At 41.5% G+C, this 72,089-nt stretch overlaps 2 protein-coding genes across 2 annotated transcripts in view; both read right to left on the reverse strand.

Annotated features, from left to right (window-relative positions):
* Nucleotides 1-12,413: 12,413 nt before the first annotated feature.
* Nucleotides 12,414-39,343, reverse strand: NARS1 (asparaginyl-tRNA synthetase 1). Its single transcript, XM_034774042.1, has 15 exons — nt 39,178-39,343; nt 32,477-32,559; nt 32,123-32,188; nt 31,918-32,010; nt 31,171-31,260; nt 29,590-29,668; nt 28,663-28,733; nt 28,288-28,374; nt 25,279-25,500; nt 24,907-25,106; nt 22,107-22,242; nt 19,194-19,307; nt 16,003-16,134; nt 14,749-14,880; nt 12,414-14,032 (listed from the first exon to the last, which is right to left on the reverse strand). The coding sequence occupies exons 1-15, from the start codon at nt 39,218-39,220 to the stop codon at nt 13,901-13,903; spliced, it is 1,680 nt and encodes a 559-aa protein (XP_034629933.1). The 5' UTR covers nt 39,221-39,343; the 3' UTR covers nt 12,414-13,900.
* A 13,434-nt stretch (nt 39,344-52,777) lies between these two features.
* ATP8B1 (ATPase phospholipid transporting 8B1) overlaps nt 52,778-72,089 on the reverse strand; it is a 118,420-nt gene continuing 99,108 nt past the window's right edge. Inside the window, exons 20-28 of the mRNA XM_034774867.1 lie at nt 69,837-69,912; nt 67,790-67,922; nt 65,260-65,548; nt 64,720-64,943; nt 64,339-64,422; nt 62,689-62,934; nt 62,261-62,399; nt 60,601-60,731; nt 52,778-54,559 (exon numbers count right to left, since the gene is read on the reverse strand). Coding sequence (XP_034630758.1) covers nt 54,332-54,559; nt 60,601-60,731; nt 62,261-62,399; nt 62,689-62,934; nt 64,339-64,422; nt 64,720-64,943; nt 65,260-65,548; nt 67,790-67,922; nt 69,837-69,912 — 1,550 coding nt within the window. The 3' untranslated portion in view covers nt 52,778-54,331. The remainder of the gene's footprint in view (nt 54,560-60,600; nt 60,732-62,260; nt 62,400-62,688; nt 62,935-64,338; nt 64,423-64,719; nt 64,944-65,259; nt 65,549-67,789; nt 67,923-69,836; nt 69,913-72,089) is intronic.

Consider the following 72,089-nt stretch of genomic DNA (forward strand, 5'->3'; position numbering starts at 1 on the left):
GTCTACAGGGCCAGCTCTAGCTTTTTTGCCACCTCAAGCGGCGAAGAGGGGAAAAAAAAATCTGTGATCGGCGGCACTTCAGCGGCTGCTCTCCCGCGCTGCTTCAGTCTTCAGCGGCAATTCGGCGGTCAGTCCTTCCCTCCGAGAGGGACTGAGGGATCCGCCGCTGAATTGCTGCCGATTACCCAGACATGCCACACCCTTCCATGGGCCGCCCCAAGCACCAGCTTGCTGTGCTGGTGCCTGGAGCCGGCCCTGCCTGTCTAAGTATTCTGTTTTCTTTCCTTAATCAATAATTATACAGTAGACTCTCTCTCAGCGATACAGAGGTCATACTCCCATGTTTTTAAGCTTCCCAGATCTTCCCTTAATCCCTTTTTAAACAGGAGCGTCAAAGATAACTTCTCTGAAATCCCAAGATATACCTCTTCGCTCTGCTCTCTAATGAGAACTGAAAACTATCTCCTTCTGCTCCTCCTTTTGTGTTTGCTGTCTCTTTCAGAATTCTGGCATTTCTCAAACCTCCAGTCCTGCAGCATCTATTTTCAATTGCTCTGTTGGTTTTTTAACATGGTGAGATCTAGAGCTGGCAGAAACTCAGAATGTCTGTTCCACAGGAAATTCTGATGTTTTGAATTTTGTTTTCATATCAAATTGGAAGAAAATCAACAAATTTCAAAATGTTCCATGAAATGAAATTTTCTGAAATGTTGTGTTTGGGGTCTGCTGGAAAATTTTTGACCAGCTTTAGTGAAATTCTTTGTTGCAGCAAGACTTGATTTATACCAAGATTTTGTGTGGTAGAACTATGTCAGGTAGGGTGGTGATTTGTACCAAAATAGTTATACTGGTACAACCCCTAGCATAGGATGCAGTTATACCAATATAAATATGCTTATACTGGAGTAGCTTTTTCCCCTTTTGTGAATAGCTGTATATAAGCATTTTCATATGGATATAACTGTCCACACCAGGGGAGTTGTATTTCTTTAACTATACTAGTATAGTTAAACCACAATTTCTTTTGTGTGTAGTTGAAGCCAAAGTTTTACTTCCTCTAGAAACCTTTCAGTAGCATGTTCCCCCCACTGCCTCACAGAAGTCCTTCAGGTTTCCGTAATAACTACTTGTACTGTCACCATTTGCCTCACCATCCCCTCAGGGAGCCATACCCTCCCTGTTGCTTCTTGCTCTATATATTTATAAAATCTTTATTGCTTGTCATCACTTCTTAAGCAATCTGCCTTTCATTGTAAATTAGAGATGGTCACAAATTGTCCATCAAAATGTTTTGATTTTTTCCCAAAGAAAAACAGGCTTTTGACAAAAATTAAAGAACAAGTAATTGTGTTTGTTAAAAAATGTCACAGGAAAAAAATTCATTTCCTGCCTATCTGTATTGTATATCTTGGTATAAATCAAGTCTTGCTGCAACAAAGAATTTCACTAAAGCTGGTCAAAAATTTTCCAGCAGACCATTTTTCCATTGGAAAGTGCCATTCCATTCAAATTGAAACAATGTCACTTTAGTTGTAGTTCTCTCATAACAACACAGAACTTTTTAATAGCCCAGGTACCTGATGGAATGAAGGGCACGTCAAATAGACTTCTACCCTGCCCCATTTTGCCATACCAGGGATATTCTCATGCCTCAATGTCATGTTGTTCAAAAGAAGTTCAATCTGTTATTAGAACAGTCAAAGCAGCCTATAAAACTCTAGCAAGTAAATGCTAGGAAATGTGATAGTTCCATTCTGTTCCTGTTGCAGATACTCAAAAAGCTAATTCCCATTATTTACTAATTACGTAACTAGGATTTCATTAACAAAGGAAAAAAATTGGCAGGATGAGTTCATAAAGCTTCTTCCTAACAATGGACATAATCCCTACAGCTGTAAATCATCCCTGCCAAAGATTATAGTATTTTGCAACTGCTTAGCTGCATTATGGGTTAGAGCAGAGAGTTGTCTTTCATTGAAGTATCCAGTAGAATCTAAATGCCACTGCTACAGGCAGAATATTAGAATAGATGGCCTAGTGGCCTGTTCTGGTACGGATATTGCTATATTCCTATATAACAGTTATTGTCAATCCCAAGTGTTCAAAATGCATGGAGTGGCTTAAAAATCACAAGAGTTTTTTTTTAAAACTGGGTTCTTTTTAGCCGCCTTGTGGTTTCGAGGCTTTAGGTTACATTGGGTCACATTTTCAAACTTTTCCTTGCAGCCAAAAAAGCTAAACACGTACTTAAAAAAATAAAAATAAAGCTGATATGCTCTTGTATTTACATGGCTTCAGGAGCTGGGTGGGCCTTAAGGAAAACACCAAAGCCACGAGACTGAACACAGAATCATGAGAGAGTTGGCGACTGATAATGGGGCATAATCTGATGTTGAGTTAGTGTTCAGTCCTTCATTGTTATTTCATGCAACCTGCCCCATTGTCTCCAAAGGGATTTCTTGCATAATGGCTACTCATGTGAGAAAGTGTTGCCAGATTGGGCCCCTATTTTGTGAGCCAGGAAACTCCTCTTTTCACAAACATTCTAGGCTTACTCCTGCAGTCTTTTACTCACTGGAGTAGTCCTTATTCACATGAATTCTGTCATTGAGTTTAGTACATTACTCATTGGAGGCGAGGTTTGCCGCATCAGGCCCTCGTTCTAGAGGAGAGGCTCGCTGAATCTCTTAATTCCTGTTTATTTTTGAGTGCCTACTTTATAATTACTACTTTTATTGGAACAGCTGTTCCTTTGTAATGTTTAACAAAAGCCTACCAGGTATTCTTTAGATGGTTTTAAAATCTCCAGCAGTCACCCTCCTGCCTTACATGTGAGAGCGATGCAATACAGCAGCTATGTAGACAGACAACTGGGAGAAAAAAATGTTGTGTGTGTTAGCCATGTGAAATGTGACAGAGGACTAACTATTTAACACACTTCAGAGATATAAATCTGAATCAAGAATGCAGATTCTAGGTCATACTGTATTTAGGTCATTTTAATAATTTCACTGGGAAATAATTCATGTTTTGATAGGGTAACTGAGGTCCAAATAGGTTTCTCTTTTACTTAGCTTTCTTATGTACACAAAAATGAATTCGAGTATGATTGGTAAATTCATAGATGTAATAAGCCGAATTCTTCTTGATTGCCACAGGGTAAATGCAGCTTGTCTCCAGGCAGAGGAAAGCTAAGTGACTTGCCTTACGTCACATTGCAAATGAATGAACCAAACTGCAAAGCTGCGAACAGAACCCTAGTTACCTCACTCCAGGTACAATTCCCTATCAAATAGACTATGCTGCCTCATTCTGGACACATAAAGGATGCTCTAAAGGGACATGGTCAACTTAAAATAACATCAGGTTTCAGAGTAGCAGCTGTGTTAGTCTGTATCCACAAAAAGAACAGGAGTGCTTGTGGCACCTTAGAGACTAACAAATTTATTTGAGCATAAGCTTTCGTGGGCTACAGCCCACTTCTTCGGATGCACAGTACAGTACTCTCACACTTCTTATCAACCTGTCTGTACTGGGCTATCTTGATTATCACTTCAAAAGTTTTTTTTCTCTTACTTAATTGGCCTCTCAGAGGTGGTAAGACAACTCCCACCTGTTCATGCTCTCTGTATGTGTGTGTGTATATCTCTCCTCAATATATGTTCCATTCTATGCATCCGAAGAAGTGGGCTGTAGCCCACGAAAGCTTATGCTCAAATAAATGTGTTAGTCTCTAAGGTGCCACAAGCACTCCTGTTCTTTTTAAAATAAATAACTTACATGTAGTTTTGGATACTAGACCTGCCTGTTAGTCCCTTCGCTAATTTTTGTGGATTTTCAACTACATTTTGCTCTCCCTGCTGCTATGTGAAAAATCCACACAAACAGAATAAAGTGACTGATTAGACAAGGGAAACAGTGAAATGAACTATATACATAGTAAACAACATGAAAAAAACAGAAAAATATCTTATTCTGCTGTCAGTCATAGTAACCTTAAGTGATACTTGTAACAACAGCTTAAAAAGAAGTCTGATTTTTAAGTTGACTGTGCCCCTTTAATTCCCCAAGAGGCATTGGAGGTTCTACTCTCCTTTACGTAAAGGGAAAAGTTGGAAGGCTGAGTTGTAAAAGTAGGTTCTCTCGTGGCAGCTCTTGTTTAGAAATGTTATCTGAGTACATGTCCTTGTTATGCACACTAATAAGGAGGAATAAGGGTTAATTTAGGTACAAAAGCAATACCTGTGCATTTTCCATTTATTTACATGACAAAGTGTTTCTCTGAATTTTGCCCTTTCTAGTCTATGTAGGTTCTTTTACTGTCCTCACAGCATAGCAGCTGAGCATCTTTCTGTAGTGCACTAAGCAACGCTTTGCACCATGATCGCTTTCATTAAGCTATTCTTTACATTGCCATGATGAAATCACAGCCCAGTACTTTGTATTTACTTAAGGAAAGCAGGGGGGTGGGGAGGAGATATTTGAGAATGCAAACGAGGAACAAAAAATCGGAGATCATCAGAAAGCAATAATCTGTGTACATTCACATAACCAGGGAATTCGGGGTGGGGAGTGGCAAGGGAGACTTTACCTGAGGTTGGGAGGCTTAATTAGTAGATAATGCTCTAGCTTGGCGCAAATGGGACCACATATCTGCTATCAGCCTGTAGTCCTAAATAAAATGAATCTTGATTTCAGCTCAGTGCTCCGGGAACAAAATCTGAATCGTTATTTGCCATGATTGGCACTTCTGTGCTCTGCAGACTGAAATCCTCTCTAGTGGATAGAAAGAATACTCTTTTCAACGCATAAAATTTGCCATTGACAGGGCACTGTAGGGAAGCTTTGCATTGAGGCTGCACACTGCACAGTTGAATACACACTGTTTACTGGATACATTATTTATGATGAGATTCCCTTCACACACAGAGAGGAACAAAGTCCCTCTGCTGGGTAGCAGAAACCCACGTCTAGATTTATGACCTCTAGCACCTCTGCATACCATTACAGGCCTGGTTGTACTTTTACATTGTATTCATGTCATAATATTGTGTTAATACACATGCAGTATATTAACCAGAGGTGGCATGGTTTAGTGGATAGGACACTGAACTGGATGGCAGGATACACTTATTCTATTTCTACCACTGATTTGCAGGGTAACCTTTCTGTGACTTTATTTCCCCTACACTCTTTTCCTGTCTTGTCTATTTAGAGTGTAAACTTTTTTCGGGCAATGACTAGCTCTCACTATGTGTATGTACAGCATTTAGCACAATGAAGCTGCGATCTCATCCGGGGTCACTAGGCATTGCCATAATGTATATATAATAATAAGTCCGCGCACCAAACTAGACCTACATTTTGCAGCAAGGTCTCTGAATTCTACACTACACTTGTGCGGCTGAGTGAAAATTCCCTGACAGATTCATTTCTTTGTTGAAGTGTGGTGTTTTAAATTAATTTAAAAAGAAAATGAACATGATCAGTACAGCAAACCCTGTTTAGTTTATCTAACCTCGAGACAAAACAAATTATTTATTTATCTAATAGATGCTCTAAAAACAATTCACTTATTTGTCTCTCCTTATTTGGGAGAACTATAGCGATCAGATATCTTAGAAGTAATCTTTTAGAGACGCTGAACATGCATTTCTTGCCTTCATTTTTGTTTTTAGATTTACGTGTCTTTTAGCACCGTGGTTCTCAACCAGGGGTATGTGTACCCCGGGATGTATGCAGAGGTCTTCTGGGGGTACATCAACTCCTCTACATATTTGCGTAGTTTTACAACAGGCTACATAAAGCACTATTGAAGTCAGTACAAACTAAAATTTATAGAGACAATGACTTGTTTATATTGCTCTATATACTATACACTGAAATGTAAGTACAATATTTATATTCCAATTGATTTATTTTATCATGATATGGTATAAATGAGAAAGTAAGCAATTTTTCAGTAATAGTGTGCTGTGACACTTGTATTTTTATGTCTGATTTTGTAAGCAAGTAGTTTTTAAGTGAGATGTAACTTGGGGATACTGAAAGGGGTACAGTAGTCTGGAAAGGTTGAGAGCTATTAGACTAGTGGGTAAAGGAGTGTTTGTACATCAGAGAGAGCTACCACACAAAGGCCTGTAATGCAGATGTAAGGAGCACTAGTGGAATCCCTAGAGGCTGGTTCAATGAGAATCCTTTGAGGTAGATGGAATGAGCCACCCATCTGGTCAAACCTCATGGAGAATGCTGTGTATTCTCATAGTCTGACTGTGTGGAGTAAAGGTGGGAAGACGGGGGGGGGGGGGGGGGGGGGCAGGAAGAGGCACAAGGTGGGGACAGACCCTTGGGGGTAAGGAGCAGGGCCTCAGGAGGAAGAGGAGGTTCTGGCACTCCTGCTAGTGTGTCCAGTTTTTAAATATTACAAACTTGGCAACCCTCTCTCCAGCTGCACCCTGCCAGGGGACTTCTCACAGGGAAGAAAACACTGGGATGTGCTGAGCCCTGACACCCCCGGAGCATGCAAGAAGCAACATGCAGCTCTGTGGGCCCAGTACCCATTTCCCATGAAAAGCCCCAGTATCTGCTGCCCTCCATGCAGGCTGGTTTGCAGGGCTGCAGCCAGGGAAGGCATGTCCCAGTGCTTCTGTCCCTGGTTGCTGCCTCTACAAACATGCCTTTGGCTTATTAGTACAGCTGTCAATTAATCGCAGTTAACTCACTCAATTAATGCAAAAAAATTAATTGTGATTTTAAAAATTAATCACAATCAGTTTTAATCGCACTGTTATAGAATATTGATTGACATTTATTAAAGATTTTTGAATGTTTTTCTACATTTTCATATATATTAATTTCAATTACAATACAGAATACAGTGCTCACTTTATATTTTTATTACAAATATTTGCACTATAAAAATGAGAAACAAAAGAAATAGTATTTTGCAATTCACCTCATCCACTTACTGTAGTGCAATCTCTTTATCCTGAAAGCGCAACTTAGAAATGTAGATTTTTTTTGTTACATAACTGCACTCAAAACCAAAACAATGTAAAACTTTAGAGAATACAAGTCCACTCAGTCCTACTTCTTGATTAGCCAATTGCTCAGACAAACAAGTTTGTTTACATTTGCAGGAGATAATGCTACCTGCTTCTTGTTTACAATGTCATCTGAAAGTGAGAACAGCCATTCGCATGGAACTGTTGTAGCTAGCGTTGCAAGATATTTACATGCCAGATGCACTAAAGATTTATATGTCCCTTCATGCTTCAATCACCATTCCAGAGGACATGCGTCCATGCTGATGACGGTTCTACTTGATAATGATCCAAAGCAGTACAGACTAATGCATGTTCATTTTCATCATCTGAGTCAGATGCCACCAGCAGAAGTTTGATTTTATTTTTTTGGTGGTTCAGGTTCTATAGTTTCTCTTTTAAGATTTCTGAAAGCATACTCCACACCTCGTCCCTCTCAGATTCTGGAAGGCCTTCCGATTCTTTAACCTTGGGTCGAGTGCTGTAGCTATTTTTAGAAATCTCACATTGGTACCCTCTGTGTTTTGTGAAATCTGCAGTGAAAGCGTTCTTAAAACGAACAACATGTGCTGGGTCATTATCCAAGACTGCTATAACATGAAATATATGGTAGAATTCAGGTAAAACAGAGCAGGGAACATACAATTCTCCCCCAAGGAGTTTAGTCAGAAATTTAATTAATGCATTATTTTTTTAACGAGTATCATCAGCATGGAAGCATGTCCTCTAGATTGGTGGCCGAAGCATGAAGGGGTATACAAATGTTTAGCATGTCTGGCACGTAAATACCTTGCAATGCCGGCTACAAAAGTGCCATGCGAACGCCTGTTCTCACTTTCAAGTGACATTGTAAACAAGAAGCGGGCAGCATTATCTCCTGCAAATGTAAACCAACTTGTTTGTCTGAGCAACTAGTTGAACAAGAAGTAGGACTGAGTGGACTTGTATACTCTAAAGTTTTACATTGTGTTTTATTTTTGAATGCAGTTATCTTTTGTATATAATTCTACATTTGTAAGTTGCACTTTCAGGATAAAGAGTTTGCACTACAGTACTTGTATTAGGTGAATTGAAAAATATTATTTCTTTTGTTTTTTTACAGTGCAAATATTTGTAATAAAAATAAATATAAAGTGAGCACTCTACACTTTGTATTCTGTGTTGTAATTGAAATAGATACATTTGAAAATGTAGCAAACATCCAAAAATATTTAAATAGTATTCTATTATTGTTTAACAGCACAATTAACCACACACTTTTTTTTTTAAATCATGTGATTAATAGTGATTAATTTTTTAAATCACTTGACAGCCCTACTTATTAGTAACTGCTGGGATAATAGCAACTTTTTGCTGGCAACTGAGGGGTTGCTAATAAGCAGAGTCTACTGTATTTAAACCAAGTCAAATAGCTTGAACAGTAGAGATTGAGAGAAACCCACATCAGAATGTTCCATAGTCAAAGGGCTAGGGGGGAACTGAATATCTGGGGTGAGTGCTCTAACCGCTGGGTAAAAGCTATAAGGGAGTCCACTTGTGCCGAGTTGGCATGCACCATTGCTGCTCTTGGAAGAAAAACTTAGGTGCCTGATGCAGGGAGAGGGTTCCTGGCTATTAATCGCAAGCAGAGATAGGCACCTCCTTGAAGCCCAGACGTAGGTGCCTAACTCCATGAGAGGGAGGGGGCTTAGGACACACCCCTTTCACTGGCATCTGCTGTTGGCTAGCTTAGGTGGCTCCCCCCTCAGGGTGCTGGCATTTGTGGATCCCATTTTCAGGTGTGTCTCTCCCCATTCATTGTACAGGGAGCCTAGGTGCCTAACCCAAGGTTTTCAGATTCCAATGGGTGGCTCACTGCCTAAAAGTTAGTTGCAATGCCTATGTTTAGCCGGGCTATGGTCTCTTGTAAAAAAAACAAAAACATGTTATTATAAATTGTCTCTCAGTGCTGAGTTTGTTACATTCTTGAGTGCTTTTATATATAGTTTAGTCTTGGTCTGCAGATTTCAAAATAGCTGTGTTCAGACCTCCCTCCCCCCACATAAATTATAAATTAGATTCTTAGCTCATGTTTAATGATACATTCAGATGCTTGGCACAATAGTTTAGCTCATCATGTTAGCATCACTGAGTTTATCTGACAGTAAGGACTACAAAGATTAAAAGGAGAAGCAATTGTCTTCAAGGCATGGAAACAAATTTCTACCAAGCTTACATCCCAGCACTTGTGGCCATGTTTGCTCTTAATGACTGAACAATCCTAAAGATCTCTTCCATCACTTGACATAAAGAGCATTTAATGTGATTGTGCTAGAACAGGGGCTCTCAACCTTTCCAGACTACTGTACCCCTTTCAGGAGTCTGATTTGTCTTGTGTACCCCCAAGTTACACCTCACTTAAAAACTACTTGCTTACAAAATCAGACAAAAATACAAAATGTCACAGCACACTATTACTGAAAAATTGTTGACTGTCTCATTTTTACCATGTCATTATAAAACAAATCAATTGTAATATAAATATTGTACTTACATTTCAGTGTATGGTATATAGAGCAGTATAAAGCCCACTGTCTATGAAATTTTAGTTTGTACTGACTTCACTAGTGCTTTTTATGTAGCCTGTTGTAAAACTAGGCAAATATGGAGAGGAGTCGATATACCCCCTGGAAAACCTCTGCGTACCCCTGGTTGAGAACCACGGTGCTAGTCTATCAGTCCTGATTTTAAACATTAGAAAGCTGGACAAAGAAGGAAAGATGTATAAGAGAAAATATCACAACGCCACTACATATATCCAGGCTCCACCCACACCTTGAATAGTGTGCGCTGTTCTAATCACCCCATCTCAGAAACAATATATTAGAATTGGAAAAGGTACAGAAAAGGGCAATAAAAATGATTAACGGTATAGAACAGCTTCCAGATGAGGCGAGATTAACAAGACTGGGACTTTTCAGCTTGGAAAAGAGATAACTAAGGGGGGTTAGGATAGAGGTTTATAAAAATCACAAACCGTGTGAAGAAAGGGAATAAGGATGCATTATTTACTCCTTCACATAACACAAGAACCAGGGTAACCCAATGAAATAAACAGGAAGCAGGTTTAAAACAAACAAAGGCGTTCCTTTACACAACTCACAGTCACGTGGAACTCATTGCCACGAATGTTGTGAAGGCCAAAACTATAACAAGGTTCAAAAAAGAACTACATAAATTCATGGAGGATAGGTCCATCAATGACTATTAGCCAAGATGATGAGGGATGCAACAGTATGCTCTGGATGTACCTAGCCCTGGGGTGGTCAAACTTTTTGGCCTGAGGGCCAAATCTGGGTGGGAAATTGTATGCAGCGCCATGAATGTGGGGCTAGGGGAGGGGGTTGGGGTGCAGGAGGGGGTATGATTTGCAGGAAGGGGCTCAGGGCAAGGGGTTGGGGTGCAAAATGGGATGCAGGGTGCAGCAGGGGGCTCAAGGCAGAGGGTTAGGGGCTCAGGGCAGGAGGTTGGGGTGCGGGCTCTGGCCCAGCGCTGCTCACCTTACTGCTGACCTGACTGCTCTGGCCCTGCGCCGCTCCCGGAAGTGGCCAGCATGTCCGGCAGTGGCTCCTGGGGGTGGAGCCGCCGCGCGTTGCCCTTGCCTGTGGGTACCATCAAAGCTCCCATTGGCTGTGGTTCCCCTTCCCGGCCAATGGGAGCTGTGGGGGGCGGTGTCTGCAGGCAAGGGCAGCTCATGGAGCCCTCTGCCCCCCCACCCCCACCCCCCAGGGCCACACAGAGATGGTAATCCCGTGGGTCAGATTGAAAGCCCTGATGGGCCGGATATGGCCCGCGGGGCTAGTTTGCCCTCTGGGAATGGGATTATATTTTTCCAGTTTTTAGTTAATATAAAGATAATCTGAATTTTATATAATTTAGAATGTCAAGCACAGAGATTTTGAAAGGAGGTTGCTACTGATGGTATATTAAAACGAGACAACTAATGTTGATTTTTTTCTTTTATGTCCCCTGCATCGGATTATATATAAATTCAGGATAAAATACCTCAAAACCCTGGGAAGTCTATTATTGTTGTTAAATATTTATATAGCATTACAACTTTGCCTGGACTTTTACACAGATTAAAATACCAACCACCTTGTTCTGAAGAGTTTTGTAACCTCAAACAGACAAAAAAATGCAGGAAGAACCTGGAAAAAGAATAGATGAAGGAAACAAAACTAATGGTAGTTATTGTATAGTGAGCGAGTCTCGTAAGGTCTGGTATTTTTCCATACAGGCTGCGGAAGGCCAAGAAGAAAGGAATAGGCCACAAAGGAGTGGAAGTTAATAGTGGATAATAAGGGGGAAGAAGTGAGGTCAAAGGAGGATTTGGAGAAGAAAAAAAAACTTCATCCTAATCAGCTACCTGAGCGATCATCATTTCTTGGAGCAACATTAACTCATCGGTAGCTTTTAAACCCCCTCCTCAGAAGGGGCACTACTCAAACGATGCAGTTGGCTTTCAATGGCAGCATGGCTCTGAACAGGAACAGTGGGAATTTCATGGGATGTCTGCAATTCCTGGAGCACCTAAGCCTCAATCAGGGACTCTTCTCTCCCTCCTGCCAATACAAACCCAGCACAGATGATGCCTTGGCCACTTGACATTATCCACCATGTGGAATTTTCCCACATAAAAATATGATGCAGTACCCCTCTTCTCTTTGGGCATGTCTACACAGAGACTCTTAGGAAAGTTAAGGCAAATAACTAAAATGTATGAATTTAAAGTACAGTAGTTAAAGCACATTAAATGCCTGTGTGGACACACTCATTCGGAAGTAACCTTAGTTCATTTTAGCCTTAAACGCCTTCAAAGGGTCGATCTACATGGGGATAAAGGCCCTGCAGCACAGCCGCAGCTGTCCCAGGTCAGCTGACTCAGACTTGCGGGGCTCAGAGTTTGACAGGAGCCCAAGCTCTGGGACCCCGGTGAGAGTTGAGGATCCCAAAGCTCGGACTCCAACCCAAACTCAAACGTCTACACAGCCATTTTTCAGCCCCAGAGCTTGTGGGCCGTGAGCCCGAGTCAGCTGACCTGGGCTAGCTGCCGATTTTTTATCCCCATGTAACCATACCCAAAGGAGATTAAGCTAAAGCAATGATGCCGTTTTACTTCTGAGTGAGAGCAGGAGGTTTAATGCACTTTATTTAATTAATGTGCTTTAAAGTTCACACCTTTAGTTAATTCAGTTAAACTTTCCTGAATCTTCCCGTGTAGACATGTCCTTTGACGGGGTGGAGTATGTTAAAGAAGTAACATACCAGTGGAAAACAAAAGGACAAATACAGAAAGGGGACAGTCCAAAAGTTATTACCCTGAACACATTTTTGTATGTTATGTTAAATTTATTGACTGGCAGATTGGACTGATTTATGTGTGCAACATGCAAAATTCTAAAAGGAAAAACAAAGTTTTGCTACATAAATGTGAAGTTTAACAGTTTACAAACACAGCGTAGATGAAAAGTCCAGACTAGGTCCCAAGGCAAGTATCCAAGTAGGTCTCAAATAACCCACCTATTATTTGTTCCAGTAAGATTTAATCTAATTTATGACTAAAATGCATTCTGACAGCTCAAAACACTTAATAATTAAGTAACAGTTGATTACAATCATTGAGGGAACCCACAGAGGAGAAGCAGAAACAGTACACTGAGCCCATTACCCAAACTTTAGTCAGTACAGAGCCACCTGGGAGACAAGACATTACTGACCTATGAAAATATGCTCCTTAGATTAAAATACTCTTGAAGAGGACACTAATCCAAATAATCATAGAATGCTGAAATTAAACTATTTCAGTTAAAAAAGTTACCAAATTGTATCAGTGTCTTTAAAATTCAGTTTTCTTCCTATGTGTCAAGCAACAGTGACCAACTGATGAAGGGAGCTCAAACATGCAGGTGTACAGGAGAAGCTAGACACAACATTCTAAGAACACATCCACCTCGCTCTATTTCAGCATGTAGACTGTAAAAGGGCTGGTCCTGTTAAGGGGCCCAGTTCTGCAAGATGTAGCCTGCTGATCTCTGGCAGACATCAAAAGCAGCAGAGGGTGCTCTGCACCTTGCAAAACTGAAGCCATCATTTCCAAATGAATGAACTCTGACAAAAGAAAGCAGATCTTTTTGTATTAGGAGGATGTGCTCAATTCTACACTCCTTCTGACTGCAGAGAGAGTTTTGCTTGGGTAAGTGAAGGCCCAAATGTTCTAACATTGTATTTTTAACAGTTTACATGATTCCATCTTTATTAAACTTGTGTTGAACACTCTCATATTAATACACAACAGTATTTGTAACTTTAAATGATCTGCCTTTAAATTTAACCAAAACAACCCCCAAGCCACAGATAGAACATAAACCAAATTACCTTTAAAAGAAAATCAAGTGCCCCAATGTTTTAAGATACATACAGATTAAATGTTAAAGTCAGAGGAGAAATAAATGTTGCACGTTAAGTATTGTACACACAGCAAGTTTCAAATATCAATCTAATATGAAAACTTTGCTATGAGCTAAAAGCTGCAATGCCCCAACCAGATGGTGTTTTTAAAATGACAAAACAGCAATTTTTCTGTAGATTTTTAAAAGTGATTTTACCTTCCAAATAAACAAAATTTCACCTTTTCAGCTGCTACATTAGATAGTTGTTTTAGTAAAATTGTACTACTTTATGGCTCAAGCAACAAGGAGCAATAGCTCTTGCCTTTAGACGGACTGTAGGATGACATAGTGCACTGTTCCCCCCCCTCACATGTAGGATTTTAGAAGTTGCTTTGATTTTCTCTTGAATTTCTCCTGAGGAAGTGGTTAAGGTTTGCAGCGTTGGATGAAGCGTGGGTACAGACATACGTCACGGATGTGATGCCTGTTCAGAATCCATGTTAAGAAGCGTTCTAAGCCCAAGCCGTACCCACCATGAGGGCATGTGCCATATTTACGCTATGGAACAAAATGCAAAGAGGAAATATTTTTAAAACTCATCAGCCTGTTACTCATCTACACTGGGATAAATATCACATTCGGGGGCTCATATCCTGAATGATAAATGGGGAAACTAAAATGGGCTCATCCCACTGAATGAGTGTGTGTCCGTCTGATTCCTGATATTTATTATCCAGAAAAGAGAGGAGTGGGAAAGAGGGAGCAGGAAGGAAAGAGGACTTACACTACACTCTTTTCTTTCCCCCTTTTGTCCTTCTCCACCCCATTCCCCTCCCCCTGTAACCACTGCTGATGGACTGTTAATTTTCCAACAGACTAAGTTACTCTTTTGTCCACTAACAGCAAAAATATTTTATACTTGGAAGTTGCCAAGAGGAACTACTGCCTTTCAAACAGAAGACAGAAGACTTTCCGAGGGACTTGCACTCACATGCCCAGCCATTTCCAGGCTGCACTGGATCCTCTAAGCAGGGAGCTCTAATAGAGGATGTATGCACCGCAGCAAGCAAAAGCAATTTCAATAGCCTAAAAACTACCTTGCCACAGGTAGCAACCAATTGCAAGATACAATGGGTCAAGTGGCCAAAAGACAGACAAGTCCTGATCTCTCTAAAATAAACTGCCCAGATTAATTTTTACTATCATTTTAGCATGATCTGAAAAAGCCACACCCTCTGTATTTGCCATGCAGGGAGTAAAGTCTATTCACGTACCTGATCTGTATACCAGTAGTAAGGTGTGGAGTCAATACCTTCCCGCTTATAACCCTCTAGTAGCTCATCACTGTCCCAGATACGCATTGAGCCTCCAACAATCTCACCAACATTTGGCATCAATACATCAACCTAAAACAGACAAGACAGGAGGTCACAAACTATTACATATAAGCTACTTGCAACAGGAAAAAAAAAGCCAACCCAAAACCAATCATAGGCTTAAAAGGTTAGCATGGTAGCACTTCTAAGGCACACTCTAAGGAGGATGGCATGTCCTATTAGCCCCATTTTACAGGAGGGGAATTTGAGCAGAGAGGCTGATTGACTTATCCAAGTACATAAGAATGACCCTACTGGGTCAGATCAACTGTCCATCTAGCACACTATCCTGTCTCAGACAGTGGCCAGTGCAAGATGCTTCAGAGGGAATGAACAAAACCCGGCAATTTTGAGTGACCATCCCCTGTCATCCCGTCCCAGCTTCTGACAGTTGGAGGTTTAGGGACACCCGAAGCATGGGGTTGCGTCCCTGACCATCTTGGCAAATAGCCATTGTTGGACCTATCCTCCATGAAGCTATCAAATTCTTTTCTTAACCCAGTTATGCTTTTGGCCTCCACAACATCCCCTGGCAACACATTCCAGAGGATGACTGTGTATTGTGTAAAGAAGCACCTCCTTTTCTTTATTTTAAACCTGCTGCCTATTATTTTCATCAGGTGACTCCTAGTTCCCGTGTTATGTGAAGGGATAAATAACACTCCCCTATTCACTTTCTCCACACCATTCATGATTTTATAGACCTCTATCATATCCCCCCTTAGTCGTCTCTTTTCCAAGCTGAGTAGTCCCTGTCTTTTTAATCTTTCCTCATACACACAAAATGTAGCACAGCTAAGAATAGCACCCAGCTCTCCTGACTTCTGGTCCTGTGCTTTAATGGTAAGACTGTTCTTTTCCTCCCACTACTAGACTGAATACTATCTTTATATAGCATTTGTGTGTGATCAGACTAAACGAAAGCCCTAGTAAAGTGCTGACATTTATTCTTTTCAGGGCAGATATACATTTACTTCAATATTTCTTTTTTTAAAGCAAACAGGCCATGCACAGACACGTGAAAAAATATTATTTCAGTGAAAGCTATCCCACTTGACTCTCCCACCCAGTCATTTATTACATTTTTCTGTGCATTCACACACCATCCCCCTCCCAGAAAGAAACTACGAATACTCTGTGACACAAACTGACAGATTCAGTAAGCCGGGAATCCTCAGGACAACGCTGCATGTAGAAGGACTTTATCTCTGCAGGAAATCGACACAGCAAAATTGGTTCATTAATGGTGTCTGTCATCTTTCTCTCGGGAGCTTCTGGGATATCCTGAGGTTAAACAAGATTTTAACAACATTTATGGCCAGACACACTGCTTGAGTTCAGCACGAGGCTTTTCGCCTATAGACGTCAAGCAGAAAGAACACACAGTATAACGACAGAGATATGAGCAAAGCTTTTGGCAGGGGTGGAGGAGAAGCAATTTTAATCAAACTCCAAGAAGTTAAATCAGGAAAAAATTATTTTGCCTCAGAATATTCACTACATATCAGAGGGTAACAGCTAGGAATAGCTAAGGCTAGGTCTACACTACCCGCCTGAATCGGCGGGTAGAAATCGATCTCTCAGGGATCGAATTATCGCGTCTCATCAGGACGCGACAATCGATCCCCGAATCGACGCTCTTACTCCACCAGCGGAGGCGGGAGTAAGCGCCGTCGACGGGGAGCCGCGGAGGTCGATTTTGCCGCCGTCCTCACAGTGGGGTAAGTCGGCTCCGATAGGTCGAATTCAGCTACGCTATTCGCGTAGCTGAATTTGCGTATCTTAAGTCGACCCCCCCCCCGCCCCCGTAGTGAAGGCCTGCCCTAAGACACTAGGAAAAACTAAGCCAGTCCCAGACTGGAAGCTGAGAAGAGAGTGGAGTTCTTTCAGATGATCAGTTACTGTTACACAGAGGCTAGTTTTATCTGGCCCTGAAACCCAGGTATGCTATACATTCCATGGGCATTAGGTCTCACTGCTGAGAACTGTTTAAGCACTTCCTTTAATCTATCTATTGCATATATGAATATCTTGAATGACCAGTTAAAGACCAATTATATGTACCACTGCATCACAACCTTCCTAACTTTGAAGTTACTAAGGAATGTTGAAGGACACCTAGCAATACACACTCCAGAAGTTTTGGGTTTTTTTTTAAATCAATTCAGCAGTTTTACTATTAATAAAAAAACAGGCACAGTTTAATACCCTTATTAGATTGCTAGTATTTTCTGCCTATGCTATAAGTAACTATTTAATAATCATTAAGTATCATACAGTCAAATCTATGGTAACATATGTTTCACATGATCTAACATAAAATGCATATACAATGAAATATCCCTTTTTTGTAGTATTTCATCTATTTTATACAAAAATGTATCACCACCAGCATGGGGTCTCAACTCCATCAAAATCAAAGCACAGCTTCAACTCATCCAGGCTGGAATTCCACCTTTTATGACCACTCTCTAAATGGCTGCCTTCGATTGCAACAGGTGGTGCAGGATGTAAAGAAACTAAGGGCACATCTACACTACAAACTTAAGTCAACCTATGTTAGGTCGACTTACAGCTGCGGTGTTTCATGTCCACACTGCCCTCCTTCAGCGGTGCACATCTTCACCAGCAGTGCTTCCACCAACTTAAGAGGGGTAGCCTGGCTGGGAGCCGGGAGCCCAATTGTCCTGAAATGACAGCCCAAGCTGTGTGCCAGGCACAGGGTTCACAGCAGGAAGCCTAACAGCCTTTCTTGTCAATTTCCAGCACTGCATCACCCTAACTAACTGACATAAGCCCTATGCCTCTCATGGAAGCAGAGTTATGTCCGTGTAGTAGGGCTCTTACATCAGTGGGAGCAAGGCCGTAGTGCAGACTGACATAATTAGGTCAACGTAAGCTACCTTATGTTCACCTAACTCTGTAGCGTAGACCAGGCCTAAGTCTAATTCCAACAGATACATTTGTCATTAATTGAAGAAGCATTGCTTGTAACAACCATTTGTGTTGGTCAATGTTCACTTCCATTGTTGCCTGTGATTTAAATACATGTAGAAATTATATTAGAAATCTAAAATATAACATGATTTCCCTCTCAATTCTGGGTTCAGGTAGGCATTGACAGCACCAAAGACATGACAATTCAAACCAGAGGCAGCTTCAGTCTTATTTGCGATGAATAAAGAATGCCACATTGTGTGGCAAAACTTAGAAAGATAAACCAGACACTAGAAACTCAGGGCCAGGTGCTGAGAAGGGATGGAGCACCTTGGGCTTTCATTGATTGCACCAGGAGCTGCAGAGGCACAGCCCCTCTGAGGACTATGTCAAGGTCACAAAAGTGTAATTTTGTCTCCTTTACTGTGCACAGAAAAGGGTGCAAAGGACCCCAAATACAGGGAGGAGTCGGGCAGAGGGGGGAAAAAAACCCACAGTTTGGAGGTTAAAAGAGAATGAGAAGAAGGAGGTCGGACTTTTTCACCAAAAGTTTTGACCCAAATTTCTGTACTTTTCAATCAAAAGCTTTTGGGGCCAAAATAATAAAATTTTCCTGATCCAAATTTCTTGGTTTTTTGGCTGAAATACAACTTTGGCCATTTTTTTTTTTAAGCAAAATACAATTTGTCCAAATTTTTTAACCTACATTTTAAAAACAATTTCTCAGTGTACCCTAAATACAATTTTTTGACCAAAACATTTTATTAAAATTTCTCAATTTTCTGAAACATTTTTGACCAAAAGTTTTAATCCAAATTTTGATCTTAAACTGTGTTTTTGCCATTTTTATTTTATTTTTATTTTTTTTGCCCACAAGGGAGGCTTCTTTCCAAACCCAGTGGCATCAGTTCTTTCCACTTATCCTGCGCTACCTCGAGTGTAGTACACAGTAATGGGAGGAAATGTTAGCACAACACACGAGGGAATGCCATGCAGAGGGGATGTGTTTGCATTAGGTTTCCTCTTCCATTCATGTGGATTTCCCTATGGATCCTCAGGCTCAGAGCATCTTAAAAGCCATATTCCCTCCACATGTCTGCAAACTAGAGAATAGATTCTGAAACCCAGTATTCAGGAGGATAAAGACATTGATTTAAAGAAATCCTGGCCCCACTGATCAACATTACCCTTTAGACAGTTAGAAGACCAGGCCATACCCAAAAAATAGTCAGTAGGTACTTTATAAAACCACTGCATTTTTGCATTTGCATTATGATTCATTTGCATTTACTGCATTATGATTCAGTCACAAAATTAGGAAAGAAACCACAAGGATGGTACACTTTCAGAGTTGAGCTCCAACCTCTTTTAAGATATCAAAAAAATAGAGGGCAAAAGGGTCTTACTTCTCCGAATTCATAGTAAGTGCCATCTTCCTTCTTCACACCGTGTTCCTTTAGCCATGTAATGGCATCCGTATAGTTCATTCGTTTGAAAGGTCGTTTGGGGGGCTGGAAGTCCTGCAATGTAAGATTAGACATACACGGACTTAGTGTTGTTTGAAAGGTCAATTCCTTTTAGCAGTGCAGTTAGAGTTAGGAAAGTAGCCAGACTTAAAAAAAAAAAATAAAAAAAAAGAGCACGTTTCTACTCAGGAGATCTATTCCTTGTGTTTTCACAGTCCTATCTGCTCACTTCGGTGAACACCACAAGCTTTCCTGTTAGCAGTGCATAGCCAGGGCTTAGAAAGAACAAGCCAGATGCTTTTCTAGCTCATGCTTTAACAAATTAGTTATAAAGATTCTTCCCCTGAAACAAACTAGAAAAGATGCTGTAGCCAGAATGAATACAGCTTAGCTTTCAGATCCCAGGAAGAGTTTGTGATGCTTAGAAAGAACTTAAGAGACAGAGCAAATTTGACAAAGAATCCTTTGATAGAACCATGCTTTAAATTGTCTGAATGAGAGAGGCAACAAACTAATTCTGGGCTAATATATAGCAAATGTATGATTTCTCCATTAATTGTTTGTAACAACTCAAACCATGGAGGAATTGCTTTTTCTAATTTACTTTTGTTGTTGATTTAATAGAGTGGATTGTTTCAAATTGTGTAATTTTTAAAATAATTGATTCAAGCCTCCACTGGTCTCCCTTACACCTCCCAGCCAGAAGAGCTGTGCCAATGAGGCTCCCTCTACAGCTCTTGGACCTTACCTGCATGGTGTGTGCACTAATGCAATGCAGTTGCCTCTATGGGAGCCTTAGGTAAATACCTGGTGGTGTCTGGGGTGCTGAGTGAGTGTGTGCACACAAAACATCTATCCCTCTCCACATGCAGCTTTCTGAACCCCCAGAAGGCTCTCTGCAGGAACCGGGATACAATACGGTACCACTCAGGCCACTGACCCCCTCTGTGCATGGATGCATTGGGTACATCAGCACCAGTTCCAGAGCGTACCACAGATAGCACTACAGGACACTATGCCAAGAGAGTTTCCCTCTGCTGGGACACGGGGCTGAGTACTTGCAGCAAGTTCAGACTTGCTACATTCACCTCTTTAAGGAAAGACCTCACTCTCTGGCCTGTATCTCATCTCCCCCAATCCCAGGTCCTGAGCAGAGACTAAACAAGTAGGAGGAAGGCAGTGCTTATCAGAACAAGCCAAGGAAACTGGAGATGCTCTGGTCTCTGTGCAACATGAAGGAGTTGGCTAGTGACAGAGGAGACTGGCTGGCTGTAGGAGGCTGTTGGCTGGCTTTGGGGGGAAATTAATGAGACAGTGAAGTAAGGTGGGTCATTGCAGACAGGATGAGGAGGAGGAACCAGTTTTACTGAGCACTGTGTCTCAGCTTAGAAACCACACAAATAACTGGCTAATATTGTCTGTTTCCTCAGGCTCCCTGTCTGTCTGTATTCCACTTTTGTCTCGTCAGATACCTAGATTGGGGCAGAGACAAGCTTTTTGTTCTGTTTGTACAGTACCTAGCACAGTGGGGTTTTGGCTGTAACCAATTAGTTCAGGTTATCATCCATTTGTCAGTGTATGATGTGATGTTATGGTTAATTTATATGCCATTTCATATTTAAATAGATTTAAATTGTAGGATTATAGAAGTATAGGATTGATAAATATTTAGGAGTGATGAGTGTGTATTAGGTATATAAGTAAAGCATGGCTGGAAGGCAAGGTCTATAGGCAGAGACCTATAAGATTTTAGCTTAGCCATACTAGGCCATAGCCTTAAGAACACTTGACATGAGTGGATGACATAGGAATAACCCTGTGCCAGCAAGGTCACAAGGTTACTTCATAAGATGTGCCAATAGGTGATATTACGAAAAAATGGATTGCAATAGACTGCAATGTATTGTTCAAGACCGCAAAACACCTGACTGGAACATCTTTCAATGACTGTCTTGACCACAGAGTACATGGCATGCATAGATGCTAATGAGAATGAGAGGAACTAAGAACAACCTATGAAAAACAGGACATACTTATGGGGTGTGGAGGTACAGATAAGGAAAAGAGTTTGACACCTTCATGCATAAGTATAAGGTGTTAGGTGTGGTAAGAATTACTCTATAAAAGAGGGTTCCATTGTTGGGTAAAAGTGGGAAGTCCCAAGGGGCGAGCCCACAGGAAGCCCCAGCAAGAACCATCCCTCTATCAATGATCATCTATTGAGAGGTCCATTCGACCCTAGAATATCTTTGAGGCTGTGCGTGTGACTACAGTTATAATTACTGCATAGGTTTTTGTCAGCTTTCTATATGCATGGGTAATTGTAACTTATTGCTTAACAAAACTCATAGTACAGGTAAGACTTTGTACTTGTGATCGTGTCTGTGGTCATTGTCCTTCAACTTTGTGTGTTCCTAGAGTCTCCAAATTTGAGAAAAGCACCAGATGCAATTTCACTCTGGTGAGTTTGAAACTGTAGCAACCAGAGCTGAATGCATGGTGGTGTAAAACATCATCAAATTCACTCTAAGCAAAATAAAAGGCTACATGATCCATGAATGGGGCTCCCTAAGCACTTCTGGAATTCAAACAGCAGCAGCTTGTCCTGAGACTTTAAGATATAAACCACCACCCCTATCCGTGCATGACGTAGGTATCAGCCTTGCAGAGGCTGGACTCCTTTTGATGTCATTGAGTGTCTTACAAATGATCAGAGCTCACTGCTATGCTCTGTTCGCCCTGTGTGAATATGCTGCCAAAAGGAGGCTAGGCTGAGGTTCTGAGGGACATTAAGTCATATTTCTCACCAAACAGAGGTGAATATTCAGGACTGCTTGCCACACCACCACATACCGGGTTTAGGTCATATAGGAAGGTTGCTACAGACGATTTCAAGACTCTATCCACTACATCACACACCAAATTCTCCAGACGGGTCAACAAGTCTTCAAATGTCATGAAAGGACATTCAGCTTCAATGTGAGTATATCTGAAGAACAAGGTCACATCACCATTAGTCATCAGAATGAAGACACTTCCCCTCCTTTCATCAGCCATGCACAAGCAAGAGGACTTGAGTAATGAAGACAATCTCCCTATGAGAGGGGAGGATTTCATCCCAATTGCCATTTTGCCCCCTCCCTCCCTACACTCTTATCCTATAACTAGGGCTGTCGATTAATCGCAGTTAACTCGCGCAATTAACTCAAAAAAATTAATCACGATTAAAACTTGATTTATCGCGATTCATTTTTTTTTTAATCGCACTGATAAGCAATAGAATACCAATTGACATTTAATATTTTGGATGTTTTTCTACATTTTCAAATACACCTCTACCCCAATATAACGCGACCCGATATAACATGAATTCAGATATAACGCGGTAAAGCAGTGCTCCGGGGGGGAGCGGGGCTACACATTCTGGCGGATCAAAGCAAGTTCGATATAACGCGGTAAGATTTTTTGGCTCCCGAGGACAGCGTTATATCGAGGTAGAGGTGTATATTGATTTCAGTTACAACGCAGAATACAAAAACTGTACAGTGTTCAGTTTATATTTATTTTTTATTACAAATATTTGCACTCTAAAAATGATAGAAGAAATAGCATTTTTCAATTCACCTCATACAAAGTACTGTAATGCAATCTTTATCGTGAAAGTGCATCTTACAAATGTAGGGTTTTTTTGTTAGGTAACAAAACAATGTAAAATTTTAGAGCCTACAAATCCACTCAGTCTTACTTCTTGTTCAGCCAATCGCAAAGAAACAAGTTTGTTCACATTTATGAGACATAACGCTACCCGCTTCTTATTTACATCACCAGAAAGTGAGAACAGGCATTCGCGTGGCACTTTTGTAGCTGGCATTGCAAAGTATTTACATCCCAACAGTGTTCCCTGTAGTTTTTCCCACCCATGTGCAGAATGAATTTTGTTATGTGCACCAATATGGAGGTGATGTGTACATAACAAATAAAATTCATGTGGCAGGGCGGGGCTGAGAGATTCGGCATGTGGGAGGGAGCTCAGGGCTCGAGCAGAGCGTTGGGTGCGGGGGGTTAGGGCTCCAGCTGGGGGTAAACGCTCTCGGGGGGGGAGCTGGGGAAGAGGTGCTCAGGCCTGGGGCAGAGGGTTGGGGTGCAGGCTCTGGGGTGGGGCCAGGGATGAGAGGCTCAAGGCTGGGGCAGAGGGTTGGGGAGAGGGGTGCAGGCTCTGAGGTGGGGCTGGGGATGACGGATTTGGGGTGCAGTGTTAATTAAATTTATGACTGAACTCCTTTGGGGAGAATTGTATGTCTCCTGTTGTGTTTTACCCGCATTCTGCCATATATTTCATGTTATAGAAGTCTCAGATGATGACCCAGCACATGTTCATTTTAAGAACATTTTCATTGCAGATTTGACAAAACGCAAAGAAGGTACCAATGTCAGATTTCTAAAGATAGCTACAGCACTCGATACAAGGTTTAAGAATCTGAAGTGCTGTCCAAAATTTGAGAGGGACGAGGTGTGCAGCATGCTTTCAGAAGTCTTAAAAGAGTAACTCTTGGACGTGGAAATTATAGAACCCGAACCACCAAAAAAGAAAATCAACCTTCTGCTGGTGGCATCTGGTCAGATGATGAAAACGAACATATACTGGTCTGCACTGCTTTGGCTTGTTATCGAGCAGAACCCGTCATTGGCATGGACGCATGTCCTCTGGAATGGTGGTTGAAGCATGAAGGAACATATAAATCTTTAGGGCATTTGGCACATAAATATCTTGTGACGCTGGCTACAACACTGCCATGTTAACGCCTGTTCTCACTTTCAGGTGACATTGTAAACAGGAAGCAGGCAGCATTATCTCCTGAAAATGTAAACAAACTTGTCTGTCAAGTGATTGGCTGAACAAGAAGTAGGACTGAGTAGACTTCTAGGCTCTAAAATTTTACATTGTTTTGTTTTTGAATGCAGGGTTTTTGTTTTTTTACATAATTCTACATTTGTAAATTCAACTTTCATGATAAAGAGATTCATAGAATAATAGAATATAAGGGTTGGAAGGGACCTCAGGAGGTCATCTAGTCCAACCCCCTGCTCAAAGCAGGACCAATCCCCAACTACAGTACTTGCAATGGGGAAATTGAAAAATACTATCTCTTGTTTTTTACAATGCAAATATTTGTAATCAAAAATAAATATAAGCTGAGCACTGTACACTTTGTATTCTGTGTTGTAATTGAAATTGATATATTTGAAAATGTAGAAAACATCCAAAAATATTTAAATAAATGATAGACTATTATCGTTTAACAGCGCAATTAATCGCGATCAATTTGTTTAACCGCTTGACAGCCCTACTTATAACCTTATTCCCTTCACAAGTTACACAATGGCATCCACTGCACATTCCAACAACAGAAGCTCAATAAAAGACATTCTCCAGTTGGACAAATTACAGAAGAGGAGTCAAAGTCTCCTCTAATGCTCTGCCTCCCACCCACTGACCTTGGGAACAGGATATTTCCAAAGAAGCTTTGGTCAGTCCCTTGCATATTAGCATAACGCTCTACCTTCCTTTTTATAGAGTCCTATTGTTCCTGATAGACTGCTGCTCCCTTGCCCTCTAAACACATGCATACTTATACTACAATGATTCCCATACTCTGACAGGTGTCTGCGCGTCCTGGACTGCTCAGCTCTGTATGACTGGGCGATACAAAACGTGTCTCCTAACGCAGGGATGCAAGTCTCCAGGTACAGCTGGGAGGACTGTGTCAAGTATGCCTCTTCGCCAAAATAATCCAGTTTGAATAGCGTGGAGCCTCCTTCAACCTGCGTTTGGACTAGTGTCGGTGGAGTGATCTGTTAAACAAAACCTCATTATTAAGATAAGAATTCCGTCTATAAAAACAGTCAGAAAGTGGTCTCCTAACTGACAAGTAATTTTTGTCTAATTCAATTCAATATCAAAGTCTATATAGTATATCTAGAAGCATCACTGAGGCTCTGAAGAAGGAAAGAAAGCTATACTTACTTCGTAATATCCATTGTCAAAAAAGTGATCCCTGAAGCACTGTATGACCACGGAGCGCACCTTGAGGATTTTGGACATGTTCTCTCCTCGGATCATCATATACCTGTTGTTAAGCTGCACATCAACATCCGATTCCTCATTGATCAGGTTATCAGCCCCTCCAGCTGGAGCCAGACCAATCAGCTCCCAATAGTCACAACTCAACTCATGGCCCCCTGGAGCCTATGGGTTTTAGAAGAAACAACATACACATTAGAAGTTTGGTACTGTCACCTAAAAATGGTAACTTGATATTCTAACTTAACTCTATTGCTAATAACTCTGTTTTAGCCCTAGATGTTCAAGACCTACTGAGAAAGGCAATGCTTTTAAAATGCCATTTTTTGTAATTCAACAATGCCACCTTTAGACGAATGATTTGCAACCCAAGACTGGGTTGGGATCCACTGATTTAAGTACAGTGGCATTATGTGCTACTTCTGATTAATAAAAAGTTACTCAATGTGAAAAATGTTCATCTTCAGAACTTGCATGGTCTGAGGCAGCTTGTCAATGTTTCCAAATGACTGCTACTCTTGTGAAAACCGTGAAAAATCCTTCCTTCTCTCCCCACTCCCATAAAAATACACACATTTGGGACGCTGTGTACAAGATAACCCTTGATAGGAATCTAAGGCATTCTGACCTTTGTATATTTTTGTCCCGTCTCCTCCTGCTGAAGGATACATGTAACTCTCACTAAAGTCAATGGGAGTTGCTCATATGATGGTGGAAGGATCACCATATATAGACTATGTAGGAATTTCATCCTAGCGCTTGCATGGGACGTGGGTGCTTTTCTGAGTTTTCTGCATTGCACTGAATTTCACCCCAATATGAAAGCAGAAAATCCTCCCCTTATTAATTTTAGCTAACTGCTGAACAAGGAAACAACAAATTGTCCATTTTGGAGTTTAAGTAGCGTATGCTGTAGTGTCATAATCCCAAACATTATACCATTTGCTAAGGCAAAAGTTTCATTTTCTGATTCTATCTGGCTTTCGCTTTCCGAAATGAGAGAGACAATATGTAATAATGAGCTAATGAATATAAATAGTAAACAAAAAACACAAAATAGTTAGTAGTTAGAGTTTAATATCCTCAGGTATTATTACTAACAAAGGGAAGGATATTACTGTGCTTTTAAAATAAGTTATTTCTGACCTGATAATATCATTTTAACTTGATACTAGCAGCTATAAGCTCCAATACAATTGGGGCTGGGTTCTTTAGATAAGTTCTCTTATGGATGCAGTCAGTCTCCTCAGAGTGATAGGGAGGATTTCAACCTGCTTTAAACACACGGTTCCAGCTAATAGGTTTCTAGCTCCATTTTGCCCACCAGTGTGGATACTGCCAGATAGCATGTTGTAGCCCAGGTTTTTAAAAATACAACTCTAACACTGTTGGGACCTGTTCATACACTGGCTGGCAAGTGCATTTTGGAAACAGGTTTGCTGAACTGTATTCAAACATGGCTCCTAAATTCTGTGAAAGAGAGTAGATAGGGCCAAACAAGTCACAATCTGGACTATTTCTTTTCCCCCCTTTTTCAAACTTTCTAGACTCAATAAAACGTACAGAAGCGTTTGTGTAGAAGTAAATACATTTTCACTGCATGATGAAATTTATGAATAAATTAACACCTTTCTAACAAAACTCATACTTAACTATTGTCCAGGAAGGGCCTACAACATAACGAAGTCTCACCGCAGATTGTGCCATAGTTAATGGGAACTCAGTAAATCAGATACTGGGCAGAACCCAGTATACTGAATATCAATGGTGGTACTGGGAGTGTAAACTAGGCAGAATTTGTCCCATTCTGTCCTACCATCAGTGGCTAGTTGAACAGCCCAATCTTCTTCAAAATTGGCTCTTTAGTAGCTATTTAGAACACTATCAGAATAGCTTCTCTCTTGTTCATTCTCTGAATTTCCCCCCAGGAAAATCCAACAGACATCAAGAAACTATATTCAAGCATCGGTTTTACAATACGGATTTATATTTATTCTGCAGAAGAGATTTTATAACTGAATTAATTAGACAAAGAGCAACTGAGAAGATATTAGAAAACAAATGTCCTACTATTAGTTTTTTGGGAGTTATATTTACTGTACATTACTATATTTTAAAGGATATCCTGAAACTTTGGACCATCCTCATCCAGTTTCTCTCCCCATATGAATTCCTGGAAAATTCTCCAGCCCTACCTTCAGTCTGAACTCTTTTTATGGGCATCCTTTATGAAACTACTTATTGTAGAACTGACCCTAGCTCCAGATGTGAAAGACTTAATAAGTATTAACAATCTGAAATTTACATGACTAATTACAAGGCAGCAAAGTATAAACACTATTTGGTTTTTGGTCTACAACCTTATTGTATTTTTATACATTTCCAGCAGATGCTGAAATCATCATTAAAGAACACAAACAGCATTAAAGGCCAGTTTTCAGGCTGTGTCCCCTTCTCAAATTAAAAAAGGCCAAATTAAGGTCTCTATGCTCCCACAGGTTATCCTGCATAGAGGGGAGCCTACAAGCACAAATCTCAGCTAGAAAGGAGAGTTGAGAATCACCACATTACCACTAAAACAGTTATTTAAAAAAAATATTCATCTCACTTTTTAGGAAAACTAAAGCCGTGTCTATATTTAAAAGACAATACTTTTCCATACTAGTACCCTAAGGAAATGCAACTTCAGCTAAAAGAAACTAGAAATATTACCCAGTTAGAACGAATGAACACAAGCACAAACCCATGTGCGCGCGCACACACACACGCACTCAACCATATCATGCCATCAATTTTTAAACAGCAATCCTCATTGAAATCAATTATGGAGTTCTTTCCCCCGTTCCCTCCATGTTCCCTGCCCCTCCCCAAAAGGGCCATATTTTGCCATCTAACTGAGTGATAGGTGGGGAGGGGGAACCCCAAACTCACAGCCGTAACTAACTCCCTCACCTGCTTGCCTTCAGGAACAAGGTTTAGTGTACCATACACTGCCACACTGCTCTCCGTAGAGAGGATCACTCCATTGTAACACTGACACTAGAAAAAGAGACAAAGATATTTTAAATATACAGCTAGAATACAAACTCTACAAGGGTCCAGAGACAAAGAAAGAAGGTTCATAATCTCGTTAACTCATTCTGTGAACAAGAAAAACTCCGGTGGTATGAGTGAGAAAAAGAGACCACCTTAAACTTTTCATAAAAGTTTAATGAATTAAACCTTAATATCGTTAAGTCAAACTTTCAAGTGGGGCATATAAAGGAAACAACACTGGGTATTAATAGTTTCTCTTTTGCATTGCAGAAATAAAACCCCGCAACTCACCAGTTCATCTGACAGGACACACTGCAGAAATCCTGTGCCATCCCTTAACACAAGGAACATCAAATTTTTTCCTAGTTAACAAAAACAAAAACCCAGACTCGTCAGACAAAACTATTACTTTATTCAGTTCAGTAGGCCCACACCCAGCAAATGTTATCACGGCAGTTTGTTTTCAGGGTTTGTCTGTTAAGGGTTGCTCATGATCACTAATAAATACCAGAACTACACATTAAAACATTTGTTGGATGATAAAATCCTTTCCACACAACTGTGTTTTTTACGCCAAAAGATAATGAAAGATGAAGTCATATGTAGAGCCTAATCCTAGGTGTTAGGCGTCCAAATCCCCCAGGGCAAAATCCTGGCTCCACTGAAGTTAATGGCAAAGCTCCAATTGATCTCAATAGGGTCAGGATTTTACCCCCAATAATTAGACAAGGAGTGTTGGATGTTCTCAGGGCCAGGCCCTTTGGACCGGCCGTACACAGGTGCTATATATAGGTGCTGACTATATAGGCCCAAGTTACAGCTATTGTGTGGAAAACGATGTAGCCCCTCCCATTCATCCCCTCTTGTTCAAGTTTTTCCTTCTGGGAAGAAGCAGATTGCACAGCATGCCGTGCAATAGGAATCACTGTTAAGGTAGGACAGCCAGCATCATACCCCGATCCCCAGGTCACACCAAGTTCAATCCTTCTAGGATACCTGGCAGAGGACATCTATGAAGCATCAGTGGATTAGGATGGACAGCTTTATCAGGTGCTACAGAAGCTGTTCATTTTCCACGCATCTCCCAGCTTTTCTAGCCTGAGCAAGGTGAGCCAGAATATGTCCGGTTATACTCTACCCCTTGTTCCCCCTCTCTGCATTGACTCAATTACTTTTAAGGGCTAGCTATTTACTTTGTCTACATTAAGGACTGTTTACCTTGTCTACGTAACCTGTGGACCCAGCCAAAAACCTTCACTCGTTGGCCTCTGTGTGCCTCTAGAGCACGAATCTTCACCTGTTAAACATGGATTAAAAAATCAATGAAACACAGAGATAAATCATAACAAACCGACATTTAGACAGTGCCTTTCATTTCCACAGATTCATGGGACATGGGCATATAGGATATGCACCCAGAAACAGCTTCTAACCAGTGAAATGCACAGACATCTGGGGTAGAACACAACAGGGATTGAACAGCACCCATCAATTCTGCATGACAGTTTAGGGCACCGAGGGAAGAATATCCTATCAAGTTAAAAATAGAAAGGCTTGTGTTTAAGCACCTCTGATATCCTAACCAAATTTCATGTTGGGTTATTACATTCTGCTTAACAGTCCTACTTTGTCAGATAGCAACGTGGGAAATTTAATGACCACAAGTGATCAGAAATTTGGTTTTACATCTGAGCTGAATATAACAAGAGTCAGCACGTGTAAAAGTTCACTTGAGAACCATGCCTCTCAGATATTACTTATACTTCAATATATACCAAATTGCCACCCCATTCTGGGCAAGAGACCTTGAACACACAGCTTTCCTTCACCCAGAGGTCTGAACAGCCTTTTCTGCACTAATTTTTAAAACTACTAAGTAAGATAGGAGTTCGGTTAGAAGCCAAAATATGAGAAAGGGTTATTAATTAGAATTGTAGATAACTGGCACTTTTTGATGCATTTTGGTACTGACTGAATCCCATCGCAAAGTCACTGTTGAGGCACTGACATGGTCAGACTGACTCTCCAATTGGCAGGCTGGTGTTGCTCTTCAGACTTATCTAGTTATCGGTTAATAGATTTTAAAGGCCCAGCCATCTGCAAGTTGGAATTACTACAGTGCATTGGCCAGGGAAAGACAGAGATTGACTTCTGTGCAACTGAGTACACTGTCCGTTTGCTTATGTTGGAGTGAAAATCTCAAATCAAAATTCTTTCACACATGCTGTAAGAAGTGTCTTCAAGATTGTGATCTGTCAGAACGTTTATTTTTTGCTTCCCAATTCCTCTGATTTAGACTTGCCAAACCTCACTGACTTCAGTGTGGCTGCACGAATGTAATTCAGTAGAACTTGGGCCCATACATATTGGATATTAATTCAGTATGTATGTTTTTCAAATCAGCAATATTTCCTCCATTCCCCACCATGGCAAAAGCCCTTCTGTTGAGGGCAGATTTTAAACAAGGATCTTTTTAGCAATTAAAAAAAAACAACAACAAAAACTCATCAGGCTGTTTCAAGCAGAAGTACAGCTTGGCTCTTTTCCTCTGGTGCATGTGTACTGGAAGAATCCAAAATTAAAGTCAAACAGGCTCAGTGAACTGTGAGGTGAATGAGGGAGATGAAACATATGAGGATATGCTAATGACCAGAGAGAATAAAATCTCAAGGAAGGAAAAGCATAGTAGTCTTCAACAGCTGGTGATGATGCAGAGCACACCTCAGAATCATGCGGTTTATCATATAAGAAAGGGATTGTTACAGGGGCTTCTTATCGCGTGCATTAGATTTCACTCACGCATTTAGGCTCTGGAAGACTGGGATCATTCTTGATGGTAATTTTCTTAGCTTCCTCCAGGTTCTTCTCTCGTCGCAAACTGTCTTCTGCCTAATTTTAAGAAGTTTTTCCATAAATTATGTATTAGTCATGTAGTGGTGTTAACGATAACTACAATCAGGTTATTTATACCAGTATCACTCCCCACAGATAGCAGTACGAAACTGTTATGTACATCTCTAAAGATGAATGTTTACATAGAATCTCAGCCCTGCTACAATATGTCAAAAATCTGCCCTAAGATACATGGGTGCGATCCCCAGAACATGAAACACATCCTAGAAGTGCTCTTAACCTGGTTTAGAGAAGGTTGGAGGAGTTTAGAGACATCCACATTCAAAATTTGTAGAAACTCATCCCATCCTGATGCAGACCATTTGCTTGTCTTGATGAAGTGAAAACAACTAACATACATATACACTGAAGTCAACGGGAGTCAAACCATATATCCAAGGACAGAATAGGACCAGGTACATTTAACTTCCTCTGCCCTTCTCTGGCAAAATTAAACTATCTGGGCACACAAGCAGTGGGCTTAAAGGTTGTAATGCTGACTAGTGCACTACAGATCACTTTGCCTGCTACGGCCTTCATCCACCATATAACAGCACACTCAGGATTAGCATATGCCATTTTCAGGGGAGCTAAAATGGATTTTTTCTATTTTTAATTTCTAAATGAGCTGACTTGGCAGTATTCATAACCCACCTCTTTCTTCTCCCTAGCTTCATGCTTCATTTGTTCTCTTTGCCATGTTTTTTTTACATTCTTCATTTGTGTCTTAGAAATAACATCCCATCTCTAGGTGGATCCGGTGAGATATGGGGGGGAAGAGAAAGAAGTTATTTGTGTCTTGAAAAATAGGAACCTTAATACCTCATTTAATTAAAAATATCCATTTAAATTACATCACCTCATTTTCTTTTTGCGAGTCCACATAAATAGTAGGAAATGGTTCTTTTCCTGCTGTCATCAAAGCCTTAAAGGGAAAAAAAAAGTGCAAAAGTCAGTTTCATCATAAGAGTACTGAAGCCAGACTGTCAATGAGATAATATGGTGGACATCCTACATTTACAAAACACATCAATGAGGACCTGATGTTAAGATACATAAGATTTACATTTAAAGAGAACAGCAGCTTAAAAAGCTATTTTCAGATCAAATCTGGCCCACCACTAGTTTACAGTATTTCCGTAAATAACTGTCTGTTTGTCCTGAAGGGAAATGACATGACTTAAAATAGATTTTGTGTGTTTTCTGCAGATACCTTCAGAGCTGTTTTGAAAGGCTTCTTCTCTGTTCCATCGCCAGTAGAATCGCAGCCCTCGCGTTCAGAAACATACATCTCTCCTGTAATATAGAACAAGCATATACAGGTATTTTAAAGCAAGCACAAAACTTGGCAAGATTTTAAGAGGGATTGGATACGTATATGGCTATCAAGAATATTCAGCATCATCATAATTAATGAAGACATGTTTTTTAAGAGACATTAAGCCTCATGCTTCAGGTCTCAAGAGAATCTCTAACTGTCTAGGAATGTCTACACTGCAATGTAAGCCCAGGGTTAGCAGAACTCAAGTTCCCAGACCCTGGGTTTGTTAACCTAGAGCTCGAGTGTCAACACTCATTTGTGACCCCAGGTTAGGAACTGGTGAACCCTGATTCCTACCTGGGGCTCTGGAGTCTTCACTGCATTAGGCAGGCCTGAGTCCAACTACCCACATCCTCAGACTTCCTAGCACCCTCCCAAAATGTGGCAGCAATGGCTCTTTGTTTGTGATGCAGTGTGGGAAAACTTGACTGTCCACCAAACCACTGACAGAGGACAAAGAAAGTCAGCCCGTAGAATACTTTTGGAACTGCATCTACACTGCAAAGCAATAGGGCTTGAATCAACTCAACACCTGTGGGGTCCTGGGACCAAGCCAAGGGTTAGTGCAATTTGTGTGTAGATGGAAGTGGGGGTTAAAGCTTGAGCTGGAGTTCAAATCCCAGGTTTACTCTGCAGTGTAGTCATAGACTAGTATCCCACATCCACCTATTGAGGTTTTTTACATCTTCCTCTGAAGCTTCTGGTGCAGACCACTGTCAGAGACAGGATACTAGGCCAGACAGAGCTTAGATCTGATCCAGCATTGCAATTCCTATGTTCTTATTAACTCAATAGTGGTGTCTTTGCACAGTAACTACCACTGTTAAAAACAACAAGGAGTCTGGTGGCACCTTAAAGACTAACAGATTTATTTGGGCATAAGCTTTCGTGAGTAAAAACCTCACTTCTTCGGATGCATAGAGTGTAGTTAAGACTACAACTAACTTAACACAAGATGGCAAATAACTACTAGAGACCTTGTGTATAACTGTAAAAAGTGCCTAAGGGAGATAAGCGCCCATGGATTATCAACAGGAGCTGGGCATCCACTTCCTTTGGCACGTTTAAGAATACCACCCCTAAGAGTTCATTTTAAAAGTCTGTTCCTCTTCTCTTCGAAGTGATACGTGTACCTTCTTTGATACCAACCAATCGTGACTGCACACTAGTTTTTTGTGCTTTTCAAGGTGATGGCTGTGTATGTTGCAACTCCCAATTTTTGCAAAATTTTGGTCTAACTTCTCAGTGCACATTTTTCCCACAACAGGAAAATAAGGATATTTGGTTTAATATAACTTTTTGAAATGTAGGTTATCGGAGAGCATAATGCTTTTTTAGCTTTATGCACTTTTCTTTTTGTTCTGATTCCTATAGGATACAGTCTCACCTCATTAGCTGTTCTCAATGTCTGTTGTGCCACTTCCTCTTTTACTGTGTTTTTTCTCCCATACCATCCTCCCTGGTGTTGCCCCTTTTATTCTACACATCCATGTCTCTTCTCTAACTAGCAAGACATGCACAATAACTCAGTTATATAGGATTTGCCACACTGAAGCTCATTGAATCTGATATCCAGGACTGCATACTTCAGAGGAAAGCAACAAAAACACACCCATAATGCACATAGCTAATTGTACAATTATTGGTGGAAGAGGAGAGCTTTTGGGGTGAAAAGAAGAAGGAGGAAAGGAACCAAGAAACATGCACTGATACATAACTGCTGACTACCTTTATAACTGCAAAAGCAATGAACAACCATTAACAGCCCTTAAAAATATCTTGCTATAATCCCTTGATTTGGTGGTTACCCGCACCACAAAATTCCTCTGGCCTATTATGTGGAGTATCTCCTTTATTTGTTCCCATTTTACCACTTACTAATTGTATCAGGTGGCCCCTTTTTCTTATTGCCTGGAATACAAGAAAGGACTGATCCATTTTCACTATTCTGGTCCAATACAAAAGTCAGCAATTAGGTAACATGACAGATGAAATTCAGTGCAGACAAGCACAAGGTGAAGCATGTTGGAAGGAAGTTTTAGATACTCCTACATACTGATGGGGTCCAAATTAACTCACTCAAGAGAGATACCTGGTCATCACAGAGGATGGTTCAATAAAAGTACTTGCCCAATATGCAGCGGTGGTCAATTAACCAAACATTGTGCATTTGTTGTATTCAAAAAGGAATAGGGAGCAACACTATGACATTCTATAAATAGATGGCACACCCTCACTTCGAAGACCATCATCAGTTCTGTTCACTCCAGACAAAAGGGCAATGAAAAATATTGGAAGCATGGAAAAGCTTCCATACAACAAGAGACTAAAAAAAGATTAGGACTGTTTAGTTTAGGGAGAAGACAGAGAGGTGAGATAAGGGTATATAAAACCAGGAGCCACACAGAGAAGGTATGCCACACACTTATAACAACAACAGTTAAGGAAATTACACATGGGGAAATTAACAAGCAACACAATTGAAGTAAGGAACAAGAAAAGGTATTTTGTTGGGTTTTTTTAGTAGCTATATTTCATAGTTAAGATGTGGACCTACTTATCACATACTATTGCTTTACACACAGATTAGGAAGAATAAAAAAGGGCATATTAATACCAATGTTAAGAATATCCAGTTACGCTATCCAGGATAATGTACAAGGGATATTGACCCTCATGCTTCAGGAGATAAGCCAGGTACTACATGGAGTCAGACATCTCCCCGTCACTCCCTGGGCATGTAATTGCAGAATTGTCCATTATAGGGCTTTCAGACCTTCCTCTGAAACATCCAGTGCTGGCTAATGCCAGAGAGAGAGAATACCAACCTCAATGGATCACTGATCTGACCTGTAACAGCAATTCTTAGGTTCCTAAATTCAAGCGTGTGTGTATACATCTGTGTCTATATCTAGAGACAGATATACATAGAGAGAGACACACACAGAATCATAGAAATGTAGGGCTGGAAGGAACCTTGAGGGGTCAGTAAGTCAAGCACCCCACACTCAGGCAGGACCAAGTCAACCTAGACCATCCCTGACAGATGTTTGTCCAGCCTGTTCCTCCCTTGGAAGGCTATTCCAAAGCTTAATTACCTTTATCATTAGAAAGCTTTTTCTAACATTTTACCTAAATGGCCTTGCTGCAGTTTAAGCATATTACTTCTTGTCCTACCTTCAGACTTATCAGGTCCCCTCTCAGTCTTCTTTTCTCAAGACTAAACATACCCAGTTTTTTTTTAACCTTTCCTCATATGTCATGTTTTCTAAACTTTTTATCAATTTTGTTGCGCTCCTCAGGACTCTCTCCAATTTGTCCACATTTTACATGAAGTATGGCACCTAGAACTAGACACAGTACTCCAGCCAATGCCTCACCAGCGAGGAGTAGAGCAGAACAATTACCTCCCATATCTTACATACAAAACCCCAGAATGATATTAGTCTTTTTCGCAACTGCATCACATTTTTGGCTCAGATTTGTGATGCACTATAAACTCCAGATCCTTTTCAGCAGTATATCACCTAGTTATTCCCCCCATTTTAGAGCTTTGTATCTGATTTCTCCTGCCTAAGTGAAGCACTCTTTTGTAAAAGGAGGATAAACAGTGAGATGGCAAAATCTGCAGATGATACAAAACTTCTCAAGATAGTTAAGTCCAAAGCAGACTGCAAAGAGTTACAAAGGGATCTCACAATACTGGGTGACTGGGCAACAAAATGGCAGATAAAATTCAATGTTGATAAATGCAAAGTAACGCACATCAGAAAACATAATCCCAACTATACATATAAAATGATAGGGGTCTAAATTAGCTGTTGCCACTCAAGAAAGGGATCTTGGTGTCATTGTGGATAGTTCTTTGAAAACATCCACTCAATGTGCAGAGTCAGTCAAAAAAGCGAACAGAATGTTGGAAATTAGGAAAGGGATAGATAATAAGACATAAAATATCATATTGCCTCTATATAAATCCATGTATGGCCACATCTTGAATTCTGCATGCAGATGTGGCTGCCCCATCTCGAAAAAGATGTATTGGAATTGGAAAAGGTTCAGAAAAGGAAAGATAAATAATTATGGGTATGGGACCGGTTCCATATAGGGAGAGATTAACATGATTGAGACTTTTCAGCTCAGAAAAGAGATGACTAAGTGGGGATATGATAGAGGTTTATAAAATCATGACTGGTGTGGAGAATATAAATAAGGAAGTGTTATTTACTTCTTCTCATAATACAAGAACTAGGGGTCACCAAATGAAATTAATAGGCAGCAGGTTTCAAACAAACAAAAGGAAGTATTTCTGCACACAACGCACCGTCAACCCAGGGAACTCTTTGCCAGAGGATGTTTTGAAGGCCAAGATTATAACAGGGTTCAAAAAAGAACTAGATAAATTAATGGAGGATAGGTCCGTCAATGGCTATTAGCCAGGATGGGCAGAAACGGTGCCCCTAGCCTCTGTCTGCCAGAAGCTGGGAAGGGGCGACAGGGGATGGATCATTTGATGATTACCTGTTCTGTTCATTCCCTCTGAAGCATCTGGCACTGGCCACTGTTGGAAGACAGGATACTGGGCTAGATCGCCTTTGGTCTGACCCAGTATGGCCGTTCTTATGTCCAAATAAAAAACAAATATTTATTTAACACTTCTGTCTTTTCAGTGTTATTACTGATAATTCTGGCTAGCAATGGACCAATACCATTGTCAGGATTCTTTTTGTTCATAATATATTTTAAAAAACTCCTCCTTGACATAAATTTCTCCTTGTGTCCCTTGGCTTCCCTTATCAATTTTCTACAATTCCTAACTGCTGATTTATAGTCATTACTATTAACTTCCCCTTTATTCCACTTTATTTATCTTATTTATTTTACAGCTGCCTTCTCTTCCACTTTAAACCAGGTTGGTTTTTTTAATCAACACAGCCTTCTTCCTCAGCTGTGGAATTGTGGCTTTTTAGGGCATCTACAAAGGTGTTCTGAAATGATTCCCAATTATCATTCACATTTTTCAATTAAATTATTCCTCCCAGCTGATTTAGCTCATAAGTGCTTTCAGCTTTGTGAAATTGGCCCTATGAAAGCACCAAGTATATTATATATATTGCTGGTCTGGACTTTATTCTGCTTGCACATTATAAATGTGATCAAGTCATGATCACTTGTACCTAAGCTACCATTAACTTTTAGTTCTGTGATCAGTTCCTCTTTATCTATTGGAACAAGATCTAATACAGAATCCCCCGGAGTTGGCTTTGAGTTAGGAAATTGTCATCTATAACACTGAGAAATTCCAGGGATGTTTTAGTATAAGACACGTCACTCAAATCGAAGTCCCCTTTTTGTTTGTTTTAAAAGGGATGAATGTTTAGTTTTTATTACAATAAAGCATTTGGGATACAGTGTGTCTAAAAATATTGTAAAAAATTAACTGAGCATATTTGGAGGACAAACTTTTTAGTTGCAATGATACAACAGTGACTCATACTGTACTTCCCTGGGGTAGTAACTGATCAGATTAAAAAAAAAACAAAAAAAAAACAGCACTGAACTGCCTCATGGCATCCAAGGAAAAACGCTGTCTATGCTGCCCATTGGAATGGATTTAATCCCTACACATCACATACTGCCTTTCTGATGATGGCTAGCAAAGCTTCTTTCCTGCATCAGAACGCTGATGGAGTTAGTGGCCAGATACACGAGGAAATGGGTGCAGCTCTCTCAACCCAGCACTGGTCAGCGCCCAGCTCTTTAGCATACACAAGCCTCCAGTAGTAGTGCCTCTTGCCCAGCTGCAGGCTATGATGGGACCTTTCAGCCACTTCATAAGGACTGCCACAGTAGGTCAGTCCAATGGTCCGTCTAACCCATTATCCTGTCTTCTAACAGTTAGCCGTGCCAGATGCTACAGAAGGAATCAAGGGTTTTGAGTGACCCTGTCATCCAAGCCCAGCTTCTGGCAGTCAGAGGTTTAGGGACACCCACAGTTCGGGGTTACATCCATGACCATCTTAGCTAATAGCCATTGATGTACCCATCCTCCTCTTTTTTTTTTAAACTGATTTATACTTTTGGCCTTCACAACATTCCTCATGTCGACTGTGCATTAAGTGAAGAAACACTTCCTTGTTTTAAACCCATTGACTTTGGACTTAACGATCCCGAATAATTTTATAGTATCTACAAACGTTGCCCTCTCACCAGTTTTTCGTTATTTAAGGGATATGTTGATTAAGTCGCACGGGTCCCTGGCCGGGGGAACCTCGCTACTTACCTCGCTCCACGATGAAAACTGACCATTGACTCCTACTTTTTGTTTCCTGTGTTTTAACCCCTTACTGACCCGCGAGGGGACCTGCCCTTTTGCAGGCCAAGCACCTCCCCACGCGAGGGACCGGAGAGCGACTGTGACTAACACCGATCTCTAGAGCAACGTGTCCTTCCCGGAGCGGGGCTGCTCGGCCAGGCCTCAGAGCCACCCCAGGCCGGGCTCTCCCCGCGCTGCCCCGCTCCGGGGGCGATGTGGGGCCCGAAAGGCACCTGCTCCTGCACAGGGCCCGCGCCCGCGCCCCGCCGGGACTCACCCAGGGCCAGCTCGCCCGTCTCCTGGATGAGCAGCGCAGACATGGCGGCAGCGGAGCCTCCTCATGCGCCCGGCCCGGCAGCGGGTTCTGCAGCAAGCGGCTCCCCAGCGCTCCGGCAGCGGGATTGCATCAGTCTGCGGCCGGGCCGAGCCGCAGCCCCGCCCCGGCGCGGGGAGCTCATTGGCCCGGCGGCGGGGCCGGGGCCGGCCCCGGTAGGGTCAGGGTGCGCCGCGGCGGGATTGGTCGCTCGCAAGCGGCCAGCAGGGAGCGGGGCAGCCCCACCCCCGCTCCCGGCAGAGTCGCCTCCTTGCCGCTGAGCCGGGGCCGGCCTCAGCCGTGCAGGGACCAGTTGGGTTCCCGGAGGCGCGTTGCTTAAGCTGCTGGAAATCTGGCTAAGTGCAAAACCGGACACGGCTGGGCCCACGGGTGGGAGTGTGGGGCAGCCCAGGGGGTTGCAGCCGGGCTGGGGGGCGCGCTGAATGTGAACCCTAGCAGCGCCCAGACACCGGCTTGTTACAGGAGCTGGGGCCGGGCCGGATCAGGCTTGGCTCCTGTGAGGAGCAGGCCGGGGCCCTGTTCCCACCAGCCGCGCTTGTCGGGGAGAGAGCGCACCTTGGCAGGGGGGAGAACGCTGCTGAAAGGGGTGAGGAAAGGAGATGGGTGACCCTTCACGTAATCCAGACCCATCTTCTCCCCAAAGGCTTGTGAATAGCACTGATTGCTGGGTTGTTCTACAAATACAGATGCTGTATAGTGTTAGCATCCTAACCGCAATAAATAATTACACATGACAAAATAGCTTAATGAGGAAATAATAAAAATCCATCTTGTTTCCAGAGAGGTTGATAGACGTTTAAATAATCATAGAAGCCTTTGTACATTCACCGCTGCTGGTACTTTCCTGTTTCCGATTATATTTTAATTGTTTTAATCTTAATATTGCAACCCTGCTTGTGGTTTTTAATTTTATTCTGAGCTGTAACTTCTCATTTTTGCCATGAAATGTTTATTACAGTCAGGCTGCATAAGAAGCCCATCCGCCCATGCTGGGTGCATGTAAGCCAGACACTGCACTGCAGAGTAACTGAAGGACTGCATTGCTGACCACTTGTATGGGATTGAAAAGTTATTACAAACTGAGGTACATGCTGCAGCAGAGAAAACAGAAGTCATTATATATTATACTGTTCTTATTACATTTCCCATCTCAAAATGATCAAGTGGTACAACACAAAACATTTCCCATCCCGGACTAGAGTTTACACATTTGGTCAGAGATGCACACTGCATATGCCAAATACCACCCTCCTTATTCAGATAGTGAATAGTACTGATGCATTCAAATAGTCAGGGCATAGGGGAAGAAGTGAGGCTGCAGGAGGGATTTAAATAGTAAGTGTTTACAGGATCAAACACAAATTAATTCCCATGACTATGGAACTTAGAATATATTAAAAAACTGGTGCACATTATGGAGCCATTTTGAGTTGTGCTCACAACTATACATTCTATTTAATAAAGCATTCTTCACCAGTTTCAGTTTCTGAATGGATTTAGAGTGACTTCAATAAGATCAGGATCAGGCACTGACCTTGCATCATCCCATGCACCAATACATACTAAGATACAAGAAGTCAAATGAACAGGTTGCAGATGTTGGAGGTAAATCAGAGTACTACTCCATAATAGACATTATCATAGAATATCAGGGTTAGAAGGGACCTCAGGAGGTCATCTAGTCCAACCCCCTGCTCAAAGCAGGACCAATCCCCAACTAAATTATCCCAACCAGGGCTTCGTCAAGCCTGACCTTAAAAACTTCTAAGGAAGGAGAGTCCACCACCTCCCTAGGTAACCCATTCCAGTGCTTCACCACCCTCCTAGTGAAAAAGTTTTTCCTAATATCCAACCTAAACCTCCCCCACTGCAACTTGAGATCATTACTCCTTGTTCTGTCATCTGGTACCACTAAATCCATCCCCTTTGGAACCACCTTTGAAAGCAACTGTCAAATCCCCCCTCATTCTTCTCTTCTCTTCTGCAGACTAAACAATCCCAGTTCCCTCAGCCTCTCCTCGTAAGTCATGTGCCCCAGCCCCCTAATCATTTTTGTTGCCCTCCCCTGGACTCTTTCCAAAAATTTTCCACATCCTCCTTGTAGTGTGGGGCCCAAAACTGGACACAGTATTCCAGATGAGGCCTCACCAATGCTGAATAGAGGGGAATGATCATGTCCCTCGATCTGCTGGCAATGCCCCTACTTATACAGCACAAAATGCCGTTAGCCTTCTTGGCAACAAGGGCACACTGTTGACACACATCCAGCTTCTCATCCACTGTAACCCCTAGGTCCTTTTCTGCAGAACTGCTGCCTAGCCTTTTTCCAGTCATCCGGGACCTCCCTTGATTGTCATAAATGTTCAAAGATAATGATCAATGGCTCTGCAATCACATCCACTAATTCCTTTAGCACCCTCGGATGCAGCGCCTCCAGCCCCATGGGACTTGTGCTCGTCCAGCTTTTCTAAATAGTCCACGCTAGGAACAGAATTTGAATCTTAGTTTCTTACTAAGTTGTCACATCCATTCTAGGCCTCATTCATTAGGCCTCAACTGGAGTATTGTGTGCAGTTCTGGGCACCGCATTTCAAGAAAGATGTGGAGAAATTGGAAAGGGCCCAGAGAAGAGCAACAAGAATGATTAAAGGTCTTGAGAACATGACCTATGAAGGAAGGCTGAAAGAATTGGGTTTGTTTAGTTTGGAAAAGAGAAGACTGTGAGGGGACATGATAGCAGTTTTCAGGTATCTAAAAGGGTGTCATAAGGAGGAGGGAGAAAACTTGTTCTCCTTAGCCTCTAAGGATAGAACGAGAAGCAATGGGCTTAAACTTCAGCAAGGGAGGTTTAGGTTGGACATTAGGAAAAAGTTCCTAACTGTCAAGGTGATTAAACACTGGAATAAATTGCCTAGGGAGGTTGTGGAATCTCCATCTCTGGAGATATTTAAGAGTAGGTTAGATAAATGTCTATCTGACCTCTCGAGGTCCCTTCCAGTCCTAGAATCTATAGTACCACTAAAATATACAATTTGTTATATATAACTAGGGCCTTATCTTAGGGTAACGCTACCCTTACTTCTGCGCTGCTGCTGGCAGAGCACTGCCTTCAGAGCTGGGTGCCCAGCCAACAGCCTCAGCTCTCCGACTGCCCATCTCTGAAGGCAGAGCAGAAGTAAGCGTGGCAATACTGCGACCCCCCCTAAAATAACCTTGACACCCCCCACTGCAACTCCCTTTTGGGTCAGAACCCCCAGTTAGAGAAATATTGCTCTCCCCCATGAAATCTGTATAGTATAGGGGAAAAGCACACAAAAGACCTGATTTCACAGGGGGAGACCAGATTTCATGGTCTGTGACGTGTTTTTCATGGTCGTGAATTTGGTAAGGTCCTATGTATAACACAGAAGGATCAATAGTTCCAGCAATTGGGACACAAAAGATAATACATTAGACACTACTGACAACAGACTAACCAGTTGAAGATGAGACTCAGAAAGGCGATAACATTTTTCAGCCCCCAGTATATTGGAGACTCTGGTCTTAGAGGCACTGGCCTGGGCCCATGGTTCTCAGATGCAACAATTTGTCCCTTAGTAATATCACCATGTCAGTGTCTATTAGCTATTGAGGCCTTGTGATGGGACAGTCTTTCATAATACAACCCATTCTGTGAGGAGATGGACACTTAAGTAGTGATTATAGCCTTTGGCCTTTGTTAGCCCCCTTTTTGGACCCTTCATTTTCTCCAAGCATAGGTACTCACCAAATCGGTGACCAAACTCCACAACTCCCTCTGAAATTGTCTTGTACACCTTTTAGTTTCTCCTAGGAGAGCTGAGGTCCTGCAATGCTGCTGTCTCTGTCCAAAAGGCAAACAAATAGTACCTTCACACTGGCTGCTGATTAGCTGACAACCCACTCAGAGGACACCCTCCAGATGTTTGTTGAGTTTAGTTCTAGATCTGTGATAGATGGATCAGCTATTTATAGGTTTAGAATAGATGAACCAGGAATAGTTCACTGGTCACCTGCCCACAGGAGTTGGTCACCAGGAAAGCAGTTCACAGCTCACCTGAGTGCTTCCAGCCACTATGAGCCATAGGTGGTGAACTCCATGCCCATGGGCAGTAACACAAGAAGCTGACACAATTCAGCCAGAGTCAAGGTTAGCATTAAGGTCAACCAAAAGGTACCTAGCACAACCCAAGACATAATGGAGGAAGTTTTGTCTTTAGACATATGTGTATTGAGAGTCATTCTAGAGAAAATAATCAGCTAAACACAAGTTATTTCTCTAGCAAAGAAAACCTCAGCATGTCATTTGTGCAATGGGGCTTGTGAGCTAAAGTAAAATTGAAATCTAACCCCCCCCCCCCAATCCTTGTTTGAGTATCCACCTGTCTTGTGCTTATTCTTCAGGAATGAGAACCTTAAAAGAATGATATCCTAATATGCATAATTTCTAGATGGAAATTATTACTGGGAACTCCATCTGTAATTTCATACACTAGAAAATAATTTATGAGCATAAGGTCTTTGGGGCAGGGACAAGGGGAATAACTAGTCAGACTGTCTCTTTGTTCTGTTTGTACAGCACCTAATGTAATAATATAATGTAAAAAGTAAAAATTAAACTATACAAAAGTATGCATTTCTATAAAACATGTAGCGTATATAGTAAAAGGGGTTACAAAAATGTGAATTAAAATCCTATAAGGGCTCAAAAAAGGACTGTAGGTTTGGTTTTCTTTTTTAAATAGCTGAGTGCTTTAAGAGCAAAAAAACCCACACACACACAAAAAAATAACACTGGTCTACAATTTTTGAGAAGTCGTCTGCTTCAGAGATAAAATGTGCTATTTATTATGTATTTTGATGTGCTGAATTCAAATATGACAATTCAAACAACAGATTGGCTACTGTTTCTAAGATATTTAAGTTTTTACATTTTATGTCTATGTATATTGTGTAGATAGTAGAGTTTTAATCATAAATTGTAAACCTAGGTCTTTTCATGTGTTTATGGTTGCTTTATATGATAATATTTCACCTGTCCTGTTTATGTAACACTTTAAAAATCAGCAAAAGGGTTATATAAATAAAATTTATTAGGAAACAAAAGGCAAAAAACTATTATGTACATAGTTTAGTCCTATTCAGTATCTACTCGGCGCTTCTTGGCTTGTCTCTTGTATTCATTAAATGGAGCATCTCTTGCACTGTCCAGCAATAGTCTGCAAGCATTGATGGGCTCCATTTGCCCTGATAGCGTTTCTCCATTGTTGCAATGTCCTGGTGAAATCGCTCGCCGCTCACTGCTCCACAGTTCGGTGGAAAAAAATCTAGATGAGAGTGCAAAAAATGTATCTTTAGTGACATGTTACAACCAAGGCTTTTGTATGCCTTGAGGAGATTTTCCACCAACAACCTGTAGTTGTCTGCCTTGTTGTTTCTGAGAAAATTTATTGCCACTAACTGGAAGGCTTTCCATGCCGTTTTTTCCTTGCCACGCAGTGCATGGTCAAATGCATCATCTCGAAGAAGTTCACGAATCTGAGGACCAACAAAGACACCTTCCTTTATCTTAGCTTCACTTAGGCTTGGAAATTTTCCACAGAGGTACTTGAAAGCTGCTTGTGTTTTGTCAATGGCCTTGACAAAATTCTTCATCAGACCCAGCTTGATGTGTAAGGGTGGTAACAAAATGCTGAACACTTTTCCTCACAGGCTCCAATGACTGTTGGAGTGGCCAATCTTTCTTGATGTAGTGGGAATCTCTTGCACGACTATCCCATTCACAGAGAAAACAGCAGTACTTTGTGTATCCAGTCTGCAGACCAAGCAAGAGCGCAACAACCTTCAAATCGCCACCAAGCTGCCACTGATGTTGGTCATAGTTTATGCACCTCAAAAGTTGTTTCATGTTGTCATAGGTTTCCTTCATATGGACTGCATGACCAACTGGAATTGATGGCAAAACATTGCCATTATGCAGTAAAACAGCTTTAAGACTCGTCTTCGATGAATCAATAAACAGTCTCCACTCATCTGGATCGTGAACGATGTTGAGGGCTGCCATCACACCATCGATGTTGTTGCAAGCTACAAGATCACCTTCCATGAAAAAGAATGGGACAAGATCCTTTTGACGGTCACGGAACATGGAAACCCTAACATCACCTGCCAGGAGATTCCACTGTTGTAGTCTGGAGTCCAACATCTCTGCCTTACTCTTGGGTAGTTCCAAATCCCCGACAAGGCCATTCAGTTCACCTTGTGTTATGAGGTGTGGTTCAGAGGAGGAGGATGGGAGAAAATGTGGGTCCTGTGACATTGATGGGTCAGGACCAGAAGTTTCATCCTCTTCCTCGTCTGACTCAAGTGAGAATGATTCTGGTGCATCAGGAACCGGCAGTCCTTCTCCGTGGGGTACTGGGCATATAGCTGATGGAATGTTTGGATAATGCACAGTCCACTTTTTCTTCTTTGACACACCTTTCCCAGCTGGAGGCACCATGCAGAAGTAACAATTGCTGGTATGATCTGTTGGCTCTCTCCAAATCATTGGCACTGCAAAAGGCATAGATTTCCTTTTCCTGTTCAACCACTGGTGAAGATTTGTTGCACAAGTGTTGCAGCATATGTGTGGGGCCCACCTCTTGTCCTGATCTCCAATTTTGCAGCCAAAATAAAGGTGATAGGCTTTCTTAACCATAGTGGTTATGCTGCGCTTTTGTGATGCAAAAGTCACTTCACCACAAACATAACAGAAGTTATCTGCACTGTTCACACAAGTACGAGGCATCTCTGCTCACTTTGGCTAAACAGAAATGTGTCCCTTTGCAAAATCAAACACTGACAAATAAGAGAGCACGACACTGTATGATTTCTAGAGCTGATATAGGGCAATTTGTTCAGCAGAGTGATGTAAGCTTCATTATGATTGCATCATCCATGACTTCTAGGAATAACATGATGCAATTCATATCATGTATGACGCAATACCAGCTTCAGATTGCATCATTCATTGTTTTGCCTAAAAAGCAAGTACTGTCCAAACCCAGTCATACATTTATTTATAGATCCAGTCAAAGATGTATTTTAGTCATTTCTGGTTTAAACTGAGATCCCTTCCCTTTATAACTCACTTATCCTCCGCCATTCCCAAGTCAAGGGTCGTATATACTGACCCAATAGCATATCTTGAAAACTAGAGCCAATCAACAATTTTAAGCATCATTTTCGTTCTCAGTGACCCAGAATTAGTAAAGTTTGACTACATTTATTTCAGAAGCATTTTGGCTGTAGAGCAGTGTAATCAGTAAATATAAGTGAACCCCAGTCACTGAAATACTATTCAAATGTGCCATCCAAATTCTGTTTTCTTTTAACAAATTATTAACTGTAAATAATTAAAACTACTTTAAATAATTCAAAATCAGAACAAAACTGCCAACCATTAAAATCCCATCAAAAATTCTATTTCACTTTAATATAAAATAATTATTACTAAAAATATTAGAACTATATAATAAAATTGCTCTTCATTTTTTAATTCTATCATGGTTACATTTTTACATGTATTGGAAGTAGTTATACCATCTAGACATCCCCATGTCTTTTTTAGAGATTTTGATTAAATTATTTATAGTTTAATAATTTAAACCAGATTGTCACGCTGCCTGCAGCAGTTAGCACAATTTATTATTTACAGACACATTTTCTGGGAAGAGCTCATTTCCTTCCGAATGGCTGTAAAGGCTTTTCAGGGGAGGAAAAAAAAAAAAAAAAAAAAAGCATATAGTGGTGGTAGTTGTCACCATCTGAGCTCCCCTTTGCATAATTTGTTTTATTACTAAGGGTTTCACTGGGCATGACTACACTAAGTTATAGTGCCATAACTATGTTTTATTATTAAACCAAGCATTCTCCTCTTTAACATTCATTTTTTAAAACATTTTTACAACTCCCTCCCAACTGTTCAATTTTCTTCATATTTTGCAGTGTTAATTTGTGCAAAAGCTTTTTCAACTCCTTAATTTTTAAAAATTAAATTAAAAATTAACTGACACTTTTAGCCAAATTTTTGTGGCAGTTCTAAACTTATGTTTTTTGCTTTTATTTTTTAAATTTAGTACACTTAGCTTGCAAAACTGTACTTCCTAAATACAGTCCTTGGAGGAAGGCTGCTTTCTACTTTAGATTTATGCAGAAAGGTAACATTGTTTTTCCCCTGACCTGTCAGGATTTTTTTCTGTTTAGTTTGGGGGGGGTGGGGGTTGTTTGTGTTTTTTCAACTTTTAATTGTTCTGTATACTTATTATATTCATTTTTTAAAGGTGGTACATTTTATTTGTAAAGTTTGAGCCACCAGAAATTATCATTTTGAAACCGCTGCCTTGATCTGGGCTCTTTTTGCGTGCGTGCGTGTAACCTAGATACTATTTGTTGGAATGTTTAATATTTTAAAGTTGATATGGGAAATTACCAAACACTCAGGGCCGTGTTGGCTCATTTTAAGACAGATTCTCTTCATCTGCAGTCACCCCTATTGATCAGAGGCTTTCTTTTTAGAAACTTCCCCTTACTTTGTTAGTTATTCTTTGAATCAGACATCCTTCCTGTTTTATTCTTTCTGTCCTTATCACTTATTATTTTCAAGGCCTTCCTTCTACTTGCTAGTCAGGCCTTTCTTTACAACACATATATATTTCCTTAACTAAACTTAAGCTAACTTTAATTCTTTAATTTTATACTTATCCTACATTCTCTGCCTTGAAACCTGACTACGTGGGATTTACTACATTAAGCATTTAAAAAATACATCTACAATTTTGCAACATTTTATACCACTAATAAACTTGACAGTGCAGAATTAAAATGACCATTACCACAATTACATTGTCATTAAAAGCTTTGTTAATTATCAGTCTTCCACTTATTTCCACCAGCAGGGGCTAGTTAACTCCCGAATTTCCTATTCCTGGCTGTTAAGATTCAGGTTTAACGGAAGAATAGAATGTCCAAACGTGGGTACTGCTTTTAAAGCATCCTCCCGTAATCTGAATTCAGCTACATTACAAAAATGGGTATAGGATGTGAAATCTTTCCATTTATCACCGCAGGGAATTTTGATGTGAAACAAAACATTGGCCAATCAGAACAACAGTCTTTGGATCTATACCAAAAGTGGTTATTTCCAGCAACTACACAATATTTACCATTCCCAGCCTAAGCAGTTTTTACTAAACCAATAAAAATCATGGCTTTAATAAAGACACTGGATTTATGGCTTACTACAACAACCCACTAAAACAACACACACACTTTTTGTCCAGGGGTGCTAATGGGCCACTTCACCTTGAATGGTCGCTTAGAATACATGCTAACTATACTAGAACTTATATTTAGCTGTGGCACTCGGAGTACCATTCCCACACCTGAGGAAGAACCCTGTTTAGCTCGAAAACTTGTCTCTCTCACCAACAGAAGTTGGTCCAATAAAAAATATTACCTCACCCACCTTGTCTCATAGATCTTGAGGTCATGCTTGTTAATATGCTTGTCCTTCTCAGGCTTGTTCCATTCAGGATCCTGCGCAGGTTTCAGAGCCAGACAAGCTTGCCTTCCTCAGTGGAGTCGTTGTCGTCCGAGGACTCATCTCTCCTGGAAAATTTTTGTGCTTTTTAGATTTAACCTTTTTGCATGATTTGGAAGCATAGAAGTTTTGCTGGGGCCTTTTACATCGAAGCCCTCCTCAGGGCTTGAAGCCCTTTTGAGAGGTGTGTCTCAAAATCCTCCCCCACTGGATCCCATCCTCCCTGGGAGGGAGGAGATCAGAACTCATCAGAGCCCTCCTGGTTGGCTTGGGCTTCTTTCTCTAGGGCTCTTGCGACCCATTTTAAAATTGCAAGAGGGTGGGGAGGAGAATTCTTGGCTCTGCAAACCTCCCCCTCTTTGTATGTTCTTATTTATTAAACATTTCTTTATTTAGAAGCCTCAGCTGAGTCAGTTTTGTCTAAGCTTTTTATTTTTTTAAAAAAGGTTTTTTTGTTTTGTTTTTTGGTTGTTTTTTTTTTTTTTTTTTTTTTTTTTACACACAAGATCATTCTAATGAATATTCCTTGGCATGCTTTCTGCCTTTGTCTCAAAGATACCCAGGTTTAGGTTTACAGGTAATAAACTGACTGAACAAGCTCCTTCTGAATTCAACACTTCAATAACATTACAAGATATTTCTGTCCAAGATTAAAATCCACCTAGACTTTGCATGTTGATGGGTATTTTGCACTCAAGCATGCCCATAAATGTAGAGACTGCAGAACAAGGAAGTTATCTTGATGAAATTCCATCAGACAGATGTGCCATGAAACCTGTGCTACTATCTTTGTTAAGAAACCTCCTGACATAAGAGACCACTCCAATGTAACGATAATTTTGTCTTTTGAACAGTCATTTAAAATAGCTTCACTAGAGTCTTTTCATCCCTGCAATATGGTGCTTGACTTTGTCAAAGACTGCTTCAACTCCACGCATTAGATTCCTTTGACAGTTATCCCTGTAAATGTATGACCTCTCTCATTAGGTTGTGAGATCCTCAGAACAGGGAATGTCCTTAAGAGTCTGAAAAGTGCTGTGCACATGGTAGGTTCTACTGCAAATTAATAATATGCCATAATTGGTACATACTCTGTTGGTAGTAGTTTGTGATTCTTCTTGTTCATAAAGATAGTTTGCTGGGGACTTGAGAAGACAGGGCAGGAAAATCTTGGCCCTCCCCCCCCATCCTCCCCTCTGACAAAAGATAATATGGCTGTCATAGCATAATTAGTCACACTAATGAATCACAGTAATAATGAATCACCAAATCAAACAGCTGACTTACAACTAATACAAGTAAATGCTTGCTAGCAAAATTTATAAGAGAAACTGCTTGTGAAGAATACATACACATTTTACCTGTAAATCTAATCTCTAAATTCTGCTAGACAGATTCAGACCAGTTTGGAAAATGTGTGCCAAAATAAACCACTCAGCACAGTTCTGTGATAGATGCATCATCTCTTTCCTTCTTGAACAAAGATTATAAAAATTACATAGGAGAAACAGGGTCTACCAGAAGTGAGAGGAACTCTACCCTAGAATAAGTCTTCGCTCATGCCAATTCTTTACCCACATCACTATTAAACATTTGGTGAAATCCTGGCCCTACTGAAGTCAATAGAGTTTTATCGCTAGAGTTTTTCTATATGCAATATAGAATACATGAGTATCATACCCCTTTAAAATCTGAAGTGACCAAATGTCACGTGGCTACCAATCGTTAACGTGAAAGTACATGGCATACGCACATCTCCATAAAAAAAGAGGACCGTGCTCGCAATCTGCTTTAAGAAATCATGAATGGCCCCAGCTGGCTCCAGGCAAGAAGCCCCTTAAATTGGCAAAATCTGAGCAACCTCTAAAGGTAACTTGTAAAAGGGGTGGTTCAAAACAAAACGAAAAAAAACCTTTTATGATGAATGTAGTAAGAGGAGGCCCTGAGACATAAACCCTTGGTATCAGAGGCCCGGTATGAGGCTGAGACCTGAACTGAAGTAATGGTCAAGACGTTGCTAACATAAAGCAAAGTTAGGCTGTGAGACAGAGGCAGGCCCTGCTCACAGAAGTTGGCAAGAGGAAGGCTGCTAAAAGAACGTGTGCCAGGACGGCACCAGAACAGCCTGGTACAAACACATCCCACAGAGATAACAAGGAACAGGCAGACCCAGCCTAAAGACAGGGTCAAAAGGCCAATATGATAGAGGGGAGGGATAGCTCAGTGGTTTGACCATTGGCCTGCTAAACTCAGGTTTGTAAGCTCAGCCCTTGAGGGGGCCATTTAGGGAACTGGGGTAAAAATCTGTTGGGATTGGTCCTGCTTTGAGCAGGAGGTTGCACTAGATGACCTCCTGAGGTCCCTTCCAACCCTGATATTCTATGATTCTATGACAATACAATGGGTAGACTTGTTTGTTCGAACCTTGTTTACCAGGAGAAAGGCAGCACCCTAATGCGTAGAGGGGCTGTACCTCAATGCGTTCAATCCCTGAGTGGCTCAGACACACACACACACACATCCCTACCTTAATTAACCCATTCAACACAACACACACACACACCTTAATTAACTCACTAAACACAGCAATTGTTTTGTTAGTGTTGTGGAACTACATAGAGAATTCGTGTAGTAAAAAAAGCACTTTGACAAGCCAATGCTGTACAGTTTCTCAGTAAGGAAGGGAGAAAGAATTGCTTTGAGTGTCTATATATTGATACTGATAAAAGGCCATAGGTGCATAAAACATCACCATGGTCAACAGTATGAGTCAAAATGGAGACTATATCCTTGACCAGAAGATCTGTAACAATTCAGATGGTTCAAGCCTAAAATCTGAACCCTGGGGCATAGGTGTAGTTTGACTTCTATTTGGGGGGAGGGAGGGAGGGGCAAGGGCCAGCAGGGCTGTATCCAGCTATGAACAGCGGGGTCCAAGAAGAGAGTGCCACCTCCACCCCGTGACTCACCTCAGCAGGCAACCTACCTGTCTGGAGCTGTGTGCCAGTGGCTGCTCCCTGAGGGCTCTGCTGGGCCCAGCTCTAACCAGCTGCGTGAGCAGACAAAGGGGGCTGGAAGCTGAGAAGCAGCCACAACACCGGGAACTAGCAGGCGGTTGAGGGAATGCCATGGCTGCCTGCTCTATGGCGGCACCACCTGCCAGAGGAGCAGCTGCCCCACACTGCCTGGCTCTGGCTTCCCGCCTAGAACCTGGCTAGAGGGCGGGCGCTGTGGGAGAGGAGGCGGCAGTGGGGTGGAGCTGCCCCCAGGACTGCCCCACTCTGGCACTGCAGTTTGGGGGGGAGGGGGACAACAACCTTGTGCCCCCTCAACTCTGCCCATGGGCTCAAGGTTTCTGCCCACGTCGGGATTTCAGCCCCGGCTTCAGGGGCGGGGGAGTTCAGGGTTTCAGCCCTGCGCTGCTCCCAGCTTCAGCCCCGCAGAGGTGGGATGGGGTGTCAGGCTGCACTGCTGCCCACTTCAGCCCCATGGGAGGGGGGAGGGAAAGAGTGTGACGGTGCTGCCGGGGCTCAGGGCACTGGGTTTCAGCAGCGGGGCCCTGCAGACCCCCACTTGAGAACCGCTGGCTTAAAGAATTCAGATGAAGACTGAAATGTAACAGAGATACATAAGTAAGTGTAAACTGCACTCTGAAATAAATACAATCTTTTTAAAATGTTCTCCCCTTCAATTCTGTACTACCAATTGCCAAGCCCAAAACATAACATATTTCCTGTCTTTTGATCAGTGCTATCTTTTCTTAAGAGGCATTTTGAACCTCTAGGTGGCTAACTGTTTGACTTTCAACCTTTGATAGGCCAAGAAATATCTCAGATGTTTTCTCCCAACAGTTAATAAATAAATATTTTGTTTGTATTTTATTACACAGGCGACTCCTCAATCCAATAATTGAGACTGATTTACAAGCATCAAGTAGCATCAACCTCATTTACGCAGAATTGTTTAATAATCATTCAAATAAAACATAAAAATGGTAAAAACCACTTTGTTTTCCACATTGGTCAAAAGATTAAAAATTTAAGACATTTTATGAAAGTATTTATTATCTATAAACAAAATATGTTACGTATTAAGCCTCACTTATATGTAACTGGAATATATCCATATCAATTTGCATATTAAAATTAATATTGCACCCAATTTAGAAGACTGACATTTGTATTGTCGACCATTCCCACATCTCTCAATGAGAGAAATTGAAATTATACACTTCCTTTTCTTTAAAATTAACTATACTGCTCCCATCCATTTACTTATTAAAAGAAAAAACTGTAAACTTTCTTGCATTTGCTCCATTAAAATTATGAAATGTACACTTCTTTGCCTATATCTAAAAGATTAACTGTACACATTGGGTTTATGCCCTATTAAAAAACATTGGAACAGTTATTAATGCCGGTGTAAGTCAGTATTACATTAAAAAAAGGTGAAACATTTATACATCCTAAAGTTAAGGAAACTAGGTGAGCAAGTGAGTGAGAGAGAGTGTGTGTGTAATCTGTACAAAAAAAGGACACTGTTGAACAATTACCAAATGATGTATGTTCAACTTAAAAGTGAACTATTCTTCCTTATCTAGTCTTACAATGTGTATTGCATTATGAAACTCAACTGAATGAACAATCACATCTGTCAATTCAAAAGGCAGTTTTCCAATAACCAAATAACTTCATAAAATACTGTACAAGAAGGTAGACACACAAATATTTCAGGGAAAGTGTTTCAAAAATTCCAGATCACTCTCCTCCTGAGACACAGAGAAGTTATTTAAAGAATAAACCAAGCCAGTGATGGAGCTGTAAGAGTGAAAAAAGTGCAATAGACAACCATTTTGTAAACAGGAATGGCCTGTAACCACACCTATAACTGTGATTGTATTTTCACTAAAATGTGTTAATCTGTTTCGAGTATGTGAATGACTACAACATACCACCATGGAGCCTAATTTAATTGTATAAAGGGTCAGATGGCATGGCTCCCCCAAAGGAAAAAAAATATTAATCTAATTCACCTTTACCATTGTATAAATAAAATTGTTTAACAAAGTGGCACATACAGTTTGATTGCTTCTCAGCTGTTCATCTTTAAAGTAAGGTATGAAATGTGTGCTGCAATTTTATTTCATGATTCTAATTTTTTTTAAAAAGGGATAAAATTTAGCAGTTCCAAGCATCATTTAAAAAATTAAAACTCTAGGTTTTTAGACCCTAGAATTTTATATATCCTTCAGTTTCACATTATATTTGCACAAGGATTAGGATTTATTTAAAAAACAAAACAAAAAAACACCTCTTGGTTTTTTTATTTTTCAATAGTCCCAAACCAAGCAGTTTTGTAAGAAAATTGTGAAGTCTTCATAGCCTCATGTCATCTGGTTTTTAAAAAAATCCTGAGTCTTCCATAAAAAATAAACATTCTTTGTGCAATCATTTTTCTAAAAAGCCTGTCTTCTAGAACTTAAATCCTAGACAATTATCAGCTGGTTTCACCAACTTGTCTACCTTCAGCCACCTTGTGGCGTAGCACAGCATCTAAAGGTGCTCGTTTTTTACGTATGTTACGTCCAGAAGCAATAAGATCAGCATATCCCCGTTGATGTGAGAAAGCATAAGCAGAACGACGGCTTGATATCCCTCGACGAAAAGTGCTCTGCCTTCGCTTCCACTGTTCTTCAGCCTTGTATTTCTTACGGTTCTTCTGAATCTTTATGAAAGGAAAATTTGTAACAGGTTAATTTAGAGGGAAAATAGGTGCTCATTTGTACTTAACATCTTGGGAACAACGTGATGGTAACTTTAAAGTGTTACAAGTTTTATAAAAGAGTTATTTTCTTGTTAAAATTTACCTGAATTAAAACCAGAAGCACATGTTAAAAAAAGTGTTTTTAAATTATTTTATTTTCCATTTTTATTAACTTTTTAAGGCATTCCAAGCTAGAGTGGGCATGTTGTGTAGTAAACAAAATGAAAAATTTGATATTTGTATCTAAGCTTATTTTCTTCTTTACAGATGGCAATAGCTTTAAAAATAAAATCTAAAAGACAATAGGATTTTAATAATCACAATCGTTATTCCACGTGGGGCTCTCTTGCCAGTTCTAGGTAAAAACAAACAAACAAACACAAACCCAAAAAGAAACCACTGCTGCCTCTTGCCACAAACTTAAAGTGGTAAATACAAACAAAACTATAATATAGTCTGAAGCCAAAAATGGCAGTTTTTTTATCCAAAGTGAGCCTGGGAGGGTTTTTGCATTCGGTTTGCAATCTGGACACATAGCAGTGGCTAAGTATAGGGAAGACAAATATATGAAAGCCTGTTTAATAGTTGTGGCCAGACATGTGTCTGGCCATAGCAGAATGTCAGGACACTGGTATTCAGATAAGGATTATTTAGAAAGTTTCGGACCTACAGATGGGCTCAGCACTAAAATACTTAAGATCATGATTAAATAAAAGTATATATAAAATTCTGCAGACGATCCAATGTTAACAATGAAGATTCTCAAACCCCATTCCCCCACCCCTCTCTCTCTCTCACACACACCCCATCACTCCCAACCAGCCCAATTACCAGAAAGTATTTAGTTTGCCTGGAAACTGCCTGCACCTCATTCTGCTGGCTGTGGATGTGATGGGGATGCTAGAATAGGCTTCCTTAGATCAGATATGGGTATCATCACTTTAGTGTGAGGACAGACACAAAGTCATGCTTTAAGCAGCAACTAGAAAACTCCCTGACCAAGAAGTTCCCACATTTATTAAGCTCCCCACTGCAACACATCCTCTCTCGTAACTGTTGATGACCAGGAACTCTCTGGCTACTTCACATCCTATTTTCTTTCTAATAAAAGATTAAAACTTAAATTATCAACCGTGTATACCAGGGGTGGCCAAACTTACTGACCCTCTGAGCCACTTACGACAATCTTCAGAAGTCCGAGAGTCATGGCGTGCCAGTCAGAGTGGGGCTTCTGCTTTGAAGCAGGGTGGTGGGACTAGGGGCTTCTGCCCTGTGGGAAGGGGGTCTGAGGACTTCAGCCCCATGGGGTGTGCCTGCTGGGGATTCAGCCCCTCTCCTGCTGAAGCTATGATCTCCGGCAGGTGCACCCCACAAGACTGAAGCCCCAAGACCCCCCATCTCCGCCGGGCAGAAGCCCGAAGCCCCACCACACAGCTGCAGGGCAGAAGCCCCGAGCTCCCCCCAAGTCTGGTAGATGGAGAATGGAGGAGAGGCTGTAGGGGGCACTCCGTGGGCCGCACTTTAATTGTAAAAGAGCTGCATGCTGCTCGTAAGCCATGGTTTGGCCACCTCTGGTGTGTGTGTGTGTGTGTGTGTGTGTGTGTATATACACACACACACACACACACTAAAAATAAACTTCAAATTCCTTAAAACTATTTACACTAGTATGTCCCCTTATGAATTGCATTTACATAGTCCTGAGCAGTATTTTAAAGATCAAGTCTTTGAGGGGGTCTGACCAGTCTTCAGACAGTGTCCTCATTTCTGTTGAGTTTCCCTGTGGAGGGGGCTCAGTTCCTGACAGGTCCCAGATCCCCTCGGTGTTGTGTTGGGAAATACTGAAAATGAACCAGAGACCCCTGGAGAAGTCCTTTTGGAGTTGCCATTAGGTAACACTTGGGAGTTTCTGCCAAGTTCAGAGTAATTCTGAAACTCTGGCAACTTTTGGGCCACACTGTGTTCCCTGGTCTCAGTTCAGAGAGTGCTTTTGTTTTGTGCTGAACATTGAAGTATTGTTGCTGCCAAATTTTTATTTCAGCATCCCATTTTCTAAATTCCTTCAGGTATGCCCACTTCAGTTTAAGCTGTATCGGAGCCACAGGTAGATATCGTCCCATTAGAAGTTCTACTGGAAATAGTCCAGACGCAAGCAGTGCTGACCGATATGCCTGTGGTGCTTTATATGGGTCCACTGATTTTTGCAGAAGTCTTTTTAAATCTGAAATGCTCTCTCTCCACCTCCCCGCTGCTCAGGGTATAGTGTGGACTACTATTACAATGTGCAAAATCCAAATCCTATGCAAAGGCTAGGAATGTTTCATAGGGTTACCATATTTCCACAATCAAAAGAGAGGACAGTTGGGGGGGGGGGGGAAGGAAGAGAAATCCCTGCCCTAGCCCCGCCCCTGCCCCACCCCCATCCACTCCCTCCCACTTCCCACCCCCTGACTGCCCCCCTCAGAACCCCAACCCCCCCTGCTTCTTGTCCCCTAACTGCCCCCTGCTGAGAACCCCCCCACCCTAACTGCCCCCCTAGGGCCCTACCTGTCCCCTGACTGCCCCGACCCTTATCCACTCGCATGGGTGGCAGGGTTGTAGAAATGGTGGTGCACAGAACCCGCCCACCACCACCTGCCTAAGGCTCTGGGAGGGGGGTTGGGTGAGGGGTGGAGGTCTGGGGTGCAGGTCCTGGGCTGGGGATTAGGGTGCAGGAGGGGTGCAGGCTCTGGGATAGAGTTTGGGTGCTGGGTGCAGGCTCCGGGCTGGGGCAGGGGGTGGGTGTGCAGGAGGAGGTGAGGGGTGTAGGCTCTGGGATGGAGTTTGGGGGTGGGAGGCGGTGTAAAGGGAGGGGGTGCAGGCTTTGGGAGGGAGTTTGAGGGCAGGAGGGGATGTGTGGGAAGGGGGGAGGGAGTTTGGGGATAGGAGGGGATGCAGGGGGGAGGGCTGTGGGTCTGAGGATGAGGGGTTCATGATGCAGGAAGGGGCTCAGGGATGGAGCAGAGGATTAGGGTGTGGGGGAATGGGGGGGGATGAGGGCTCTGGCTGGGGCTGGGGATGAGGGGTTCATGATGCAGGAGGAGGCTCAGGGCTGGGGCAGAGGATTAGGGTGCGGGGGGGATGAGGGCTGGGGTTGAGGGGTTTGGGGCATTGGAGAGGCTCAGGGCTAGGGTGGAAGGGCAGGGTAAAGGGCAGCCTGCCTTGCCATTAGTGGATGGGGGACGCTAGGACCCAGGGGCAGCAGAGAGCAGTTGCTGCTGGCTCTGGCAGTACAAGCAGGCAAGGGAGAGGCAGGCAGGGAGGGGGGTTCATGGGGGGACGGATGCGCAGGGGGGGTGGCAGGTGGAGGCCGGGAACCCATCCAACACTCCCCCGCTCCCTGACTGCCCCCCTCCCCGGACTCCCCTTGCCATTCTGGCTCCACATGCAGGCAAAACACGCTGCCCAGTGGGTCGGTTTGTGTGTTACACAGGGCTGCAGACAGAGGGAGGAGGGAGCAGGGGAGGGCTCTGGCTGCTGGAGGCCAATGGGAGCGGCTCAATCGGCCCAGCTGCCCAATCAGCAGCTGCTCTCTGCATGGAAAGGAGGGAGGGAGGCTAGGGAGGAAAACCCCCCGGACATTTTAACCTTGTTACCAATTCCTCCCGGACGGCTATTTAGAGACGCAAAAGCCGGACATGTCCGAGGAAATACGGACGGATGGTAACCCCATGTTTCAGAATGTTGTCTTGTAAATATTGACTTCAGTTTCTGTATGACCTGTGCTGAGGAAGTTTGTGTAAGTATAATCAAGTCAATATATCTGGAGAAGTAATACACTACAATAATGTACGTATGACCTTTCCAGAAAAAAAAAAATCTGCTGCTACCCGCTGCAAAGGTCTGTTAGGTAACTTTGTAGACAGTAATGGTTCTAGTGATTGTTCTTCCTTGTTACATACCTTGCAACCCTCTACTGAGGTCTGAATTTGCCTACTCAGACTGGGCCACCATATGGATTGTTGTGCTCATCCCCTGCACTTGCTTTTTGCCATTGGTGCATTCCAGTTTCTCTATTAGGTGTAGTCCTTGTACTGCTGGCAACCCAGTTGAGGGAGCTGTCCGTCTTTGTATTACATATATTATTTGTGGAAGACTTTTCTGTCCTTTCTCCAGGTTTCCAAGGAACTGGCCACAAATATCCAATGTATTGTTCCTAGCTCCATGTAGAATCTTATTTGATCTTTGCGGATCTCTGTTCCGGGATTGCTTATGATTTTTATTTATGTATTGAATTTCAGTGATTGCTGCCCCAGTATCAGTTTTAAATTAAAGGTTTAATCTATTTTGATGCATGCTTGTGTACCAAGGTGTTCTCTATTCTATTGAGAATATAGCCTCTAAAAGTATGAGCTTGTCTGATAACACTCCCTCTTAGATTGTGTCCGCGACTCCCGGTGACCTGCATGCTATTGCAGGAAGTCCCATTTTCTGGCATCTCCTACATTGTCTCTTTGGCTGGACATTGTTGACGGCTGTGGCATGTGTCTTGCTGCATCTTCCACAGCTTTTCCAAGTTTCCCTCCTATTAAGGTTCTTTGGTCTCTCACTCTCTAGTTGTGCCCTGTTCTTATTTTCTAATTTATGTCTTTCCTCTTTACTATATCAATATTGTCTGATGCAGTCTCCCATATGCTGCTAGCATATAAATTATATTGCTGTTTCTTTATGGTTTCTTGCATTCTCACTTTTGCTAGTGTGACATTTGGATCTACTGAAGCTGTGCTCATAAACTGAATTATTTTATGCCAACAACTATCCTGTCTCCTATTTGTTATTCTTTTAATGCTTTGTATTTGCAATGTTCAGCATGCCTATGAAATACAGTAATGGAAATCACAGCTGTTTCTCTTTGTTCCTGGAACCTCCTATTAAATTTGGCCCTTTCATATGTAATAGTCTGTCTGTCTACGAAATGGCCGACAAAAGCCTCTTTCACTTTTGTGTAGTCTCTCTTTTCCTCATCAGCGAGGGGGTGAGGTACATGGATGTCTTCAGCAGTATCACCCACTGCAAATGGTACCAGGTATTTTTGTGCTTTTATCTGTTAAAGCTGAAGCACTCTGGAATTGCTCAACTCTCTGGCTTGAGAGAGCCAGCTGAGATACCAAAAATCAAGCCCCTCAAACAGAGCCATTTGCACTATGGACTCCATTGCTGTGATAGGGCTTTATCTCCTTCTTGATGCAGCTTTCTTGGCGCAGGTCTGTTGTCTGATCTTCCACTTTCCCTACTGACTCACCACACTGTCAGTCTGTTTGTGTGTGTGTGTATATGTGTGTGTGTCTTTTCTTTCAGTCACTCCCCACCATTGAGAGATAAGGGGCATACTGTTTGGGAGGGAAGATCTTCACTCTTCTACCCTACAGAACAAAGAGAAGAGGAAGGAGAGAATAAGAAGTTAAAGAAAGGAAAAAGAGAAATGTCAGTAGGTGAGGTAGAGGTGGCAGAAGGAAATACATGTGGGCCAGCACTTACTGAGGAAGACAGCAGATCAGACAGAGGCAGAAGCAGACTTAGTGGGAGAGTATTGAGAAGACCATCTCAAGGCACTGACACTCCTTGCTCCATTGCAGTGGCAAAGCAACAGAGCACCAATCTCTAGCAAGGTTCCCAAACTGCCAGTTTGGTTAGGATTTAAAAGAGAACCCCTAAGTTGCCATTTTAGGGTGTATTCAGGCTCATGAGGAAGTCAGATGCACAATCCTAATTAAATTATCCTTATAGAACATAAGAACAGCCATACTGGGTTGATCAAAGGTCCATCAAGCCCAGTATCCTGTCTTCCGACAGTGGTCAATGCCAGGTGCCCCAGAGGGAATGAACAGAACAGGTAATCATCAAGTGATCCATCCCCTGTCGCCCATTCACAGCTTTTGGCAAAAACTTATTTTCTGAACATTAAGAATATTATTGACTTATATAACTAAATACAGTTTAAATAACCAAATTTTTCTACTTACTTTATCACTTTCTGAAGGCCAAATTGTCATTGACAAAAATCTTAGTGCAACAACAGGAAGCAAACAAATTGCAACTGACAAAAGTATTGTCAACCAGAGATACGGCTGTCTTAGAGCATTTGGAGCAGTCCCTGGGAGAAGTAAGAGTGAAAATTTATACAGCACAACAAATTAAATTCATGTTTCCTGCCCTGAAATGTATAATTGAAGTATTCCAAATGTGTTTGAATATAACCGTATCAAAATCTAAAATAAGCCACTACCAAGAAAAAGTTTGAGGTAAGGAGAGAGCCAGCAAATGTGCTACAAATTTATAACAACATTTGTATTTCCTTTTCAATGTATTAACTTATAAAACTCTTTAAGGGATAAGTTAGGGTGAGAACAAGTATGTGGCTGGCACATGTGGTTTTTTTATTACTTTTAATGGGCAAAAACTGTGATCAAGAGAAACCTCTAGGATCATTGTAATATACATACAGCGTAGTGCAGTTCAATCTTAATGTTTAATTTAAGCAACCAGACAGAACAAATTCTAAAATCTGAAGCACTTTTAAAAAGCAGAGGATGAAGATCATGACTATGTTGTACAGGAAGCAACACAGGATTTTTCTCAGATTGATTTTGATATCGAACTGAAAGTAATTTGCACAGGGATGTAGTCACAACTGAAACCAGTATGCAGCAGGAAATTTGTTATGCACAAATATGATATTTAAAAAGCAACTAAGAGTCCTGTGGCACCTTATAGACTAACAGATGTATTGGATAAGGAGCCACAGGACTCTCTGTTGCTTTTTACAGATCCAGACTAACACAGCTACCCCTCTGAAACTTGAAATATGATATGGTTTCAAGTAAGTTTCGGCACCTGACAGTCTTTGGGAAGATAAGTCTAAAGCCCATTGCACATCCACTCACTTACCCAGGTCACAAATTAAAAAGGTGGGAAGGGTGAAGGACAATGGGCAAAAAAAGGTAATCTCAAGCATGTTCAGTAAGCACATAAGGCACTTAAAGTATTACCAACCCAAACCAGTTACAAATTTGGAGTCAGGCCCCCCAAAATCTTGAGATCTTTTTAGAAATAAAAAGTTTGGAATTCTTTTTATTTGCCTTCTAGTTTTTGATCCTTTAGGGTGCAGTTGGGTTACATTTTCAAGCCTTTTCACAGCAAAGAAGCCTAGAAAAATTTGCTTGAGAATCATATGTTCTCTTTTAAATTATAGCTAAAGTTATAGGAAACATCAAATGTCATGAGATGTGATACAATTGCATGAGTAGGCAACTTAGATTCGCCTTTGAACCTTACTCCCACTGATGTGCAGGAGTAACTTGGCAGCCACAGAGCAGCCTTCAATGTAGGATCACAGGTTTCCCTTTATTCTGTGCTGCAGATCACTTTTTACTTTGCTCCTTTGTACGCAACACCCTACACTGCACAACACAGGTAGCTACTTCAACAAAACCATTTTGATTAAGACACACATGTTGACCCCGTATAAACTAGGCAATGTTTTTCTAAAGTGAGTTAACATTCACCTCTACTACTGGGCATCAAATCATATCTGATAAGCTGATATTTTGATACTGTGTTTACTCTAGTTTCATAACCATTTGAAGTAGAACGCACGAATACAAATCAAAACAAAACACTGACCTGTAAACTGAAAGCTAGATGGGAAGAGAACATGTATTCCAGCACTGTGAAGGTCAAACATGATACCAAAGTAAAGTGCAATACTCCCAAATATTGAGAAAGCATTAACGAAAGTCCAGTAAGAGGTATCCAAACCCATCTGAAAGTAAATCAGATAACTCACAATGAATTTATGATGTAGAAGTCAGAAGCATGTAATTGAATATTCTGCAAACTATCTGTTATCCAGATACTTGGGTCACACTATTTATTATATAGTTTTAATACAATATAGAATATTCTGTGAATATACCAGAGAGGAAGATAGTAACCAGGCAAAAGTATATCAATATGCAAAAAGATTTAAACTGAATGATAATTAAGCGTTTATTCTCACAAAGATGCGCTTTCAGAGCAGCAGGGGAGATCATGAAGATAAATGTACTTGCCTGAAAATTGACTGCAACTATGAGAGAAGAGGCTGCAGTGACAGCAAATGATTGGTAGTCTGAAGGTGCCTCTCCATCTTGCCCCATGGTTTGAAGATAAGCTCCATACGGTATGAAGAAAATAATCAGTGATGTTATAATTCCATGTATTAAGCTTACAAAGAATTTCTTGTAGTTAAAAAGCAAGTCTTGCTGTCCAGATATATACAAACCAGGGAACCGAAGACTAAGTTTGTCACTCACATCCTTAATAAAAGAAAAGTTACAGCAGTTAGAAATAAATCTGTGCCATAGAGCCTGAAGCACTGTATAACTCTTCCCCCATCAACATTTAGCTTTAGGGTGGGAGGATAGGGGAGTTAAGCAAAACAAGCCAACAGATTACCTCCGTATTAATCCCAAAAGTGATAAAAATCTGAAGCTTAAAAAAAATACAGAACTTGAATTCATATATGCATATATGAATGCAAGCTATATTTTTAAATAGTTAGAAAATGGACAGAGACTCTAGAATAGCAGTGTGTTGGTATAGAAATGAAAGGAAGAAATGCCACCAAAACCTAGACTTTATATTTATGCAATATGAATATTGAATATGAAGATCTAAGAATATGGTACATTTTTCCTTCCATCACTCAAATGATTTACCATTTCTATATCTTCCATTCACACCTATGTGTAAATATTTCCATAATAGTGTGCAAAAATGCCCAGCATAATGGAAAGAGTCTATTATAATATATAAATGCAAAAAGGTAGTGCTAGCATTTTTGTGGGAAATGCAACTCAATTTCCTTGCCTTTTTCTTTTTTAAATCTCTAACGCATACATACTGCATGAATTTATTGAAATTTCTTTTCTTCTACACCTCCCCCCCCACCACAAAAATGCACAGCATTTCTATGCATGCAAAATCTATAGACAAGCCAAATTTGGAAAAAAATCAAGCAAATCTAAAACCCATTCAGATTAAAAATAAAATATTGCAGTTTTCAGCATAATTTTTTTTTGCCAAATTTATTCCCATTGAAAATGGTTTTAAAAATAGAAATACCTTCTGACACTATAATCGAAGATAAATAATGCAAGTATACTTCATAATCAACCCCATTAATGTCATTCTACAGTACTGTACATACATATTGGCCCTGATTCAGCAAAGCACTTAAATATATGGCTAACTTTAACCATGTACTTCAGTTCTGTTGAAGTCAGTTGGAATTATGTGCTGAACTGTTTTGCTGAATCAGGCCATTGCGAAGAAAGCTATCACCATCCAATTCTAATCTACACTTATGGAGATGTAGGATGCGTTAATCCTACCAATAGAATTAATGGGACCTGCCCTCTAGCAAGTGACTGAACAGAAAGTCACAGCAATTGTTATGTCAGGTATTTCTAGTTATTAATGAAAAGAAGCCTACAACATTTTCTATTAGCTTCATGGAGAAAAGCGGTCTGCTAAGACCTACAAACATTTGAGCAGATCAATTCAACATTGAACGTATTTGAAGTTGGTTAGCTTTGTCTAGTCTAGCAGGTCACGCCTTATTGTCCTCTAATAAATAGGATATCTAGCAACCTAAAAATGTCACAAATTAGAAGTAAAAGTTACTTCAATTATGTTTACTCTGATCTTTTTCGAAATACCTGGTCAAGCAAGCCAACCAGAAGAACTGGAAGACTGGAATATAACACGTTGTAAAGCGTGATAAACCAATCTTCATAAGCGGTCTGCAATAGAAAATAAATATCAATTTATTAATTAGATCAGAAAACAGTTAAATTAGCAAAGATTAAGATACCAATAGCACTATAGCTGGAGATTAAAGTCTTTCCAAGGCATGAGTAATAGAATAAGTATGAATTCCACCACAATGATATGAAAGGCTCTAACATGAACCTGCAAAGGCTGCTTCCTTTCATGCTGTTCGCTCAAATTACATCATCACTTAATAAGTTGGTCTCCATTATTTTGTTTTGCCAAAAAATAAGTTTTTCTAGTTCATATTAGAAAAGCACTTCTCTTACCTGGGCAGAATAGCCATTAAAGAATGAGTACCAGAAGTGTACTAGCGTAAATGCAAAGTTTTTGTAGAAGAAATATCGTAAGAACTTGCACATCCTTATATAGGACCATCGGCCATGAACTAATAGTAATCTTTGCAGGTATCTGAATTGTCCAAAAGAATAGTCACTTGACATGACTGCTTGCATGCCTTCTTGTCCACTAATTCCAACACCAATATGAGCAGCTACATTAAATAAAACAAACAAACAAATAAATAAAATAGAATAGAATAAGCAAGTTTTATTAAAACAAGATATATTATTCAACAAATGAAGATGCACAATAACACTCCAGCTTATACAGTCATTTAACAATTCCCATTCTCTACTGTAAATTTCTCCAGACCCAAATTATTCTTTATGTATCTAAACAGCTACTTCAATTGTTAAAAAAGATTGTCTGAACTCAGGGAAAATAGCACTTTCTAATAAAGTGATGTAAGACCTTCAAAACCAAAACCAGTTCACCAAATAGCCAGTGAAATTTTATAGATGACTTACTTTTGATCATGTTGGGATGGTGCCAACGATCCCCTATAGCCAAAGTTATAGCTTTTTTATATTTCTTCACCAGCTCCACCACCATGGCCTTCTGCTTGGGAGTTACGCGGCAGCAGATCACTGCACTGCACTCGCACGCTAAGTCTACAAAGTTTCTTTGTTGCTGTTCTTTGTTAGCATCAGCTCTCCTTTTACTCTGAATTTGCTTTTCTTTCTCTTCTGCTGTTCTGGGAAATTTCAGTTTTAGAAGTTTCTTCTTCTTCTTTTTCTTCTCTAAAAGGATTTCATTCTGGATAACCAAAGAGAAAGTAATTATTGTCCCTTCTTCGCTATTTAAAGATAGAGTGTTCTAAGGGCTGCTCTTATAACATTTTTGAAGTCTGAAATACCTTGACTCTCATCTACATTATGTGCACTTCTGTAATACCATCCCAGTGAAACTTCCCTGAAGAAAAGGAGACAGTGAATGTGGTAGGTTTTTGTGCAACTTATTCTATTGTAATACTTCTTGCAGAAATTAATGGAAAAAATCCTTTTTCTATCTTCAGCTAATTCATTTTAAAGAATAATATTAGTTTCTGTGATATTAAGGTTTTTTTGAAAAAAAAAAAAAAATGGAAAGTGTGATCACCTGGAACACCAAGCTGTCATTGTCAAATGCCGTGATTTGTACTGGTGTGAGCTCCCTCTGAAGCCTAATATTAGCAAGACAGTGAAGCTCATCATTTCAGGTATGATCTTTGGGTTTTGATTTATGGATTATCCAGTTGAGGCACAGACTTATACATGGATTAATGGTCACGTCTAAGCTGAATAGTTTTAAATTTGTTATTTGCTGATCTATCTCCTCCCATTCTGGTTTGTATAGAATTCTGCCAATAGGATTCTCACCAATACTTGGATTGCCAACCAGGTCACTTCTTTACTGAAAGTCCTTCAGTGTTTTCTGAACTCTTAAAACATCAGACCACAGTACAAGGTACCATATGAGCCTGCTTCCTTTTATTTCTGACACTTTGTTCACACTTTTGCTCTCAGACATACCCTCTTACAGGGAGTCCCCGGTATACGTTGGGGTTGTGTTCTTGAAAAGGGCCACAAATACCAAAACAACATATACCAGGGACCTGCTGGTACAGCAGTGGTGTAGACAGGAGGGGGACACTTGGGTGGGCGGGTAATGATGGGGGGCAGAGGGGTAGGAGTGATCTGGCGGCCTCTCTCCCCCTCCAGCCAGCCTTTGGGGCGGGGGAAAGAACACAAATGATAAATGCGCTGACCAGGGGCTCCCAGAAAAATGTGTGCCCCCTGCACTCCCACATGGTCCGCCCTGCCGCCCCCCAGGCTCCTGTTGGGGAGTGGGATCGGGGTGCAAGGGCTTATCCTGCTATGTCTGGCAGGGGAGCAGGAACGGGGACTTGTCCTGCTCCACCTGGCAGGGGAGCCTGGCGCTCCTGCCAGGGATCGGTGTCAGGGGCTTGTCCTGCTCCACCTGGTGCTCCTGCCAGGGAGCGGGGTTGGGGTGAAGGGGCTTGCCCCACTCCAAAGTTCCAGCTGGGGAGCTGTGTTGGGACACAGGGGCTTGCCCTGGTCCGGTGCTCCAGCCAGGGAGCAGGGGTTGGGGGCTTGGAAGCCCCCGCTCCCCAACCCCACTTCCTGGCAGGAGGGCTGGGTGAGCGGAGTGGGGCAAGCCCCCAATGCCGCTCCATGGCTGGAGTTCCAGGGAAGCGGAGCAGGGCAAGGCCTGCACCCCGACCCTACTCCCCAGCTGAAGCACCGGATGGGTGGTGTGAAGCAAGCATTGGGGCGGGAGCAGAGCCGGTACTGCGGGGGTGGGCCTGGATGTTAAGTGGGTGGGCCACAGCCCACCTGTGGCTACGCATATCTGTTGCTCATCAATAGGGGAACGTATTCCGATTCATGTCAGTCCGCATATCCCTCATTTGCAACTTACAGTAAAGTATTGCAAATGACGGATATGCAGATCGGGCCCGATGTGAATTGGAACATGTTCCCCTATTGACGAGCGACAGATATGCGAAACAACAGATAAGGTGGAGACGTATACTGGGGACCTCCTGTATTTCAACAATGAAGTAATGACTGCTGTCTGTTCAGAGCATGTTGGGGCTTGAAAGATCTAATTTTGCATCTTTCTGGTTCTTTAGCACTTGACTTTCAGAGTAATTATTCTGATTACGAATAATTCTAACATTAGATTGTTCTTTTTACAGGAGATTCTTTTTTGCTTTGATGGTAAACGTTGATAAATGAGAGATTTTATTGCTTTATCTATGATATTTTCAAAGACTAGTTTTATAGTTTGGCATTTTTATAGATGGAGGAAACTGAGGCAGAGAGGTTAAATATCTTTCATTGGGTGCCTCAGGACAGCAATCAAGTGAATGAAGGAGTAGTTAACGATAAGAAACATAGGATTCCAATTTACAGCACTATTAGCCTTTGACCTATTATGTATCCCAGAAAACTCCCCAAATTGAAGTAATGGAAGAGTCTGCTTTATACATACCAGCCAGGAACCAGTGATTATTAAAGCACGATTTCTACCAGATTGAAAGAATGGCTCATTCTTTCTTTGAGAGGAGTTTATATTTGATTCAGCTTTGTTATTCTGGTTTTCCAACCTTGTTTGAAGAAGAGCACTGGAAAATGAATGAAGAGTTTTAATGTAGATCATCTAAAAACTACAAATACTGACTTATTTTTATAGTTACTATTATAGTGGGCCCTATTTATGGGAAATCTAAAGGTAGACTTCAAACCAAGCTAAGTGTGAACTGCTCAGTACTTGGATGGGAGATCTGCAAGAAAGGCATACAGCATATGATGTAAGAAGTGGTTAACAACTCTGTGGGTAGCGTTCTTCGTCAGTATTGCTCCAAAGCCCTAACACAAAGGGTAAATTGCATTCCCCTGATACTGATAATGTCTTTCAAATTAAATAAAAAGGGAAAATCCTGGCCTCTTATGGTTATTAAAAATTGCATGGCACTTTTTATAAAAGCAAGAGCATTAGTTGCAGTATTCCAGCTAGGTGATTATAACTTGATATCTTAAGTTTCCCCATTCTTGTAAATTTGTTTAGGGGAAAAAATCTTCAATTTCTACTGTAAGATGTGTTGTATTGCTATTTCTCTGAAACAGCTGCTATATTTTCATCCTAGAGGTTACTGTATTACAGTGGTGGATAAAGTTGATATTGTATGTCTTAACTATCGAGAGCTTCAACAATCTGTAAAGTATGTTAGGATCTTTCTGGGTGAAAGGTGCTACGTAAGCATCTGTTGTCCTAACTTAGTGAAGTACTTATACAAGGTGCTGAACTGAGTTATTTAGTTATTGTGGTAGCATCAAGTCAACAATGGTTGGCTTATTACCTCCACTGTTTTTAAAAGACATGTTTCTGCCTGATCCACAATGAGTAGGGCCTTACCTAATTCACAGTCCATTTTGGTCAATTTCACGGTCATAGGATTTAAAAAATCGTAAATTTCATGATTTCAGCCATTTAAATCTGAAATTTCACGGTGTTGTAATTGTAGGGGTCCTGATCCAAAATGGAGTTGTGGAGGAGGGCGGGGGTCACAAGGTTATTGTAGGGGGGTTGTGATACTGCTACCCTTACTTCTGCGCTGCTGCTGGAGGCAGCACTGCCTTCAGAGCTGCGCGGCTAGAGAGCAGCAGCTGGTGGCTAGGAGCCCAGCTCTGAAGGCAGCAGCAGTGCAGAAGTAACAATGACATGGTATGATATTGTCACCCTTACTTCTGCACTGCTGCTCGCGGGTGCTGCCTTCAGAGCTGGGCGCCTGGCCAACAACCGCTGCCCTCTGGCTGTCCAGCTCTGAAGGCAGCCCAGAGGTAAGGGTGGCAATACTGTGACCCCCCCCTAAAATAACCTTATGACCTCCCCCACAACCCTCTTTTGGGTCAGGATCCCCAGTTTGAGAAACACTGGTCTCCCTCGTGAAATCTGTATAGTATAGGGTAAAATCACCCTAAAGACCAGATTTCATGGTCCGTAACACATTTTTCATGGCCACTAAATTGGTAGGGCCCTAACAATAAGTAGGTTGCCTTGGTAAACTACTATGCAAAATAGTAAAAATAAATAAAAAATCCACAAACCACAGCATAACTGAATATTGGCCACTACTGTGGCTACATCTGTGCTACAAAATAGGGGTGTGATTCCCCTTGCTGATGTACACATACTTGCGCTAGCTTGATCAGGTATGTATTCTGCATGGTTCAGCCGTGCCTCCACTGCCTCTACCCACTCTACCATGGCTATACTGTTATTTGCACTCACACTGGCTCGATAGGGGCTAGCACAATTATGCATACGTGAGCAGGGGAATCACACCTCCAGCTCGTAGAGTAGACACAGCCTGCGTTTCAGTTACACTGTTAAAGCATTGTAAACACCATATAGGAGGAATCAAAGGAGATAGCCAGATAAAGAAAGCAAGCCACAGGAACAGTGTGGTTACTTTCAATATTTTGAAATTTGAGATTTTAAACTCCTACACAAAGAATTGTGTATGCTTGTAACTTACCTGATATCCTCTCCATAGCAGATTGTAGTTTCATCTGTTAAAAGTTCACAAGAAAATCCAATGTTTTCAGCAGTTTCTGTAACAAAGTCACACGTTACTAAGATTCTTTAATGAATCATTATTAAGGCTGTGAGTTTGTCACAGACGTCATCCGTGACTTTCTGCGACTTCTGCAGCGGCCAGTGCGCCTGGCTCAGGGGTAGCTCAGGCAGCCCCTACACATGCAAGCACCACCCCCACAGCTCCCATTGGCAGTTCCCAGCCTAGCAGCTCAGCAAGAGGAATGTCACTTTCTGGGGAGCAGTGATCTCCAACCTTTTTATGCCCAAGATCACTTTTTGAATCTAAGGGCAAACCAGAATCTACCCCGCCCATACCCCTAGGCCTTGACCCTTCCACAAAGCCCCACCTTGCTCACTCCATCCCCCGTGCTCTGTCACTTACTCTCCCCCAACCTCACTCACTTTCACCGGGCTGGGGTAGGAGTTTGGGGTTTGGGATGGGGTACGGGCTGTGGGATGAGAGGTTCACAGTGTGGGAAGGGGCTCTGGGCTGAGCTGGGGCAGGGGGTTGAGGTGCAGGAGGGGGTGCCGGGTGCAGGCTTTGGGAGGAGGTTTGGGTGCAGGAGGGGGCTCCTGGCTGGGGCAGAGTGTTGGGGTGCAGGAGTGGGTACAGGGTGCTGGCTCAGGATGGGGCTTGGGGTGCAGGAGGGGGTATGGGGTGCCGTCAGTGGGGGGGCATGTGGCTCCGCGTGCTGCCCCTCTGCAAGCACTGCCCACACAGCTCTCCCAGCCAATGGGAACTGCGGGGGAGGTGCTTGCAGGCAGGAGCAGCACGTGGAGGGAGACCCCTGCCCCCCTGGCCCTGGGGCTGCACTGGCTGCTTCCAGGAGTGGCATGGGGTCAGGGTAGGCAGGGAGCCTGCCTTAGTGGCAGCCACAATGCACCACCAGAGATTGCGATTGACTGGGAGATCCTCTAAGATCGACCAGTCAATCACAATCGACCGGTTGGTGACCCCTGCTTCAGTGGCTGCTCCGACCTGGGGTGGAGTCATGCACTAGGACTGGGAGCAGGGAGCCTGTGTCTCCTGTGCTCTCAGTGGTGCCCCTGCTGGCACCAAGGCACCATAGAGTAGGAAGCAGTCTGAGTTGAATGCAGAGGGAACAAAAGGTGGACTGGGGGAGGGAAAGGCATAGATTGGAACAAGGAGTCTGATGAGACTGGGACTGATTGTGGGGAGGGGGAGACACTGGGACTCTGACAGTGAGTCCAGAGACTGGGTCTGGCTAAGCAAGAAAAGTGGCACAAGACACCTAAGGAATGGAGACTGGGATGTCAAGGAGAATGGGAATGGCACAAGGAGCCAGGAGTGGGGGAAAAGAAAGGATAGAGACAAGTCAGAGGGGATGGGGCAGCAGCTTGCATCTCATTCCTCTCTAATGCTGGTCCACAAACAAGATAACTAGGTTTGGCAGAATTTGATTAAAAAAAATTCCAATGGATAACCTTGATTTTTATTTTTAAGCTTTTTTTGTTTTTATCTATTTATTTTTTCAGTTGTGCAAAATTATGGGTTTTAAGCATTTTAAATTAGTTTTAAAACCATTAAAACACAAACTGCCATCATCAATATGTCTAAATTTCAATATTAAATCACGTTCTAAGAAGTTCTCAAGAAGTGTTTTTCTTACTTTGCTTATCTGTAAATTTCAATGATCATCGATGGAAATATTTTTTCATTGGTTTGTATAGTGCGACTGATATTTCCTGAGAAAAATCTGATCCTTCCAAGCTTAAGGAGAACCTACTATTATCCTCATTTACTCCACTATAACTGTGCTGTGCGGTGGATGTAAACTTGGTTCTAACCTCAATGACGACGCCTGTGAGTGTCAATATAATACTACATTATGGAATTTGGTTTTTTGTTTGCCTTTTTAATAACCTAGGAAATTACACACACGTGCACACATGCACAAAAAAACCCTTACGAACATCCACTTTTAAAATGAAGTAGTCAGAAGTTAGAAAATGCCTGTGTATTAGCCTCCTGGTGCGTATGCATTATGATAATCTCATTACATGATCACATATACTATTGTGTTCACAGAACCTCTGTACAGGATAGACTTGCTCTGGGGTTGAGTTATGGTTGTATAGTTAAGTAAACTCATCTGAAGAACCCCTGCTTCATTTTTGCAGAAGTTGGAAGGTGTGTAGTAAATGAGGCACAGACTGCAGGAAGAGTAAG

The sequence above is a fragment of the Trachemys scripta genome, chromosome 6, assembly GCF_013100865.1.
Source record: "Trachemys scripta elegans isolate TJP31775 chromosome 6, CAS_Tse_1.0, whole genome shotgun sequence".
NCBI classification, from domain to species: Eukaryota; Metazoa; Chordata; order Testudines; family Emydidae; genus Trachemys; species Trachemys scripta.

Excerpts from the sequence above, each read along its gene's own strand:
- NARS1 (XM_034774042.1), bottom strand. The coding sequence starts at position 39,220 with ATGTCTGCGCTGCTCATCCAGGAGACGGGCGAGCTGGCCCTGG. Across the intron at positions 25,107-25,278 it reads TTGACAATGGATATTACGAA|ATCACTCCACCGACACTAGT; the intron begins GTAAGTATAGCT and ends TTTGTTTAACAG. Across the intron at positions 22,243-24,906 it reads ACGCGCAGACACCTGTCAGA|ATATACTCACATTGAAGCTG; the intron begins GTATGGGAATCA and ends CTTGTTCTTCAG.